The following is a 72,089-nucleotide window of genomic DNA, read 5'->3' as shown; positions in this document are numbered from 1 at the left end:
GTTGGGCATATTTGTCTCTCAGGCCACTATCCAGGGCTAAAGAGAAACAACAGTATATAAAGATCTTATGTTTGGGTATGACAGAAAGCATGATTCTGTGTGATTGGAAGATACCTTATATAGCGACATTCTTATTAATGCTTACATATGCATTAAGAAACAACTTGAAATCCTAGAAGTCTAAAACAATTAGGAGTGAATGGGGTGCACAGATTTTACTTTTTTTTGCTAAATGAGCACAAAAGGCAATATCAGAAACCCTGGTGGTGGCATAAAGTGCATAGTTCATTGCCACTTTCAAATTTTATATTCTTTATATTACAGGGAAGTCTTAAGTTCAAGTGGACGGAATTAAACAATTAAGACATGGAAATATTGAGAGAAGACAACAATGATTCACTAGGCAATGTCTTTCAAACTATAAATCAGTGGTTCCCAAACTTTTTCAGTCACCCCCCTCCTTGGTGCTACAAACTCATCCTCGGTGCCCCCCACCCAGGGGTGGGATTCAAATTTCTATGGGCGTGGCCTAATTTGAGGGTGTGGCTTGCTGGTCATGTGACTGGGTGGTGTGGCTTGCTGGTCACGTGACTGGCTGGCGTGGCTTGCTGGCTGGGCATACCTTGCTGGTCACATGATGGGGTAGGTGTGATTTGGTGGTCATGTGACTGGGTGAGCATGGCCAGGTGACTGGCAAACCAAATACAAGTGGTCCTCATTAATGGCTGGTTGTTTAGCAAGTGTTCTAATTTGTGATTGGCCTCCCCAGAGATACTTGACTCGTTTTTGGAGTTTTGACAGCCATGCACACACATACACACACACTCCCTTCTAACCCTGCTGGAGCAGGTCATTGGACTAGAATCGCCAAAGCATCTCTGATTAGATTCTAGCAGTGAATAAAATCTAATCAGAGATGGTTTGCCGATTCTTGTCGATTTGTTTTATTTGTATCTCTTTATTTTATGATGCTGAATTGCATTGACATGTGTGTCCCTTCTTGTGCACAACCCAGAAGCTTTTGTGATTCTTTGCAGCAAAAATTACCGACCTCTGGCTTTGCTCTACTTTTCAAACATGCCAACACTGCTGCGTTCTAGGTGCCGGCCCCACAGGTCCACCCCATTGAGCCCACTGCACTGGAGGGATCTGCCCAAGCAAGTCAAGTCAATGGGGTGAACCTGAGAGAGGGAAAGAGAGAGAAAGAAAAGAGAGAGAGAGAGAAAGAGAAGGAAGAAAAGAAAGAGAGAAGGGAAAGAAAGAAAGAAAAAGGGACAAAGAAAAAGGAGGGGATGGAAGGAAGGGACAGAAAGAAAAAGAAATAAAGAAGGAGGGAGGGAGGAGAAAGATAATGAGATATCTCTTCTAGTCCAATCACCTGCTCCAGCAGGGTTAGGAGAGTGTGTGTGTGTGTGTGTGTGTGTGTGTGTGTGTGTGTGTTCTCCTTGTAATTTACCAGTACATTTTGGTTTTGACTTCTTCAGAATTGGCACTGTAATACATTGGGGAAAAGTAATTTTTAGGGTGGAGATCTGGTCCAATGGATCCTGTTTAAAGCCTCAACAAAATGTGAGAGCTTCCTGATAGTCTTGACCATGTTTTGTCCACAAAACCTTTAATAGAAGCCAAAGAGGTTTCAATGTGCTGGCAAAGATGTTTCAATGTGAAAAAGGGCCTCAGTCTAAACTAGGCCTCATTCAATCTGATGCATCAGGTCTCTCTTTCTCTTTCTCTCTCCCTCCCTCCCTCCTTCCCTCCCTCCCAGACTGGCTTTGCTCTACTTTCCCGATGTGCCTGTGGGGCCGGCGCTTCGAACATGGGTGGATGGATGGATGGATGGATGGAGAGAGAGAGGGAGAGAGACAGACAGACAGACAGGCAGGCAGGCAGGTAGGTAGGCAGGAAGGCAGGAAGGCAGGAAGGCAAACAGACAGACCTTTTGGATGGATGGATGGATGGATGGATGGATGGATGGATGGATGGATGGATGGATGGACAGACAGACAGAATGCGACAGCAGCAGCACTTTGGGAAAACGGTGGCAGCGGCTTTTCCCAACGTGCTGCCACATTCGAGGCACCAGTTCTAGAGCATTACTACAGTCAATGGGTGAACCTGCAGGGCCGGCGCCTCCAACGCCCCCCTGCCGCCTCTTAGTGTCCCCAAGGGGGCTGGCAGAGGGGGGCTAAGAGGCGGCAGGGGGGCGTTCGAGGCGGCGGCCGGCCCTGCATTTTCACCCATTGACTAGCACTGCTCCGGAGCCAGTGCCTCCAATGTGGAAGCGGTGGCACGTTACATGCCTCCACGGCTGCGTTTGACGCGCCGCCCCTTGCCGCCTCTTAGCGCCCTTCTGCTGCCCCCCTTGGGGATGTTAAGAGGTGGAAGGGGGCGTTTGATGCACCAGCCCTGCAGGTTCACCCATTGACTAGCACCGCTCCGGAGCCAGCGCCTCCAATGTGGAAGCGGTGGCACGTTACATGCCACCACAGCCGTGTTTGACGCGCCGCCCCCCTGCCTCCTCTTAGCACCCTTCTGCGGGCCCCCCTTGGGGATGTTAAGAGGTGGAAGGGGGCGTTCGAGGCGCCGGCCCTTCAGGTTCACCCACTGACTGTTGCACCGCTCCGGAGCCAGCACCTCAATGGGTGAAACTGCAGGGCCGGCTAGCGCCTCGAACACCCCCCTGCCGCCTCTTAGCGTCCCTCTGCCGGCCCCCTTGGGGACACTAAGAGGTGGCAGGGGGACGGTGCATTGAACGCTGCCGTGGTGGCACATAACATGCCACCGCTTCCGCATTGGAGGTGCCGGCTCTGGAGCAGTGCTACAGTCAACCTGCAGGACCGCCGCCTCTTAGCATCCCCAAGGGGGCCAGCAGAGGGGCACTAAGAGGCGGCAGGGGGGCGGCGCATCGAATGCAGCCATGGCGGCACGTAACGTGCCACCACTTCCACATTGGAGGCGCCGGCTCTGGAGCGCTGCTACAGTCAATGAGTGAACCTGCAGGGCCGGCACCTCGAACGCCCCCTGCCGCCTCTTAGCGCCCCCTAAGGCATCTCACCACCCCCCCAGGGGGCCGTATGGCCCACTTTGGGAACCACTGCTATAAATGAAGGTATCTGCAGAGAAGGAAGAAATCCCTAATGGATGCAACTCATGAATACTGTTTCTTTCCTCAGCAGGGCTGAGAAATACTAAGAATACCAACTACATTTCTCTCCATCCATTCCTTTATACAGGTAGTCCTCGACTTATGACCACAATTGTGCCTGAAATCTATGTTGATAAGTGAGACATTTGTTAAGTGAGTTTTGCCTCATTTTATGACCTTTCTTGCCACAGTTGTTAAGTGAATCTCTGCGCTTGATAAGTTAGTTACCCGGTTGTTAAGGGATCTGGTTTCCCCATTGACTTTGCTTGTTTGTCAAAAGGTCACAAAAAGCGATCACATGACCTTGGCACACACCAACGGTCATAAATATGAACCAGTTGCCAAGCGCCTGAATTTTTATCACATGATCATGGGGAAGCTGCAAAGGTCATAATTGTGAAAAACTGTCATAAGTCACACTTTTCAGTGCCATTGTAGCTTTGAATAGTCACTAAATAAACCATTGTAAGTCAAGGACTACCTGTACTTTTCACTTTTATTTATTATTGGAACCAAATGGATAATCGTTTTCTACAAGTATCAAGCACTTTCATCACATGGTATTGAGCTCATCCCTTTCTGGAAATAAAACAATTTGAATAGCTTGGAATATCTCCTTAAACTCAAAATAGAGCCCTCCTGATGAGAATTTATTTTATAACTTGATAAAGTTTTGTCTTAAAATGATTGACGTCTATGCCACAGCAAACAGCAATCCTTCATTGTATTATAAACTAATTGTACTATAAACATTGTATTATAAACTAATCCAAGCATAAAATGCAGGCAGTGTTATCTATTGCTAATTCTTGTTTTCTCAATTTTGTTTATATTTATTTATATCACATTTATCAATATAATTATGCCTCTTTTTTTACTTTGAAGGCTGAGGGGAAAAACCATTTCCAGTAGTTGCATCCTTTAGGGATTTCCTTTCCAAAAATGCCTTCATTTATATATTAAAAGAGCAAAATCAAAGTTCTTCTACCTCATGCATCCTACAGTTTTGGCAGGTGGGGGAGGGGGAATGTTGAAATTCCTTTCCCACATATTGACAGCCAGACCTCTATGACTAGAGATGTTTTTACAAAGGCCTGTCTTGCAGATTACAATATCCAGGCGGACTCAGAACCAAGACAGAAAGTCCCTCTAACATCCAGGAAAGTCTGTAAGGCTTTAAATGGCTTAAAACCAACACCTTGAATTCATCTGGAAAATAAGTGTGGAACTTTCAGTAGCTGAAATGATAGGATGCAAAGGTTAGTGGCCTTTTGCTTTCATTAAAGCTTCCAGGGTGCTTGACCTTTTCTGTGTGCTCCACAACATCTGTTGCTACAACCATGATTTATGATTTTCCAAAAGTTTAAGAGAGGAAACATGAAAACAGTAATGCAAGTCTAGGATAGGTGTAACAATAGTTAAACAATGTACAACTATGTCCAACATCTTTTCACCAGCTTTTCATTCCAGTTCTCCAATTGCAAGGCGGTTATTATCTATTACTGTAATATTTTGAGAAAATGTTGCAGGGAAGCTCTGTTTTTTTCCATATAGGTAGTCCTCAACTTACAACAGTTCATTTAGTTACGACGATACTGAAAAATGTGACCATTTTTCAAAGTTGCAACCTTTCAGCATCCCCATGATCATGTGATCAAAATTCAGATGTTTGGCACCTGACTCATGACTGTTGCTGTGTCCCAAGGTCATGTGATCACCTTTTGCGATGTTCTGCCGAGCAAAGTCAATGGAGAAGCCAGATTCACTTAACAACTGGGTTACTAACTTATCAACTGCAGTAATTCACTTAACCACTGTGGCAAGAAAGATCGTAAAATGGGGCAAAATTCACTTAACAAATGACTCACAATAGAAATTTTGGGCTCAATTGTAGTCATAAGTTGAGGATTACCTGTATAATTAAACTAACTATGTATATAAAACTATATAACTATAGCTAAAAAATTATACATATACAGCATGCCAAACTGGGAAGGTAAACCTTACTTGCTAGGCCAAATCATACAATAAATACCTATTCAAAGCCTTATAAGTGGTAAATCACTGTTCAGATGGAGGCATTTTTGCTTGTAATAAGTACATCTAAAATATGGATCCCCCCCCCCTTTTTTTGAAAATTTTATTTGGGTTTTCACAAAAACAAAATACAAATAAAACATCTTTTTTGAAAATAGCATGGTCCTAGGTTATCACTTCTTCATACAGACACCAAACTCAATTTCATGATTTTTTTTATATTCTATTCCATATCTTATTACCATTTTATATTTTCTACATAGTTTTTCCCCTCTTCTAATTTTCTCAACTTTGTTTTAATTATCTCAATTCAAATCATTATATTTATACTTTTGTCTGTCCTGTTACAATTTCACATTATCTTTTCTTATTAAGCAAATTTTTCCCTGTAGTTACCAATTAGAGTATGACACCTTTATATCCTTTAATTTTATCCATTCAAGCTCTTATTTAAGCTTCAATGTATAGCTTTAAGATTATAGCATTCAATATAATACATAACTTCCAACTGAATTCTGCTTGGTACATTCTTAAAATAGACACTATATTCTTAAAAAGAAAAATTATATATATATATATATATATATATATATATATATATATATATATATATATATATGTGTGTGTGTGTGTGTGTGTGTGTGTGTGTGTGTGTGTGTGTGTTTTCTTAAGTTTTATGGTACTTACATGTATGGTGTTCGGCTTGGTTCGGGTATTTTCCCACGTCATTGTAGTTCTTTTAAAGTTGTAGCAACGTTTCAGCAGAATCTCATCTGCCATCATCAGGCTTCTGTATTGTGTCCGTCTGTGGGTCAGACTTTTACAGTGGTTTCAGATTTAACTTTGGGGCAGCCTATTGCTGTGCCAGAATGGTTTTTCTTCATCCTGATTGGTTGGGAGTCTTGGTCTGTGTTTATTGGTCTCGGAGTTTGCTGTGTTCTGCTTGATGGGTGTTTCTGATATCTTCTGTCTGTTTTTGGCTCTTTTTGTATCTTGATTGGCTGGCAGCATTGTGTTACTTTAATGGAGGTCTTTAGTGCAGCTTGGCTTCGGGTAAATGGACGGCTATCATTAGTTAGGAAGCTGGGTTTCATCTGGGTGCCTGGTTGGGGTGTGTTTGAGCTGGAGGTATCAGGGGATCTGTTTGTGCCCAGGTGTTTGCCTGGCTTGTGGTGTGGAGATTTTTTTGTTTGTGAGTGCAGGCTTCCAAATGATTGACAGCCTGGTGGAATCATCTCTTCTGTTCATGCTTTCTGGTCTTTTTCAATCTCTATGGCTTCTCTGATGACTCTGTGGCTAGGGTTTTCCATAGTGGCCAGGGTTTTGGTGCCATTGAAGTTGATGCTATGACCTGTAGCTTCCATGTGTTGGACTAGTGAGGAAGTGTGTTCCAGCTTTTTGACTGCATTTTTGTGTTCATCCAGGCGGGTACTTATTCTTCTATTGGTCTGTCCAATGTATGTGGCCGGGCATGATGCACAGAGGACTTCGTATACGCCTTGGTTTTCCAGGTCAATTTTATCTTTGGGGTTGCTAAGGATGGCTGCTATTTTTCTGTCTGTTTTGAAGGCAGTCCTGATGTGATGTCTGTGTAGTACCTTACTAATTTTGTCTGTAGTACCTCTTATGTAGGGCAGGACAGCTGTTCCATAGGTCTGTTCATCTTCTGGGTCTCTATTATGTTTCAGTGTGTTTCCTAACACACCTAAACAGCGCACACCCCAAAATCAAGTTCACCATGGAAACAGAAACAAACAAACAACTACCATTCCTAGATGTACTAATCTACAAAAAACAGATGGCACACTAGGACACACCATATACCAGAAGAAAACCCACACCAACCGCTACCTCAACGCCCAATCCCACCACCACCCAGCACAGATAAACTCCGTGGCTAAAACACTAATTACCAGAACCAAACGCCTGGCAGACAAGACACACATTAAGGCTGAACTATGCACCCTGACTAAAGTACTGACAGCCAACGGCTTCCACAAAAGCAAAATCACCAGCTTGATCCACAAAAACACACTGAAACATAATAGAGACCCAGAAGATGAACAGACCTATGGAACAGCTGTCCTGCCCTACATAAGAGGTACTACAGACAAAATTAGTAAGGTACTACACAGACATCACATCAGGACTGCCTTCAAAACAGACAGAAAAATAGCAGCCATCCTTAGCAACCCCAAAGATAAAATTGACCTGGAAAACCAAGGCGTATCTGAAGTCCCCTGTGCATCATGCCCGGCCACATACATTGGACAGACCAATAGAAGAATAAGTACCCGCCTGGATGAACACAAAATGCAGTCAAAAAGCTGGAACACACTTCCTCACTAGTCCAACACATGGAAGCTACAGGTCATAGCATCAACTTCAATGGCACCAAAACCCTGGCCACTATGGAAAACCCTAGCCACAGAGTCATCAGAGAAGCCATAGAGATTGAAAAAGACCAGAAAGCATGAACAGAAGAGATGATTCCACCAGGCTGTCAATCATTTGGAAGCCTGCACTCACAAACAAAAAAATCTCCACACCACAAGCCAGGCAAACACCTGGGCACAAACAGATCCCCCTGATACCTCCAGCTCAAACACACCCCAACCAGGCACCCAGATGAAACCCAGCTTCCTAACTAATGATAGCCGTCCATTTACCCAAGCCAAGCTGCACTAAAGACCTCCATTAAAGTAACACAATGCTGCCAGCCAATCAAGATACAAAAAGAGCCAAAAAACAGACAGAAGATATCAGAAACACCCATCAAGCAGAACACAGCAAACTCCGAGACCAATAAACACAGACCAAGACTCCCAACCAATCAGGATGAAGAAAAAACCATTCTGGCACAGCAATAGGCTGCCCCAAATTTAAATCTGAAACCACTGTAAAAGTCTGACCCACAGACGGACACAATACAGAAGCCTGATGATGGCAGATGAGATTCTGCTGAAACGTTGCTACAACTTTAAAAGAACTACAATGACGTGGGAAAATACCCAACCAAGCCGAACACCATACATGTAAGTACCCGCAAAACTTAAGAAAACAAATATCAAACCTCTACGGGAGGAAATAAACAGCCAGATCAAAACCTACGAGAAACTGGAAATTAAAAGAGCAGGAATACTATGTGACCTCCAATTCCTACGCAGCTGCAGAGACAACAATACTACACCAACCTGCTTCAAATTAACATTTCATCAAAGCACAGCAGCCACTAAACGTATCCTGAAAAGAACTGAAATGGCTTTACTACGGAACGAGCTCCACAGTAAGAGATTCCGATTAGATCAGTTAAACAAAGATTTGCTAGCACTACACCTGGAACTGAGCAGCAAAATCCACCCTCTACTTTGGGACAAGATAAAACAACTTACAACTTGGAGAGCTGATTCTGAAGGTATTTACAAACAGGAAAAATTATTGAAAAAATTAAAGAAATTAGAACATGACAAGAAAACCCCAACAACTCACAACAACACCTGAAACAATTAGTGCACAACGTTTCCAACAGAGAACTCACCAAAACAGAAACAGATGTTCTAACCAAAGGATTCAATTATGCTATAGCACCCCAAAAAATCCCCACAGAATCCATCATATGTGCAGTAGAATCCAGCCTAACTAAATTAAATACAGATGAAGCTGATAAAATAAGACACCAAGTTACCAATATCCTATGCACAAGCAAGCCACCCAAAAGCAACTTACAGAAAAATGAAATTAAAGCACTACAAACCCTGAAAAGAGATAGCAGCATAATCATCCTCCCAGCAGACAAAGGAAATGCCACTGTAGTAATGGACAGAAAAGACTACGAAACAAAATTGACAGACCTACTCCAAGACTCCACATACAAACCCATAAACACAGACCCAACCACATATCTGGAAAAATTAACCAAGAAGAAAATTATAACCAGCCACATAAGCAAAGAGATCCAACACACGATTATACCCAGAGAGAAATCTTCCAGATGCCCCAAACTATACGGCCTCCCAAAAATACACAAAGAAGGCATACCTCTCAGACCCATAGTCAGCTCCAGAGGAGCACCACTACAAAACCTAGCCAAATACCTAGCAAAGCAGCTACAGCCCCATGCTGAAACAGCAGCTTCACATGTACAAAACTCATACCACTTCTTGGAAATGATCAAAGATCTACACGTGGAGCAAGAAGATCTGCTTGTAAGTTTTGACGTGGTTTCCCTATTCACTCAAGTCCCGATAAAAGAGACCCTTGAAATCATCAAAAATAAATACCAACCAGCCAAACACCTCATGGAACTAACAGAAAACTGCTTAACCAACACATATTTCATATACAAAGGACAAAGATACAAACAAATAGAAGGAGCCCCCATGGGATCACCACTGTCACCTGTCATTGCTAACCTGTTCATGGAAGAATTCGAATCCAGAGCCCTGGCCAATGCCATCCTCAAACCCAAACTATGGTTAAGATACATCGATGACACATTCGTGATTTGGCCCCATGGACAAGAAAACCTAAACAATTTCCTAACACACCTAAACAGCGCACACCCCAAAATCAAGTTCACCATGGAAACAGAAACAAACAAACAACTACCATTCCTAGATGTACTAATCTACAAAAAAACAGATGGCACACTAGGACACACCATATACCAGAAGAAAACCCACACCAACCGCTACCTCAACGCCCAATCCCACCACCACCCAGCACAGATAAACTCCGTGGCTAAAACACTAATTACCAGAACCAAACGCCTGGCAGACAAGACACACATTAAGGCTGAACTATGCACCCTGACTAAAGTACTGACAGCCAACGGCTTCCACAAAAGCAAAATCACCAGCTTGATCCACAAAAACACACTGAAACATAATAGAGACCCAGAAGATGAACAGACCTATGGAACAGCTGTCCTGCCCTACATAAGAGGTACTACAGACAAAATTAGTAAGGTACTACACAGACATCACATCAGGACTGCCTTCAAAACAGACAGAAAAATAGCAGCCATCCTTAGCAACCCCAAAGATAAAATTGACCTGGAAAACCAAGGCGTATCGAAGTCCTCTGTGCATCATGCCCGGCCACATACATTGGACAGACCAATAGAAGAATAAGGTACCCGCCTGGATGAACACAAAAATGCAGTCAAAAAGCTGGAACACACTTCCTCACTAGTCCAACACATGGAAGCTACAGGTCATAGCATCAACTTCAATGGCAACAAAACCCTGGCCACTATGGAAAACCCTAGCCACAGAGTCATCAGAGAAGCCATAGAGATTGAAAAAGACCAGAAAGCATGAACAGAAGAGATGATTCCACCAGGCTGTCAATCATTTGGAAGCCTGCACTCACAAACAAAAAAATCTCCACACCACAAGCCAGGCAAACACCTGGGCACAAACAGATCCCCTGATACCTCCAGCTCAAACACACCCCAACCAGGCACCCAGATGAAACCCAGCTTCCTAACTAATGATAGCCGTCCATTTACCCGAAGCCAAGCTGCACTAAAGACCTCCATTAAAGTAACACAATGCTGCCAGCCAATCAAGATACAAAAAGAGCCAAAAAACAGACAGAAGATATCAGAAACACCCATCAAGCAGAACACAGCAAACTCCGAGACCAATAAACACAGACCAAGACTCCCAACCAATCAGGATGAAGAAAAACCATTCTGGCACAGCAATAGGCTGCCCCAAATTTAAATCTGAAACCATTGTAAAAGTCTGACCCACAGACGGACACAATACAGAAGCCTGATGATGGCAGATGAGATTCTGCTGAAACGTTGCTACAACTTTAAAAGAACTACAATGACGTGGGAAAATACCCGAACCAAGCCGAACACCATACATGTAAGTACCCGAAAAACTTAAGAAAACAAATATCAAACCTCTACGGGAGGAAATAAACAGCCAGATCAAAACCTACGAGAAACTGGAAATTAAAAGAGCAGGAATACTATGTGACCTCCAATTCCTACGCAGCTGCAGAGACAACAATACTACACCAACCTGCTTCAAATTAACATTTCATCAAAGCACAGCAGCCACTAAACGTATCCTGAAAAGAACTGAAATGGCTTTACTACGGAACGAGCTCCACAGTAAGAGATTCCGATTAGATCAGTTAAACAAAGATTTGCTAGCACTACACCTGGAACTGAGCAGCAAAATCCACCCTCTACTTTGGGACAAGATAAAACAACTTACAACTTGGAGAGCTGATTCTGAAGGTATTTACAAACAGGAAAAATTATTGAAAAAATTAAAGAAATTAGAACATGACAAGAAAACCCCAACAACTCACAACAACACCTGAAACAATTAGTGCACAACGTTTCCAACAGAGAACTCACCAAAACAGAAACAGATGTTCTAACCAAAGGATTCAATTATGCTATAGCACCCCAAAAAATCCCCACAGAATCCATCATATGTGCAGTAGAATCCAGCCTAACTAAATTAAATACAGATGAAGCTGATAAAATAAGACACCAAGTTACCAATATCCTATGCACAAGCAAGCCACCCAAAAGCAACTTACAGAAAAATGAAATTAAAGCACTACAAACCCTGAAAAGAGATAGCAGCATAATCATCCTCCCAGCAGACAAAGGAAATGCCACTGTAGTAATGGACAGAAAAGACTACGAAACAAAATTGACAGACCTACTCCAAGACTCCACATACAAACCCATAAACACAGACCCAACCACATATCTGGAAAAATTAACCAAGAAGAAAATTATAACCAGCCACATAAGCAAAGAGATCCAACACACGATTATACCCAGAGAGAAATCTTCCAGATGCCCCAAACTATACGGCCTCCCAAAAATACACAAAGAAGGCATACCTCTCAGACCCATAGTCATACCCGAACCAAGCCGAACACCATACATGTAAGTACCATGAAAACTTAAGAAAACAAATATATATATATATATATATATATATATATATATATATATATATATATATATATATATATATATATGTAAATAAAACACATTCCATTCCAATTCAATTCTATCATTAATATGCATTAAAATCTTAACATCTTTAACATTTCTTTTCAATTGAATATCATACTTCCTTGGGAACACTTATAAACTTTCCATAGTTAATTCTTTTTTTTTCATATTTCTCACTTATATTTTTATAAATCATTACTAATAATTAAAAATGTTCCCTTTTAATTCTCTCAATCATTTTAATTCATTTATTAACAAACATCCCACTGCATTACAATAAATATTTTATCCATCATCATATTTTCTAAAATTATTCTATTTGTAATATAACAAAGCTATCTTATGTACCTTTGCAGAATCCCTTTTACAATTAAATTTTCACCCATTATCTCTAAACAAACTTATGGTTACAATCCTTATATCTTTTCCCTGTTTCTCCATTTCTTGTTTCTGTCTTTTACAACTTCTTTTCCTTGCCTTCTTCCCCCTTTCCTTCTCCCTCCCTTTTTACCCCTCGTCTCTCTACTTCTAACTCTCTCATCTGTAATCCCCTCTTCTGTTGCTTTCTAATATTATATTTATCTTTCAGATTGTTCTTCTTCTTTTTGGTTGTTTTTTCTAATCTTAAACCTTTCACTCTCTTTCTCCCCTTTTCTTTTTTCCCCCCACTTAAAATTATTTGATCATTAAAGATGGCTTCTTCTTTGTCCCAATCTTCTTGTTCTGCAAGCGTTTCTTGTTGCTTCTCATAGTTCCAGATCTCCATTTCTAAGAATTGAAACACGAAGCCAAAAGAACTTCTCCCTTCTTGTGCGTCTTCTTTCCATTTTTTAAGTTCTGTTTTCAGTTCTTCTAAGAGGGATACCATTTTAAAAACTTTTAAACAACCACCCAGTTAATTTTAGTCATCTAGATCAGTGGTCCCCAACCTTTTTTGTACCAGGGACCGGTTTCAAGCAGAAAATTTTTGCAAGGACCGGGTGGGGGAGAGAAGAGAAGGAGGCTTGGCGCTCTCGCTGCTCCACCAGCCCAGGGGCTTTCCTGTCGCCGCAGCTATTCCGAAGCGCCCGTTTCACCCCCACCCGCCCGCCCCGCGCGCGCTTCCATCCACAGTGTCCGTTCTGCCTGCCTGCCTGCCTGCCTTAGTTTCTGGTTGTTTGGGAGCAGCTTCGCTGAGAATAATAACTATTCGCCTCTTTTACTCAGCCAAGCTGTTCCGATTCAACCATTAACGAAGGCAGGCAGGCAGGCAGGCAGAACGGAGCACTGGTAAACCCAGCAGGCTGGCGGGCGGGCGGACGGGTGGGGGTGGGGAGAAACGGGTGCTTCGGAGGCGCTGCGGCGACAGGAAAAGGGCCCCCGCTTCTTTGAAGCAGTTTCTTCCTGGGCTGGTGGAGGAGCGAGAGAGCGACTGAGAGAGCTGACCCAGAGAGAAGGACAGGCTTCGGTTGCTTCCTCCCTCCCCTTCTTTCATTTGTGTCCTTGATCCCCGATCCCAGCAGCATTCACCGAAGGTGAAGAAAGCCGCCATTTTTTAAAAAAAAATTCTTTGCGGCCCGGTAGAGAGTGCTCCACGGCCCGGTACCGGTCCGCGGCCCGGTGGTTGGGGACCCCTGATCTAGATGCAAGAACCAAAAATCACCAAGTAATCCAAATAATCCAAGGGTGTTTCTACTTGCTTCTTTTTTCCACTTTCTCTTCCTGGGGTTCTATTATTTTGTTACCAAGTTTCCATTAAAATGTATCTTTGAGGAATCTTGTTAAAATTTCACTGTAAGTTCCTTTTAATTACAGTTCCATTCCTTAATTCCAGGCAGTCTCCTCCATTTTTCCAGATCCTGCCCTTCTATTCTTTTTTTTTCTCCTTTCCAGCTTTTAAAAACTTTTAAATGTCCAGAAATCTTTATTATCCCTTTGACTTTTACTTTCAGCTTAGATGCCTATTAATGTCAAAGTGGATTTTTTTCAATTTCTTGCTTAAGTCTCTTAGCTGTCAGTATAAGGAAGGGAAGAAAAAAAAAAACCTAATCCTTTCCCTTCTCTCTCTCCTTCGCAGCTTCAAAATCTTCTTTGGGAACAATGTTATTAAATTTAAATTCCAGGGTACCTTATTTGTTGCTTTTGCTGTTTGACCCGGTCAACCAAAACTTTCTCTTCTTATCTTCCTCCTGCACATTCTTTTCCGGTCGAGTTCTTCTTTGTGGTGGCCATTTCTGACCACCGCTACAACTGCCTTCGGGAAAGGGAGTAATGGCCAGCTGGGGAGGAGAGATGCGGCTCTCCTCAACCCTGCAGGCAGTCTCCCCCCTCTTCACCACCTCTACAGGGTGGCTTAGCCCCGAAACCAGCCGGCTCAGGGCGCTCCAGCGGTGAGCATGGATCGAAGCCTCGGAGAGACGAGGTTTCGGTCTGTCGCCGAAGAAGCTCAAACCAGAAGTCAATATGGATCCCTTTTTTATGGGCCTTCAAGTTAGTGCTGACCTTCAAACTAGTTATTAGTCTGATTATGCAGTAATTAGGTCTGCAGAAAAAAACAATTACTATCAACCTGCCTTCCGTTGAGGGCCTGTATACTGCACGAGTCAAAAAGAGGGCTTGTGAAAATATTTACAGACTCCTCACATCCTAGATATTAACTGTTTCAACTCCTTCCCTCAAAATGATGCTATAGAGCACTGCACACCAGAATGAGAAGAGTTTTTCCCTGAAAGCCATCACTCTGCTAAACAAATAATTCCCTCAACACTGTTCAACTATTTACTAAGTCTGCATTACTATTACTATTAATCCTCCCATCCTTCCTTTCACACATCTCCTCCCACATGACTGTATGACTGTAACCTTGTTGCTTGTATTCTAACAATTTTATTGACTGTTCCCTAGTTTGATTTGATTGCTTATTGTACCATATGACTATTATTAAGTGTTGTACCTTATGATTCTTGACTCTTGATGAATGTATCATCTTTTATGTACACTGAGAGCATTTGCACCAAGATAAATTCCTTGTGTGTCCAATCACACTTGGCCAATAAAGTATTCTATTCTATTCTATTCTATTCTAATTCCTGCAATTTTTTTTTGCAAGATTTTTCGAAAGTGGCTTGCCATTGTCTACTTCTTCCTAGGGCTGAGAGAGAGTAACTGGCCCAAGGTCACCCAACTAGCTTTAGGCCTAAGGGTCAGTGTTTGCATAGGTTTTTGTATGAAGTTTGGCGGATATTTGTGGACTTTAGAAGTCAATCAAAATATCCAAAATCTTTAAAAAATATGCATCCCTGTGCAAGGTGGTTAGTTGGATTTTTAGTTTTGCAGCCATTATAATTATGCAAAAGGAACCATTCAAATCTTATTGATACATATTTGTGTCACAAAAATAGATTGAAACTTTGACTATTTCTAAAGATGAATTTGCAATAATGGACTATATGCCTGCTGAATTGTGTTGTTTATTCATGTAATCTACATTAGTTGAAGAAAAAAATTCTCACTGAGCCTTTCCCTCGGCAAGAATTGGTATTTTTCAGATATAAAATCCCTACCAGGAACATTCCAAACTTAGAGAGGAAAAAGTTGAATTAAAGTAGTTTCCATTTTATAGAGCCAATACTGAATATTTATAGGATGAGAATTTGGGTAGATCAAATTATGATTAAGCTAAGAAAGACAAAAAAAAATTATTTACTGGTAATCTTGAAAAAGTAGAAGGGAACCCATTGAAATGCCTTCATAGCTTCATTTTTTTTCAGATTCAAACAATACATTTCTGTGGAAATTTTTTTAGTTCAAATAAAAATACAATCAGCTCATTAGGCAATTTATTCATTATTGCTTGGGGGATGTGTTTATTTTGCTTACAATTGTAATGCTTCATTATTGGTTCTTTGTGTAAACCTATTACAAAACTTTCTGTATAATCATACAGAGAATGATAGGTTTGAAATGAATATTTATTACGTAGGGAAGACAAATATTCATAGCTTGAATATTTTTTGGTTTAAGTTACTAGCAGTTATCTTGCTGTACATTAAGAGAATACTATAAAGAAGTTAACGTTTAGAATTTAATTATCTTCAGAAAACATATTTACATCTCTTTTAAAATTATATAATAATAAATTTCCATAAATTGTATGACATTTAAATAAAATGACTGCTATTCTCTACCTTCCTTACCTTCCAGCGTCATGTTTCCAGATCAGAAAAATATTTGGTGATAGCAGTATCAATTCCTTAGAGATGTCTCCATAAAACAACACTCACTTTATCTATATGCCACATTTAGACATTCCTACGTATTGATATTTTGTTTTAAAACAATACTGCAGCATTACAAAGTAACTTAGTACTGAATTGAAAATAACATTATTCAATTAGAATATTTTCTGCTGTGATGATGACAAAAGTTTCAGGATAGGCATTAATAAAAATGAACCACACAGATTTTGATAGAGCTATCTATATGTTAGAAACAAAATTCTCCTTCAGTTCAACACACTATGTATCTTAATTCAACACAGATAAAAAGCAATCAGGGCTATTGCATCATTGTGGAGGCCATTTTTAAAAATGATATCCTGCAGACACTGTTGGAAAAAGACAAAACAGATTATATTACATTAACTTATGGCAATGTCAAAAATAATCACTGTCTCTATGATATTTACCATCTGTATATACAAGTTATATTTCATTGCAAGAATAATTTATATTCAGCTTGACTTCACACATATAAACCTCCACTGCCACTAGGTGGAGCTCATTTGCAAATGACTTCCTCTCCCTGATTTTCAAAGATGGAAATGAGAGCAATCCCCACAAGAGAATGAAGTCAAGGTTGCAATATATTTTGTTTCCCATGTGCTAGGACTTATGTGGAAAGATCATGAGCATCATGCCTATCATTTTAAGCAAAGAAATAGAGTCAAGAAAAGATGAAAACTAGAATAAGTAAGAAAATATGAGTTTGCAGTTTGTTCCATGAGCTAAAAACTATTCTACATACCACTGATTATTGGCCTAAGTCTTTACCCAATCCAATAAAGTTCTATGGAAATGTGAGATAACTTCAAATGTTAAGGTTGTTAGTTATCATCAACATCAAATAGCCATATGTAATGGCTGGTATAGGGTTTCTTGCTTGAGCAGGCAGTGTGACTAGAAGACTTCCAAAGTCCCTTCCAACTCTGTTATTTTGAAGTACCTCCCAGAGTCTTTCAAAATGGTCACTGTTTTACAGAGAGGAAAGATAAAGGATGCTAAATGCAGCAGCACAGAAACCGCATAAGGTACTTACGGCAGTTTAAGGATGACCCAAATTGGATAAAACTACTTGAATTGCTTGTTAGCACCCATTCCTCTCCTAGAAAAATAAAATATCCTGGGAAATATTAAAAAGGCAGAATATTTCCCCTAAAAAGAGTAGAAACTCAGAAGCAGAAACTCACCTCAGAGGCAGAAACTCACCCCCACCTTTGTTAATGGGTGGGCCATTAAGGCTTGGGCCAGAATACTTTACACAACAAAGATCTCCAGGTAAAACTATAGCAACTGTCCAAAGTCCTTTCAGTGCATCATCATCCAGCAAGGCTCAGCCAAGCCTGGAACTCAGGACAGCCTACAGAGTTGCCCCTGCATGGCCTCATGGGAATCTGACAACCAATTAGAAACAAGCTCCAATTCAAATCCCAACAAAGGTTATAAAACCCAGGCACTCTCAGCATATCAGCCTCTTTTTCTTGATCTCTTCCTTCACCTTGAAGCATGTGATCATCCTTCCTTTTTCACTCTGGAGCTCCAGGCCATGTGGTCCTGTCCACCATTAAACCTTCCAAACAGCCTCCATGTTTCCAGTGTCTTTTTCCACACTTGGAACTGAACCCAGAAGGATATTTCTTCCAACACTTCTTACAGTATACAAATGCATTTTTACAATTTTTTTCTAATATATGGCCTTTCATAGATCAACTATAGCTTGAAAACATTTTCCCAAATGTATGGCTATCTCTATATAGTGATGAAAAACAGTGACTGAGAAGACGTAATTTCATTCCAGATAAACTCGTACATTTCTTTGGAATATTTGGGAGCTGGGAGTAAAAGCTTACTACCTGAGATATTGGGAAAATGGTGAAAGAATAAAACCGTGCAGATACTTGATTTAAAGAAAAACCAGTGTGGGGGACACAACTTATCACAGAAAAATCCTATGGCATTTAAAACAACAAACCAAAATAAATGTTTCAAACAAGATAAGTGAAGATCTTCACTTACATACTGTTTTCTTGGTGCTGCTAAGGGGAGGTATAGAAGCCATTAAACTACATGAGAAGCACTGGCTCAGTTGAAGGGGCATTTTCTCTTCTACAAAATAGTCAATAAACTTCAGAAATTAGCCTGCAGCAAACTGAAGTGCTCCAGTCAAATGGACAGAAACACTTGAATCGACATAAAGAGAAAAATCGTATTTTTGGAGCAGAAAAAAACAGATGTGGAAATTGTTTTTAGAGTGACTGAAAGGTCAAAAGAGAGCAAGATTGTTGTTTCCAGCTAGTTCTGACAATAGGCGAAAATATATGTATCCATTTGACCTCAGTAAATTAAATATGAGAAAGCAGGGATTGTAATGGAATGTGTGGGTGACCCTGGGAAACAAGAAGAAATGCTGCCTAGGAAACAACCAGACAAGAGAAACAGGAACCCCCAATGGATTAATGATCAGAGAAAGAAATTTAGGAAGGACCCGTGCTAATTGTTTGGGCAGTTCAAAGTAAAAAGAGGTGGGAGGAAATATCTGGTATTTTTTCTCCTACAGAGGACAATATTTTGAGAAAATTAGAAGAGGGTTGTAGCCCAACCTTGGGATTGATAGGATGGGAATACTTCTTGTAAGCATACATGTATTTATATTAAAACCATTTAGATACCACTTTAATTTGTTTTCAAAAAGTCTTTACATTATTGCAAATCATAAGTTACTGTATGTTAGAAAAATGGAATCTACTCCAATCGAGGTATGGAAAGGACAAAAAAGAATGGGGGATTAATGGGCAAGAAACAGTATTAGACAAAATTATCTTGGGGACAAATGATAAATTAATAAGGAAAACCTATAAATTTTTATAAATTGGAAGAAGAACAGGTAAAAAAGATGATGGTAACATGGGCTAGAGATTTTGGATATAGCATAAAATTGGATCAACGGCAAACATTATGGGATAGGAACAAAAAGATTACGCTTGCCACAGCATACAAGGAGAATTTATTTAAAATGTTTTACCGATGGCATCTCCTGCCGGCTTGTCTGGCTAAGATGTATAACAATCAATCCCCAAAAGGAAGAGTTATATTTGATAATACATGTCATCACTGTGGCAAGAATGGTATTTGCCCAGAAGTGGAAAGAGAAAGAAATTCCGAGTGAAGATGAAATAATAAATAAAAATTTGACTTGCACTGAAATGGATAGGTTAACACTAGAAATGAAAAATAAGGGTGAATCGGAATATTATACAATCTGGAATAGGTTTTAATATTGGTGGGGATAGAAAGGAAGGGTTTAAGATTGAAAAGAATTGTTAAAGAGGACATATGTGATCATGAGACTTAAATACTGTAATACAAAAAGTGTTGGAAGATATAAATAAGGATGAATACATGTATATATGTGTATATATATGTACAAATATATATAAGATCTATATTCTATTATATTTCACTAGAATGATGACCAAAAATGATGATCAAAATGACTCTACTACGTTCAATTGTATGGAATGGCACTGCCGCCATCTAGAGGTTACAATTAAGAATACAGTAAGATTCTACGTTTATTCCATTAGGTTTCAAAATTATAAAATAATACTCTTCTCAAAAGATTTGCCTTTTTTTGATAACCTCCGAATTACATAATTTTAGTGCCCCCACTTGGACAGTTGTTTCTAGGCAAGACTTAATATCATGGTAATGTGATTAATGCCACCTCCTAGTAGCATAACAGAAATATTTCAGACTTCAATTGAATCAGTAATTATGGATACTAGAGGGGTAATCATGTAAAAACAGGATCCTAAGAACAGAAAAGGTAAAACTACACCTTCCTCCATTCACAGATATAGCTTCTGCTCTATAGAATAGCTTCAAGTACCTTTATGGTACAGATGAAATAAAAGAAATCTTTAAACAGAAAGAATGGGAGAAGATAACTGTGCCTGGGATTATTTCCCTTCCCACCTCCCTCCAAGATTCTGCCTTTCTGTGTTCTGGCATCTTCAATTTGTGTAGTAATTATAGCTCTCAAAATTTCTGAGCATTATTATCCCAATGTACCTGAAAGGCATTTATAAGGAAATGGTGATGTTTTTTTCTTTTTTTTTTTTAAATAAATTTTATTAAATTTACAATTAAAAAACATATCGACATTACATACACAAAGGAAAAAAACAAAAAAAGAACACTCGGTCTTACAAACTGGAAAGAAAAGAGAAGAGGAGATGTAAAAGAAAGAAAGAAACAAAGGAAGAGAAAGAGAAAAAAAGAAAAAAAGATGCGTTTAAAAACAGACAATATCCTTTTTGACAGTCTGCAAGATCCAATTCTCCTACCTTAATTTGAATACACACATCTTATCGATATCTATGCTTAAATTACCCATTGTCCATTAAGCAGTTTATCTCTGGACTAACCAATTATACCAAGAGTTCCAATTATCGTAAAATGTTGAAGCCTCTTTGTTTTTAAGTGCTATAGTTAATTTATCCATTTCTGCACAATCACATATTTTCTGGATGACCATTTGTTCTGTAGGTGCATAGGGTGATTTCCAACACTGGGCAAACGCTAATCTGGCTGCAGTTAGGATATGAATTGTTACATATTTCATCTTTTTGGGTAAATGTTTATCAGAGATCCCTAGTAGGAAGAACTCTGGTTTGTATTCGATTTGTTCTTTGGTTATCTCCTCCAACCATTTTCTGATTTTTTGCCAATATTTCTGGGTTTCTTTGCAAGACCACCACATATGAAAGTAGGTTCCTTCTATGCTTTTACATTTCAGCATTTTGGACTCGTGTTTGGGTTCATTTTCGCCAACCTCGAAGGGGGCAAGTGCCATCTATAAAACATTTTGTATGTATTTTCTTTATATGCTGCCGATTTTGTAATCTTAATATTTCTGTTCCAAATCTTTTCCCATTCTGATAATGTAATACTTCTTCCGACATTCCTGCTCCAGGCTATCATGTTCCCTTTGACTATCTCTTGTTCTAATTCTACTTCCAGTAAGTATTTATAGAATTTGGATATGTTCTTTTTGTTTGATCCTAGTAAAATTTTATCTAAATACTGCAGTTTGTTATAAATTCCAAAGTCTTTTATATCTTGTTTGTATCTGCTATGGATTTGTATATATAACCACTGATCAATTTTAAATCCCTGTTCCTGTAGTTCTTGTCGAGTTTTTAATTTCTCTTGGATCTAATAAATCTTTATATTTAATCATTTTTGTTATGTCCAAATTATTGGGATGTACCATTGCCTCCATTGTTGATAGCCAGATCGAATTTTTAGATAGTGTTTTTGCATATTTTTTCCAATTAATTAATAATGAGTCCCTAATGAGGTGTCTATGAAAGTAAGACTGCTTGGGTTTCCCCATTCCCATAAGAAGGCATGCCACCCTCTCTGGAGGTCATGCCCTTCTAATGCTAAAATTCTTTTGTTAAGTAAGTTCACCCAGTCTTTTATCCATAATAAGATAGCTGCCGAATAATATAATTCCCAATTTGGAAGGGCTAGACCCCTCTACTTTTCGCATCTTGTAAGGCCTTTACATTGATCCTGGGTTTTTTCCCCTGCCAAATAAATTTAAGTGTGATCTTATTTAATTCTTCAAAAAATTTTTGACAACTTAATTGGGATTGTCTGGAATAAATAAAGAAATTTTGGTAATATATTCATTTTAATCGAGGCAATCCTGCCCAATAAGGAAAGCTGCAACTTATTCCAGGATTCTAAATCTTTCTTTGTTTGTTGAAGTAGTTTATCATAATTGTTCTCTTTGAGTGATTTACCTTGTGGTGTTAACCATATTCCTAAATATTTGACCCTTTTTGTTACCTGTATCCCCATCATTGTTTCTAATTCTTCCTTCTGGTTTTCTGTTAAATTTTTGGTCATTAATTTCGCCTTTTTTCTATTAATTTTTAATCCTGCCACTGTGCCAAATTGTTCTAATTCTTTTATTAGATTATAACCTTTTTCCATGGGTTCCTCCAAAAGAAAAACCATATCGTCAGCAAATGCTTGTAGTTTATATTCTTCTGATTTGACCCTCACTCCTCTAATTTCAGAGTTTTGTCTAACCCGTGTAAGAGTGATTCTAGGGCAAAAATGAAAAGAAGAGGTGAGAGAGGGCAGCCCTGTCTGACACCTTTTTCTATATTTATTGGATCTGTTTGTTCGCCATTGATTAGTATATTAGCCTGTTGTGTGTTGTAAATAGTTGTTATAATGTTTTCAAATTTGGTGCCAAGACTCATATTGTAAATTTTTGAATTAAAAGTGCCAATTTAAGTTATCAAATGCTTTCTCAGCATCTAAAACATGAGTGCGGATTGTTTCTCCGGGTGGGCTTCATAATATTCTAGGACATCGATAACGGTTCTTAAATTGTTCTTTATTTGTCGGGACGGAAGAAATCCATTTTGATCTTCGTGTATATGTGGATTTAAAGCTTGTTTTACTCTATTAGCTATGATAGAAGTAAACAATTTATAATCGCATTTAAAAGTGAAATCGTCTATAGTTGTTGATGTATCTATGATCTGCATCCTCCTTCGGGATTAGCGAAATCAGCGCCCCCTCCACGAGTCCGGCATCTTGGCTGCCAGAAGTACCTCATTAAACACTTCCAGCATCAGTGGTCCTACTAGTTCCAATATTGCTTTATATAGTTCTGCCGGAATCCCATCTAGTCCTGGAGATTTGTTATTACTTTGATTCTCCATTGCTGACTTCAATTCAGACCATGTAATATCTTTATTCAATAACTCTATCCATTCCTCTCCAATTACCTTGTCATTCGTCTCTCTAAATAAGTTCTTATTTTATCTTCATTAACTTCCTCCTTTTATATAATCTTTGAAAATAGTTGTAAATGATATCTTTTTTCTTCTCTATCTCATGTTGTAAGATATCTTTCTCATCCATTAGTTGGTGTATCAATCTCTTTTCTTTCACTTTTTTAAGTTTATGGGATAGCCATCTTCCTGGTTTATTTGCATGCTCAAAATAATTTTGTTTGGACCTTTTCAAGTTAATTTCTATTTTATCTTGTTCAAGTAAGTTCAATTTATGTTTAATTGTTATTAACTGATTTTGTGTTCTCTGGTTTTTAGGGATTTTTGAAGTTGTATTTCTAATTCTTTAATTTGTTGTTGGAATTTATTTTGTTGGGCATGTATTCTTTTTATTTCTCATGGCATTATAGGAGATTGTTGTTCCTCTTATAATTGCCTTCATTGTATCCCAAATATTTTGTTTCGTGAGCTTCATTATTATTTTCTTTTAGAAAATAATTTAATTCCTCTTTTCAGCTTCTTAATGTACTCTTCTTCGCTTTATTAACTGAGTATTTAGTGTCCATCTTTTCTTTGTTTTTCTCCTATCTCTCCAAATTAGTTGTATTGGGTTGTGGTCGGCCCATTCATTTGGTAGGATTTTAATTTCTTTTATTTCATTGGCCAATTCCCCATCCATCCAGGCCATATCTATTCTGGTCCAGATTTTGTGTGGATTTGAATAATATGTGAACTGTTTCTCTTCTGGGTTTAGTTTTCTCCATAAGTCTATTAAGTTTAATTCTTTCATCATGTCCTTACAGGGCATAGAAAATTCTCTTTTCCTTTCTTGTTCTTATTCACATTACTATGGTCTTTTTGATGATCAGCAATGGAGTTGAAGTCGCCTATCATGCAGATATTCCTTTTTTCGAAACCTATTATACTCTGATGAAGATCCTTAAAAATTTCCTTGTTCTTCATTTGCCGTAGATTGCTACCAATAAAAATGTGATATGATTAATCCAAATTTGTATAACCAGAGTTCTTCCTTCCGGATCCGACCAGATTAGTTCTGCTTTTACATCATCTTTCACAAATATTGCAATTCCTTTCTTTTTATGTTTGTCTGCTGGTGCTGTAAAAAGTTTTCCAAGTTTCGGGCAAATTAAATATCTTTCATCCTTTTTCCTAATGTGTGTTTCTTGTAGGCATATTATGTCATGCGTTTTGTCTAATTAATTTAGTTAATATCCTTTTCCTTTTAGATGTTGAATTTAAACCATTTATATTAATGGAGAGGAGTTTCTTCCTATTCCATTTATCTAGGTCTGTTTAGTTTTTTGTCTAGTGATGATTCGGTTTTCTTCTTGCTGTTGTTGTGAGATTGGTTCTTCTCTCCCTGGTTGTGGTTTGTCGTTCCCTAAATTTTGAGGAAGTCCTTCTTTTGGTTTCTATGGCGATTACGATCATCCTGTGGTTTCCTTTTAGTTTCCTCCTTGGTGTATTGGTTATCCGTGCCTATTAGCTGATCATGAAAGTCTTGGGCCTGTTCTATAGAATCTATTTTGATTTTTCTCTCTTTCCAAGTTATTAACATCCCTTCTGGGATTAACCATTTAAAAGGAATTTCTTTTTTATTTAAATAATTGGCCAAGAATTTATAATCCTGTCTTATGACCCTCACTTTCCTTGGGATTTGTTTTAGATCGTAATCTCTTTACCTCTATATGTTATTGTTTCTTCTCTGGACCTTTTAAGAATTAGGTCTCTCACACACCTCCTTGTGAAACGAATATGAATTTCTCTTGGGCAGTTATGGCGTCTAGCATAACTTGTGCTGACCCTATACACCTCGCAAATTCTTTGATTAGATCATCTTTTTCTTTCCCTAACCATTCAGCCAATAGTTCTGCCATTAATTGTTCTAGTTCTTCATTTTTCGCTTCTACCACATTTTGAAACCTTAAATATGCCGCTGCTTTATCCATTTCGAGGTGGACGAGGGAGTCTTCGGTTTCTCTAGTTACATTTCTAAATTCCTCCTCTATCCTTTCAAAGTTTGTCTCCATCCGTTCTGTCCTACTCTCTATTTCTCTTATCTTAACTTCGTTTTTCTCCATAGCCTGTTGCAAGGACCCTATCTTATCCTCCACCTTAAGTAAATCTGCTTTCATTTCCACTTTAAGCTTTCCCATCTCATCTTTTAATTCGCTAATATCCGCCTCTGGTTTCTATGTGATTCTTAATCATTATTTCTTGCATCTTGATATTGCTTCTTGCAAGGATAGTAGGTAGCTTGTATATTAACGTTAGAGACATTGGACTGTTTTTCCCCTATTAGAGATTCTTCAATGGTTTTTGGATTGTTGGTGAAGCAGAAGTTAAAGTAGTTGTTAGGGTCGGGGTGGTCTTCTTCCCGATTTCAAAGCCATAGTTGTCGGGAGGTCATCTCTCTTAATATTTGTTTTTGTTGTTGCACTATATTGGATATATTGTCCCAGATCACCATTCAGTGTTTAACCCTAAAATAAAAATTCTATTCTAATACTTCAATCAAATATATAGATAGGCAGTCTGTACACCTATATTATAAAATGTTATCTAATAATATAATAATCTTTATAATTAATTTATATACTGAATATCAATATTAATCATCAATAATACATCAAATCCAACCCAGTTACTTCTTTAAGAATTAATCTTAAGTATTCTAAATAATCTAAATCAACACTATTTTTCACTCTTTGTTGTTACTATTTAAGACAATCAAATCAATTGTCACTGAAATCTATAAGGACAATATACCTTTTTTTTCCTCCTTTGAGTAGGTAAATTTATCAGGCTTTTTAAAGTTAAGATAGGAAGGAGAAAGACTGGAACAATGGGGGAAGAGAAGAGGAAAAGTTTACCTTGATTTGAGGCAGTCAATAAGCAAGGGGCTAGAGGTTCAAATTGTAAAAATAGTGCCCAAATGGTAATATTAAAGTATTACCAAATAGAAATTCCAACAAATAAAGAAATGTGATAAGAGAAAAATATAAAATAAACTTTATAGTCAGTCTTCAAGCTAAAGGTTTAAGTTTTGAGTTTCTTCCCAGCACTCCGGGAGCGAATGGTATAATGTGCTGATTAATCGCAATAAGAAGTCAATCCTTCCCAGCCTTCTGTTGGTCTCTTCTTCCTTCTTCCTCTTCCTTCTTTCCCCTTCCCGGTTTTGAGTTCAATGTGCAAATCTCCTTCACCTATTATTCCCTCCAAAATCCAATAGTCATCTCTTCTTGGTCACTTAACAATCTGTCCTCCCAGCTGTATTAAATAAAGCCAATAATCCTATTGAACTCAATTCAGAGAATTAATAAGTCACTTTCAGTGCCGCAATTTTTCCTCCTCTGTCACCTCCTTCCTCTCAAATATTGTCAAAAAGTTAATCCCAAATGCCAAATCACTCACAAATTCAAGTCTCCAATCTCCTGGTTTCTGTTGTTCTTCCTCTCTCCCCAGGGGTTTCCTTTCAAAAGCTGTAATCCACACTTTTGTTCTAACGAGCCTTCTGCTCGTGATTGTCACACTTCCGCTTTTCAAGCTGCTTTTCTGGCCGCTTTTCTCCTGCTTCCACAAAGTGCTACTCACAACCAGGAAGATAAATCTCTCTACCCCACTGTCATTCTTCAATCTTCGATCTTCAATATTGTATTAAGCTCTTCAACACCTTTTCCTGCTCCGATCTTGCAGGCTGTCACTATCTTGCTTAGTCACCTCAGTGGCAGACTGACTTTGGAGCCGCCATAAACTGGCAGCTAGCTCTTCCACGCTGGGCTCAGGAGCTCTTCTCTTCGTTACCAGGGGGTTGCCTACCCCACCCTGTAACTCGAGATTCTCCTATACTGACACGAACCTCTCCGGGTTTGTGTATCCCCTGGGATCGCTCCAGACGCTAGAGAAGGTAATAGAAAACCACAGCAGTCTTCTCCACCTCTGCACGTCCCTGTCCTGCCACCGGAAGCCTCTGAAATGGTGATGTTTTTTTCAATCACACTGTCCGAGATGAGCCCAAGTGTGAACATCTTTCTTCTATATATGGTTATTTATGTCAAAGGAAAGTCATGCCAAGCAACTTTGCCTTCTGAAACAATAGTCTTACTCTAATGCTTCAAAATAGGGTGGATCTACTGCAGTGCACTGTGATAATTAAAGTCTTCTATTCTCACCTCTGAATCTCAGAGGACCATCAAGAGGGAACTGTAGACTGCTAGCAGTTCTTCACGCCAGACCTTTACCCAAAGTTTTGCAATATATTTCTCTGTTCATACTTAAACCCCACACTCAGGAACTAATAGCGAAGTATCAAAAACAAGTCTTGGAAAGATAAATTGCTTTTATTGCTGATATGAGAATTCCTATAGATCTTCTATTGCAGAATTAAGCAATCAAAGCCTCTATTTATATCAACCCTGAGATTTAATTATTTTATTCTTTCTCCTGTAAGAAGTAATCATGCACCCCTGCACCATCCCTGTCCTAGAAAATGAAATATTTTGGGAATATTAAAAGAGGCAGAATGCTGTATTTTCCGAAAGAGGAAATGGAGAAGAAACATGCTTTTAAAGGCAGAAAGAAGCCCCAGTTTCCTGCATAGTAAAACAGCCTCCAGCAGATGCCTGAAGTCTTTAGAGATGGATTTTTTGTGCCCATTCAGGAAGACTGGGCCAATCTATAAACAAACAAAACACCTTCAGCTCCAGTTGGTGGGATTAAGAATTTGCATTACCTCACCCAAATTCTAAGGACAGGATGGGATCTTTTAGGACATAATAGGATTAACCACCACCATTTAAATAGCAAAAGACACAAAAGCCCCTTCACTGCACGACCCCAAGAACTGTTCAAACTTCGAAGTCACAGGAACCTATAAAGATCCATCCACTCATCAAACCAATTTGTCAGCTGACACAGAACTACGTGCTGGTGTTGGTTCTGCTCATCAATAAACAGAGTCCTTCTTTCCAATCAGCCTCCATTTTATTTTCAGCGCCTTTCTCCCAGATTGGAACCAGACCAGATATTTCTTCAATACTCCTGTCCTTATCTGGTAACATATTTTTTTTATTGTTCATTTCTCAGCATTGAACGTGAAGAGCCCGAATTGTGGTTGATAATAGTCTTGTCTGATCTTCAGCTTTCTGTTTCTGTCTTGCCAGTTTTAGCTCTCACAGTTCACAGCTGACAGCCTGAAATGTCAGTAGGCCATATATCTAGGCCTAAATCTACAAAATGCTCAGACATCTGAGCTAAAATGCCCGAGAACAGACTAGTATTCATTGGCATGGTTTTAGACTGTTTGCTAATATTACCCTTATTTCTTGGCTTGGATTATTTTGGTATGGAGGACTAATAAGAAGCCCGATATCACCGAGATATTTTCAATAAAGCAAACTGGATTCACCAGCTAACCCTGTTGCAAGAATCTATTCTAGGATCCTGTACACAAATAACAGAAAGATTAATCAAGGCTTCTCATGTACAGACAGATTGTTTAGTAATACCGCTGCTTTTAAACACACAGAACTGCTCTTACCCTGTATAATTTCAACTGAAATTTCAACATTTCCTGAGCTAGCATCCCTTTGATGGTATATTGTTTCATGCTTTCCTCGTAGTAGTAATAATATTAGTTTTATTTAATATCTGCTTATAAAAAAAGCTCAGTATAGGGGAATTTAAATGATATATGAGATAAACCAATATGATAATAAAACTATGTATAAGGTGAGAAAAGTACAGTTTATAATAACTAGTATAAGCAATCCTAATATTATCACAATGTTTGCATAAATCTAAGGCGGATGAAAGGGAAGGTTTCTCCAGCTTCATGAAGACCTTGCAGAAAGAAGCATAGTTGGCAAGATTGCTGTCTATAGGTAGCAATTTTAAAATGAGAAAAAGCTAATATGTTTTGACTGATCTTTTGAGCTGAGCACACAGGAACATAAACTGTGATCATGATTGTCGAATAATAGAGTTTCTGGTACAAACACCTCAAAAGATTAATACCAACAATTTGAAGACACAACATTCCTAATAATGCAAACTTGATGAAAAAAAGAGATAAGGGGATTGCGAGAGAAATCCAGAATTGTTTTGATTCATCAATAAACCTTCAGTAGCTTTTATTAATCTAACCCTAATGCTAAACTACAGAAAATCAGAATGCCAAAGCCTAACCTTACCTTCAACCTATTGCTAACAGAAATTTTCTACTGTACACTTAAAATTAACCATAAACCTCATATTAGATTAACCCTAACCAAACGCCATACTAATGTGAACAGAAAAAAATTACCCTAAAAGTTACTCAAGCAAGTAACCCGTACGTACATAACATTTATTTAAGTTGAAGCCATCCCAAGATACTTCAGCAGGAAAGTAATGTTTTCCCAAGTATCACAACACAATATCTCTCATAAGGACATCCCATGCCACATGAAAGAGTAATCTGTGCAGGTTAGTGACCTGGTTACAGTAGTCCTACTCTAGATCAGACTCTTCCTTCCAACCGCTGAGCATGGTGCCTCTATGGCAGCGGTCCCCAACCTTTATGGCACCAGGGACTGGTTCTATGAAAAACAATTTTTCCACAAACTGGGAATGGTGGTGATTTCGCATGGTACCTAGATCCCATACATGCGCAGATAAAGCTTTGCTGGCTTGCGTGGTCTGCTTCCTAATAGGCTGCAGATCAGTACCAGTCCTCAGACTGGGGGTTGGGGATCCCTGCTCTACAGATAGTTTTGCTGTAGCCTCCAGAGGAACTGGATACTTCCCCAGAGAAACCTGTTTCATCATTTTTGTTTTGGTCATGGGAATATTGATATGATAGAAGACCAAGTGCAAGTCTTCCATGAGGGTGATATTCCCACAGGTCTACAAATAGGTTATGGGGATCGTGGTGTGATCATTAGTATCTTCCCATGTTCTTAATTTATCCTTTTTCCCCCCTTTTTTCCAAGCTTTGAAAAGAACAGGCTGGCCCAAGAATTTTATCAGGTTAGAAGTGAGAGAGAAAAGAATATGCTCTGCTGGAGAAGACGCTATGGTCTTTTTGGTTTCCTTCCATCAGCAGAGGGCAGAGTGGCATCAGTGGCCCTCTACAACAGTCTCAGATTCTCATGTGTCCTCTTGGGAAAATTAATTGCCCACCTGTTCTAGCATGTTCACAATTCTCAGTTGAAAATGTGATTGAATCTGTACATATGTTGTGAGATTATGAAGTTTTCATCATATCTTTTGTCTGATAGTTAGTCTAGGTCAGTGGTTCCCAAACTTTTTCAGTCCACCTCCCCCTTGGTGCTACAAACTCATCCTCAATGCCCCCCACCCAAATATCTGTGGGCATGGCCTAATTTGAGGGTGTAGTTTGCTGGTAACGTGATTGGGTGGGCGTGGCTTGCTGGTCACATGATTGGGTGGGGATGGCTTGCTGGTCATGTGACTGGTGGCGTGGCTTGCTGGTCACGTGACTGGGTGAATGTGGTTTGGTGACTGGCAAACCAAATACAAGTGATCCTCACTTAATGGCCCGTTGCTTAGCAAGTGTTCTAATTTATGACTGGCCTCCCCAAAACTACTTGACCTGTTTTGGGAGTTTTGACAGCCATGCACACACATATAAACATACTCCCTTCCAACCCTGTTGGAGCAGGTCATTGGACTAGAATCGGCAAAGCATCTCTGATTAGATTCTAGTAGTGAATAAAATCTAATCAGAGATGCTTTGCCAATTCTTGTTGATTTGTTTTATTTGTATCTTTTATTTTATGATGCTGAATTGCATTGACATGTGTGTCCCTTCTTGTGCACAACCCAGAACCTTTTGTGATTCTTTGCAGCAAAAATTACCGACCTCTGGCTTTGTTCTACTTTTCAAACATGCCAACACTGCTGCGTTCTAGGTGCCAGCCCCACAGGTCCACCTCATTGAGCCCACTGCACTGGAGGGATCTGCCCAAGCAAGTCAAGTCAATGGGGTGAGCCTGAGAGAGGGAAAGAGAAAGAAAGAAAAGAGAGAGAGAGAGAAAGAGAAGGAAGAAAAGAAAGAGAAAAGGGAAAGAAAGAAAAAGGGACAAAGAAACGGGGGGCAGAGAGAGAGAGAGAGAGAGACCTGATGCATCAGATTGAAGTGAGGATAGTTTAGAGGCCCTTTTCCACATTGAAACATCTTTGCCAGCATCTTTGCCAGCACATTGAAACATCTTTGGCTTCTATTAATTAAAGGTTTTGTGGACAAAACATGGTCAAGATTATCAGGAAGCTCTCACATTTTGTTGAGGCTTTAAACAGGATTCATTGGACCAGATATCCACCCTAAAAAATTACTTTTCCCCAATGTATTACAGTACCAAATTCTGAAGAAGTCAAAACCAAAATGTATTGGTAAATTACAAGAACACACACACACACACACACACACACACACTCCCTTCTAATCCTTCTGGAGCAGGTGATTGGACGAATAGATATATCATTATCTTTCTCCTCCCTCCCTCCCTCTTTATTTCTTTTTCTTTCTGTCCCTTCCTTCCATCCCCCCTTTTTCTTTCTTTCCCTTTTCTCTTTCTCTTCTTCCTTCTCTTTCTCTCTCTCTCTCTTTCCCTCTCTCAGGGTCACCCCACTGACTTCGTGCACCGCTCCGTTCAGACTTGCTTGGGCAGGTGCCTCCGGTGCAAGGGGTTCAATGGGGTGGAACGCAGCAGCGGCGGGATGTTTGAAAAGGAGAGCAAAGCCACTCTGGCTTTGCTCTCCATTCCCAACACTGCGTTCGGGGCAGAACTCCTTGCACCAGAGCGTGCAAGTCAATGGGATGATCCTGCGGGGCCTTGCCTCGAACACGGCAGCGGCGGGATTTTTTCTTACCCCTGAATTGTGCCCTACCACTCACCTCCAGCGCCCCCTGCTGCCTCTTAGTGCCCCCCTACCGGCCCCCTTGCCTCTCAGAGCTCCCCTAAGGCATCCTACTGCCCCCCCAGGGGCAGTACCGCCCACATTGGGAACCACTGGTCTAGGTTAACTCTGCCCCCACCTTGACCTTCACCACCCCCTCCAAAACATTGGCCAGACTGCCAGAATTATTTTTACAATAATTATTTTCTGTCCAATAGATGTAACATGTGTGGTTGCAAATTTTTTCTCATTAGTGGCAAGAATATACCTAGTGGTGGCATGTTTAGTATAAGGCTGAAATAAACTACACTGTTTTAAATTTAATTATACTTTTATTGATCCATTCACTTTTATTTGTATTCTGGTCTATGATCTTAATAAGCCACTTGGTCATCCTGTAATTGAATAAGTACTAGAATGCCACATTCCTCCGAGAGTTTCTCCATTTAAACAATTTAGAAAGTAACCTCTTTTTATCATAAATGAAAAATGGTAAAAAATACATCGAGCAAATTTCTCTGCTATACACTAAAAATGATTTTTGCTAAGCCATGGTGATCCTCATAAAACATAGATTAACAGAGTTGGAAGGGACCTTGGAGGTCATCTAGTCCAACTTTCTGCTCAAGCAGGAGAGTCTACTCTATATCACTGCAGAAAAATGGCTATCCTATCTCTTCTTGAAAGCCTGCACCCATAACCTCTTAAGGCAAGCAATGCCACTGTTTGGTTGTTGTCACAGTTAGGAAATTTCTCCTTAGTTTTAGGTTGCTGCTCAATTAGTTTCCATCCATTGGTTCTTGTCTTGCCTTCTGGTGTTTTGGAAAATAGTTTGCTTCCCTATTCTCAAATACTGGAACACTGCTATCATATCCCCCCCCTCCCAGGGGGATATACCCATCTCCTATTCATATATTTAGAAGAGACTTCCAACTATTACCTAACTATGAAGGCTTATGGAAGAAATTATTTGGCATCTAGCCTAAGCTATTAATAAGCAATGTCCTTAACAAAAGATGGCAGCTAGTCATAAATAAATTATCAGTTTTTTAAACAGCAAGTAGTCATTTGGACAAGAGGAAGTATGGCTGAAAGGGAGAAAGGAATAAAAATAGGATGATTTATGATTGACAATATATATATATACACACACACACATACACACACGTGTGTATGTGTGTATGTATAATTTTTTAAAATATAGACTAAAAGTAAAGAACAAGGACCACTTTTGCAACTTCAAGTAAAGAAGTAAAGCATTCCTGCTTTAACAAAAAAAAAAGATATCAGATTTTATAGAATCGCTAGTTCATCAGAGTAATCTCCTCAATAAAAGTGGCTTGTTATTTGCAACGGTCTATTAAATGCAAAATAAATAAGAAAATGCCTGCCTTTGCTGATCTTGATCTGGCGATATAGCGGATTGAGCCATTATTCTACACACATACACATATGCCTATGGGAAAGGGGACTCAGGTATCTTTATTCATCTTTCTAAATTTTACGTCATGGTGATTTTTGGAACTCTACCTTTCTCTAGGTAGATTTCCCTAGGATTCACCCAGAATTTTGGGTGGTTGTGAAACTTGAGCAATCAGAGGAAGAAAGAACTGGAAGAATAAAAAGACCGGCCTTTGAGGGACAATGTTTCAGAGGATGACTTTTATCCACCCTCTCATTGTATTGTTCTGCCTCTCTGCTTTGTTCAACTAAACTGTTGATTGAACTGACTTTTCAGCTAACAAGATGCAACTTGAGTAAAGATCTATGCTTTTTCTATTGACATTATATACTAACTTCTTTTATTATTCTTTATCAGCTAACAGAAGTTTCCTTTTTTTTTTGTCTCTGGAACTGCCTGCAGAGCCACCTGAGAAAAATATATTGAAGTTTTCAGAAACACTACTTGGGAATGGAAAAATTAAAAAAAAATATAGCATACTCTCAGCTGATAACAAATTATTCTAGCATTCTCCCTAGTAATACATTTCTTATTGTTTGGAATAAATCAATCTTTGAGTAAATACCTGATACAAAGGAAGTTTTTTGGCAAGAATATGTTGAATTCTATAAATCTACCAAGCAAGTCATTGGACTTCTCATTCCAGTGAAGTATTCACAAGCACCTGATAGAAATAAAACACATACAAGTCTGTTAGGGTAGCCCCAGAAAAGGATGCTGAGGATGACATTGCTTGGAAATATCCCCTTAATTCCTAGTGCCACTCCCTTCCATTATGGTGATATTGCCAGATCTACAAATCACAAACCAGTATTTAAACATACCCTGAAGTTTAAGAACATCCACGGAATAAACCAAAAGGTTAAGAAGCTACCTAATGAGCATAGAAATATTTTTAGATTTAAATGCATCCCAAAAATCAACTTCAATAAGGCACAGAAGCAAAAACTAACAAAAACTAAAACAGCAAACCAAAACAAAAGGAAAAATCTTTTGAAAAGTTTTTATATTAGTTTGATTAGTTTTGTAATTGTTTTTTTTTTTTAGGAGAAAGGGGGAGAACATGCATATGCTGTAGCATCCTGTTAATATTAAGCTTCAGAATTTTATATTTTTCATTATGGATATTAGTATATCTCACAAAATCCTGCATCCCATAAAGAACCTATGAGATCTTATGTCATAATAAAATGCTGTTTAACATACTATAAAACTTGCTTTGGTAATAATTTCCTGCATTTATCTTGATGGTTTTAATAAATTAGGAAAAAATAACAGAAGCCAAGAAGTATTTCTTCCTCTCACACAGGCACCGAGCATATGATAGTCGATTAAGATCATGAAAATACAATTCAAGAATCCTTCCAAGTTGGTAGAATTCCCTTTCATGGTAAACTGAATGTAAGCAGCAATGAATGGCTGTTAAGGATTGCTTGCCTTTTGTCTTGTTAGGGTTAACTGTTAGGGCTCTCTCCAGCTTCTTAGGTTCCTAACCACAGGTATCATAGAATAATAAAATGTTCACTGTGACATTTGGAAGAAAGCTCCACCCCTGATGTATTCATACTTGTGTCATGCAATGTCATGACACAAATTCAAGAGAGGTACAACATCATGAGTCATACTTTGTCAGTTTGGCATCAAGGTTAAAAGTGGGGGGGGGGGGGTTGCTCCGAGCAGCAATAATGACTACACATAAAAATAGAAGGCACAACAAAGAAAAAAACCAGGGCATAATTTAAATCGTTTAATTAAGATTATTGACTAACTCTTAGTTGATTAATCATTCTTTCTGGCAGTAAATTCCTTCTGATGGGATAACTCAATGGCCCTGAACGCAATAAAAAAGTTAAATAAACTGGATGAGTATTACTACAACTCCTACATCAGGTCCAAGCAAACTAGCTACTGATCTAATATGAGCAACGTTTAAGTTTATTTCCAAAACTTATCCGGAAACAACCAGTTGTGTGTCTGCCAGATGCAAATAATGTTCCATCCTAACTTCAGATCTGAGTATCTTATTTTTGTCCTCCTCAGCTCTTTTCTGCTAGTCTTCATAACAACGAACTAAGATTTATTCAGGAACATACTTCAGTAAAAGGCTCTGCAGCACGAATACAACTACTGTACCAGATAAGGAAACAGCCAGTCTGTCTCTTATAAAACACATAAGTTCCCTAGGAATAAACTTAAATATTTCACTGCTGACACTTCACTCCTAATTGGAATTTTATAGACAAAGGCTGAGTCGATCTAATTTAGTTCCTGCGGATTTATTTATTTTTATTTATTTTATTTGGTTTGTCAATTGCTTACAAGATAATAGGTAAAGTAAAAACATAGTTATGAATACATGGATACATATAAGAAAAATAAAAAGAAACAATAGGACAGAGACGGTAGGCACGTTGGTGCGCTTATGCACGCACCCTACAGACCTCTTAGGAAAGGGGTGAGGTAAATAGTAGACAGTCTAAGGTTAAAGTTTTTGGGGTTTGGGGAAGAAACCACAGAGTCAGGTAGAGTATTGCAGACATTGACCACTCCGTTGCTGAAGATTAGATTAGAGGAGTATAGGACTGGACATGTAAACAGAGGAAAAGCGGAGCGAAAGTTAATCTTCAATTAAGCGCCGATGTGTTTTCTCCAAGGTTGCTGTGGTTGCTATCCCTCTGTTGCTATGGTAACTTTCCCTCCGCAGCTCCAGCATTAGGCAACACCCCCCCGCCCCCTTTTCACCTGACACGCGCGCGGCTCTTTCATTCTTATTAGGCGAACGCTTCTCTCAATGGCTGCCTCGGGTCACTCTTTTGCATTCCAGTCGGTGGAAATTTCCGTCTTCCGCCGCGCCAAGCCAATGGCGAGCCCGCGAGCCCTTCATCCAATGGCAGCCGAGGCTTCTGGCTGTTGTGGTTCGCGAGGGCCGCGCACGTGGTCCCGTTAAGCAGGGCGAAAGAAGCGGCTCCCGGCCTCTCGCGTGTCTCGCGAGCCTGCGCAGGCGCGCCAGTTCAAGGAACGATCGGCGCCGCCGAGAGGAAGGACAGCGGTCCGGATTGCCTCCGCTCTTGCCCCCTCCGCTGAGCCATCATGAAGCAACAGCAGCAGCCGGTCATGTCGGCGGCCAGCACTGGCACCGCTGCTGCCGCCGTCGCCGCAACGGCAGTCCCGGCCTTTCTAAGTAAACTTTGGGCTCTAGTGGGCGACGCGCCCAGCAACCAGCTCATCACTTGGAGCCAGGTAGGCGCTCTTAAGAGAGGCCAGCCGCGAAGGTGGGGGGGGGGGGCTTTTCCTTCTTCCAACTGCCGCCCTGGAGCCTTGCTTTCGCGGCCAGGCTCCCTCTCGCCTGTACGGCCCCCTCGGGCGGGACAAAAGGGCCGGCAGGAGGCGGTGTACGAGGAAGGGGGCGTGATCCGGCATGAGTCCCGGTTTTTTTCCCCCTCGGACGAAGGTTTGTTCCGAGATCACCGACGGGCCTCGGATCCTGTTACCTCCCCAATGCAAGCTCTCCCGTTCCCCGCATCGGTCGTTTCCCCGGGTCCGCGTCGCGCCCTCGTCCTTCCCGGGGACGAGGCCGTCGGGAGGCCTCAACTGTCACATGGCGGACTGCAAGGCCGCCGAGGGATCCTCCGAGTGGAAAGCGTCGTTGCAGAAGGGTCTGGACCGAGACCGCAACGGGGCGGGGGGCGGACACGTCTCTGGAGTGTATGCAAAACTGGAGAGATCCCTTGGTGCCGCTAGTGGGAACCCTGAAACATGCCCGGTTAGCCCTGGGTGAGGAAGCTGATCCCTGTTAGCTAGTCAAGCATCCCACTTGACATCTCTGCTCAACATCAAGCTGTTCCTGCGCCTAAGGAATGTGCGTGGAAAAGTCTTGACTGTGTGTATATGATGCTTCCCGATAGTGCTGATTTTGTACACAAAAAGAGGGCATTGAAATGCAGTCATCAATTTAATGTTCATACTCTTTCCATGCCCTGAATTACTTATTTAAATAATTGATATGGCTGCCTGACACTTGAGGTAAATAATAACCTCAATAATAAAAGCCACTCTACCGGCTGGACTTGCCTAGCCTCCTGGCTCATGCACCTGAGGAAAATGGCTTTAGGATATAGGAAAATTACTGCATTCTGGGTCTATCTCCCTATGGTTGGTCACAAACTTTCGAATGTGTCTCTGATAACTGGAAGAACTCACTTTATATTAGGCTGTCACCGGTTCTTTCTCAAGTTGGATATAATTCTTCATTTTCCATAAGTCTCTCCAGGCTGTCTCAGTTTGTTATTTTTCTTGTTCACCAAGTCAAGTTTGGCATCATATTTGAAAATTTTCCTGAATGTACTTACCTCAAGGTTTTTGCAAGAAAAATGTTTGTGTTTGAGGGTTTGTCCTTGTAATAAACAGGAAGTGGTGTTTGTGCCCCACGTTCTTCTGCAATCTTTAAACTGGAGCCCACCATTGATTTTATAACTGTATTAACTGCACATTCAGAAAGATCCACTTATTAAATATTTGCTGGAAGATAAAATTTCAAAATTTATTCTTGCTAGCTAATTTTCTGTCAATGGCTGTTAGAAGTAGGAAGCAATTTAATAAAGGAGTGTTGCTTAGAACAGTACTTAGGTCACTGTTCCGTTTTATTTGCGTATTGTTTTCATGGTCTATCTGTTCTTTTTATTGTTAACTACCTTAGCTCTGATCCATTGGCTATTAACATTTAAATAGGTTCAGAAATGATCAGGAATGTCAGTCCTGACTTCCTATTTTGCTTTATTCTAGCAAGAGTAAATTGGTTCATACATTTTCTTACTCTAAATAAAATATGGTCTAATATAGTAAATTCAATTCAATAAATTACAGTGGTTGAGTTCAAATATAATGGAAATCACAAGCAAATCCAATTAGGGTTTAGTTATTGACTGATGGTAGGTAGTCAAACTGCTTTTCTGTTTGTCACAATTTGGGGAAATTACCTATTAGTAAACATGTAACTTCATCAGCTTCAAGTGGAAAAAAACCTCTGTATAATATCAGTAGATTCAAATGTTATTAATATGGCTTGTTTCAGTAGACTTTTCTGTGGATGTTGGAGTATTTTCAGCATATAAATGTCCTTGGTCTTGAGTCTGATTGGAAATAGCGCAAATATAGCCTAATACAGTACTAGCAGAGATAGTTGCTCCATAGATCAGTATTTGGTTTCAAAATATTACAGAGAATACACTGTAACAATTAAGTTATTCTTATTCTGAGGAAATTGCTTACAAAAAAATTCTTCGATATTAAGGGTGAGAGAATTTACAACCACATTTGTTCTTGTGCCAAATACTTATATTTGGAGATGGAGAGATGCTGTAACTGTTGTAAGAAATACGTTTCCTTGTTACGATTTTGAAGTTTGTTTTTTTTCTCAGAGGAATTTAATATTAGAAAAAACAAATGAAGTTATACCACTTTCTATTTCTGCTGGCATAGGGAATAGTATTTGTTTTTTTTTTTTTACTTTTAAGATTGTTTTTGATTCTGTACAGGTTGCAACAGAGGAATTGGAAACTAGGGCAATCAATTTTCATACATACTCTTTGGATGAGTTAAAGCAAACATTGAGCAGATCCTAGGAGACATTCATAGTTTACATTGCCTTTATGCCATGTCCACTTGCATATGCCTTTTTCTTTTTAAAATATAAGTTGGGTATTTAATTGTTTTTTTCTTTATTCTAAAGTTTTATTTTGGATTAATCACTAGTAGGTAAACTAGGCTATTAGGTCATCTTAATGATATAAAAATAGATCTATAAATCCTAGTCTTCCAGAATATAATTGTTTCTAAATCCCCTTTGCTTGGAGATCCCATGATCCACTGGTATATTAAATGTATATCAATGTGATTTTATGTTGATGCTATTAGTAAGTGATTACCAAACATTGGTAGGATATCTCTGGTTTTAAGGCAGGACCATTTTGTCTTGTGTCTGAAGGGAATAGAGTAATATTGTTATTTTTTTATAATGACAGAATGATAGGCAGGCTATCTGTCGTTGCTATTATGCTGATTCCTGTCGCAACCATAGTCATGTGTTTGATTTTGTTGCTGGGAATATTAAGGATCACAGATTAATCTCCCCAAAATATATAATTTAGAGACATGACCAGAAAAATCTCAAGTTCAAATACTGACTTAATTTGGGAAAGCCATAATGTTGTTATTTGGGTTTTATTCATAATATTCAGTTGTGTTATAAGCCTCTTACAAGAATTTAGTTAATGTACAGGCAGTCCTCGACTTATGACCTTTCATTTAACATCAATCCAAAATTATAATAGGCTTGGAAATGGTGCTTTATAGCCCATAAAGCACTTCAGCCATCACAAAACATTGCACCACTATGCCTGTGGTCACAGGTCCACAATCTGGTATTTGTCAGTCTATTCACACTTACAAGGGGGTTGTCAAGAACCCCATGCTCATAGTGATAGCTGTTTGCAATCTTTGCCAACTTATTGAGAAAGTCAGAAGGGAAGCTGGCAGGGAAAGTTGCAAGCTGCTGCTTCTTGCTGAGTGAACTGCCTCCTGTCTCTGGAGATTGGCTGAAAGAGCTGCCTGACAAGGGGAACTGAACTCCTCTGATGAGGAGCAGAAACAGCTCGAATCCTAAAGCTTCTGCTTCATTTCTGCACCCTTCTGAAAGTGCTCTCTCCTTCCCATGGAGGGTGCAGAAACAAAAGTCAAATCTTGAATATTTGGGCTGTATTCCTGCACCTTACTTGGACAAGATCTTTCCTGCACATAGAGGGAAAGTGAACTCCAACAGGGTGCCAAAATGGAGCTCAAACCATTTTGAACCATTTTCCTGCACTCACCTGAAGGAATTCCCTTCTGTGAGAAGAGGGTAGCGAATTCCTTTGGTAAGCAGCTCTTTCAGCCACTCCCAAAGGCGAGAGGAAGCTGAAGCCTAAGCAGAAAATGGGGATGTAGTGTGGTAAGGAAAAAAGGGCAGGGGATCTCAGGTTGGTTGATGGGGGAGGCCCATCACAGAACATGTGGATGAGTATCTCTGTTCAGGGCTGAAAATGCTGCTTGGATTTTCAGCTCCTGAGTTAAGCCTCCCCCAGGAACCTCACCCTCCTTACCAAGACTCTGTCCACTTAATGATCCACAAGATCGCTTAATCACAACCATGATTGACAGGATTGTGGTTGCTGAGCAGAGTAATCGCATGACATCTTGCTTAGTAACTGCTTCATTCAGTGACTGAGATTCCAGTCATAATTGTGATTGTATATAAAAGTATTTAAAGATAGTTGTGATTATATATAAAACTATTTAAAATACTATGAACACTTTTTGTAGGGGAGGGGGGACTGCCGTAAAGTTAATGTTGATGTCTGACTGCCTAGACATACCCCTGCAATGTTCTTGGCAAGACTTGGTTTGGTTTGCCATTGCCTGCTTCTTCCTATAGCTGAGAGAGCCTGAGCGATCCAAGGTCACCTAACTAGCTTTGTGCCTAAGTTAGGACTAGAATTCAGGGCCCTCTAGTTTCTAATCTAGTACTTTAACCACTATACAAAACTGGTTCACATACACACATATATGTAATAAAATCTGTGTAATTAAAAAAAAAAGAGCTGTTCCCTTGTAGGGGGCTTAAATGATTAGCACTGCCTTTCCTTAGGTTAGCCAATCTGGTGGGAGCCTGCTGCTAACAACTGGTTAGGTGTTCATAGCAATAGCACTTAGACTTATATACCACTTCACAGTGCTTTACAGCATGCTCTAAGCCAGGGGTCCCCAACCACCGGTCCACGGACCGGTACCGGTCCGTGGAACAAATCCTACCGGGCCGCTGGTTTGCTGGGCGCCGCCATCTTGTTTTGATGAAAAAGTGCTTCCAGTAAGATCACCGGAAGCACTTTTTCATCAAAACAAGATGGCGGCACCCAGCTGATGCCGGTACCGGGCCGTGGCGCCCAGCTGATGCCGGTACCGGGCCGCAGCATAAAAAAGGTTGGGGACCACTGCTCTAAGCAATTTACAGAGTAAATTGCCCCTAACAATCTGGGTCCTTATTTCACCAACCTTGGAAGGATGGAAGGTTGAGTCAACCTTGAGCCGAAGAGGATGAACTCCTGGCAGTGAACAGTGAGTTAGCCTGTAACACTGCATTCTAACCACTGCACCACCATGGCTCTTAAAAGTAGAAGTTATAAAAAAATACATGTTTTAGAACCAACCTGTAATCAAATAACCTGTAACCAAAATTTGTTTTGTTAGGCAGTTTTTATATGGTCAAACATAATAAACTGTCCTGTAATTTGATCTGAGTTTCTGTCATTAATGTATTCATGATTTGCCTCTTCAAGATTCTGTGCTAATCTTGTTCATAATCATTACCATTTTCAGTGAAAGCTCTTATAATTTTGATATTAACTATATATTTTTAAATTAGAGGTTATATTTGCACTGAATAATGTTTCAAGGAGAAGTTAGCTGTAAATATATACAAACATGTTTTTCATTTCATGTAGATTCTGACCATAATTGTGTGTGACTTTTTAATTTCAGAATGGCCAGAGTTTTCTCGTATTGGATGAACAAAGGTTTGCCAAAGAGATTCTTCCAAAGTACTTCAAGCACAACAATATGGCAAGCTTTGTGAGACAGCTAAATATGTGTGAGGATTTTTTTAGTAATATGCACTATTATATATTTAGATCTACACTTAAAATATAGAACATTTTATACTATTAATCTTGAAGTAGGTTCATTTTTTGTTTTACTAGTACATTTTATCAGTCATTCAGATTAAATTTTGATCATGAACATAAAATATTTTCTAAGGAATGTAGTTGCTATATTTTAGGAATTGCATTTGCTGAAATTTTCTCAGTGTTCTGGGTCCTCTGAAACACTAAAATCCAAAAAGGATTGTTTTCATGCCTTGTGTCATTATTGAACATTAGAGCTTCAGGGTTATGAAAAGATTTGACCTTTTGTAACATGTCCTTAAGCATCAGTTTGCAGAACTATTTTTTCACAAATATATTAAGAATAAAATTCTATTGATAACAAGTATCACCTGGAAAGGTTAGGTTTTGCTCAGTTGTAGTAGGGCCAGTTTATCTCCCAATTTTGAGATGGCAATCTTGTTTATATATTATGGCTTGGATTCATCATAATCTTCCTGCAAGCTGGAAGAATACTTTCCAACAAGGGAAAATGTTTGATACAGTGGAACATTTCCATTGGTTGACTTGGAAAGGAGGCAGTTTCTGCTGATTTCTCTCTATCTTTGCAGTCTTTTGTACCCCAAAGTCTATTCTAGAAGGTTATGCCATTCGTTGGCATGTAGAAAAAGGTGATGAGAGAATGGGAATTAATTAAAATTATTCATGTTCATTTTTCATGAGTATTAGTTTGCTAAGTGAAATTCTTTGGGGAGAAAGTTCTAACTGGCTAAAATTTCAAATGAAATCCATTGTAGTAAACATACCAGTGCAGTTTTCTTGGAATAATACAGTGTTATACTATATTAGGATAATAGCATGTATTTGTTAAACCCATTTAGAACATATGTGAACTAAGTGATCAGGCACTGTTTCCTATGTTGATTTTTTTATATATATGGCTTCTGTAGAAATTAACAGAATGGATTTGAGTGATAGTAAAAGACAGTTGTGCATTAGTGAAACTGTTTACACAAGAATTGCAGTTTTGGTACATTGTATAAGTATGGAAATCTTCACTTTGTTGAGTGAGGCCTTTGAATATTCTTGTTGATTTTTGCATTGTGGATATAATTTTTTAGATGGTTTCCGTAAAGTGGTCCATGTGGATTCTGGTATTGTTAAATTGGAAAGAGATGGACCTGTTGAGTTCCAACATCCCTATTTCAAACAAGGACGAGAAGACTTACTGGAACATATTAAAAGGAAGGTTAGTGAAAAGTTTTATAGATCTTTGAGCACCTTTTGCTGAAGTTCACCTATATTATGCATATCTCACAGGCATCATAGTATTTTGGAATTCATTTCCAAAACAAATTTCAGTTTTTGTCATCACAGAAGACCTATTTCAAGCTATTATCAATTTGTATATTATTTCTCATTTGTATCTGGAATGTTTTTTTTATAGGTTTCTTCCTCAAAGCCTGAAGAAAATAAAATTCGCCAAGAAGATCTGTCTAAAATTATAAACAGTGCTCAGAAGGTTCAAATTAAACAAGAAACCATAGAATCTAGGCTTTCTGCACTTAAGAGGTAAAATACACATTAGTCAATATGATGCAACTTTATTATCAAAATTGGAAAAACTGGCCTTTTATATCAAATATTTCAACATGAAAATTTCTACTTTAACCTTAAAAATTATGTCTCACACCCATAGAAGAGATGATCTGTGTCATATTATTGCTTATTATTACTGTTTTTCACAATATATTTCTAATATTCATCTGCAAACATTTTAATCTTTGCACTAACTATGAATGTCTTGAAACAGAGAAAATGAATCTCTTTGGCGAGAGGTAGCAGAATTGAGAGCAAAACATCTACAGCAGCAGCAAGTTATTCGAAAGGTAATTACCTTAATTTTTCTAAGATTCATTTTAATATATAATCTATGTGAAGGAAAAAGATTGGCTTTAGTGAATATAGTACAAATTGGTAGATTAAATAATTTTTACTGATAGCAATTGGAGAGTAAAAATTTCTCCAAAATCGGAATCTTTAGAATAAATCAGGGCAGATAAAAAATGTATGTGGGAAAATCTTATTACTTCAGCAGAAATCCTTGTATATAATACTTGATGCTTTAGGCTAATTGTAATGTTGGAATTATTTCAAATGCTTTTGTATTGGCTATCCATCAGTTGTGCTCATTGTAGAAAACTTAGCTCAAGTTACTAATGCAAGTGCTTTATTTGTGAATGTTGATGTTACTAAGAAAATATACTAATAGAGATAATTTTGTAAAAATTATGAATATGGAAAAAAACGTTCCTTGCTTGCTTCAAGGGGCAAAATATACCTCACCCAATCTATATATTTTCCAACAGCCTCATGTACATGTCAAACAACAGGGGCAAGATATTCAATCCCTATAGAAGCTGACAAGGGAACATCCATGGAACCAGCCTTTTCTCCCCCATTGCCATTGATTGGAACTGCTTGTTTTGGAAGGAGTGAAACCACTGTATAACAGTGTCTTGAATCCCCAACCATAATAGGCAGTCTAGAAAGTTCTTTAGAGGTCAGGGAGGATCCAAGATAGCTGTGTCAAAGGTCATATACTAAAACAACCAATCCCATATTGTTTATTTCTAGGATTGCTTAAAAAGATCCATATAATCTGTTAAATCTAGAGCATCTGCCTCTGGAACCACATTATTTTCTCAACAACATTCTTCAAAGGACAAGACTATAGTTGCCTAATATTGCTTACTTTAGGGCAGTGATCCCCAACCTTTCTTATGCCGCAGCCGGTATCCCCAACCTTTTTATGGTGCAGCCGGTACCGGCATTGGCTGGCGCCGCCATCTTTTTGATGAAAAGTGCTTCCAGTGACCTCACTGGAAGCACTTTTCATCAAAAAAATGAGGCGCTAGCGCTCGATGAGCTTTTCCGGGTGAAATGGCTTTCTACCGGAAAAGCTCACCGAGCTAAGCGCCGCCATCTTTTTGATGAAAAGTGCTTCCGTGAGCTTTCTACCCAGAAAAGCTCACCGGAAGCACTTTTCATCAAAAAGATGGCGGCGCCAACAAACCAGCGCCCGGTAGGACTTGTTCCACGGACGGTACCGGTCCATGGACCGGTGGTTGGGGACCCCTGCTTTAGGGCAAGTTTATTCAGAAGGGAGTGCACCAATATCTCTTTAGAGGTATCAAGGAACCACAGTGGTGTTGACAGTTTCCTGAACCAGCTCTTCTCACATGTCCAAGCCATCTGAAGCATCTGTAGAGCACTCTATCTATGTTATCTCAATCTGACAGTTGGAATAAATCTTGAAATATAGGCTTTTATGTTTGAGAATTTGCTGAAGAGATCCAAATAAGTTATTAACTTCTTTTGTTTTTGTGCAACTTGGTTAACAATTTGTTCTCTTATGCACAAGAAACTTAATTTCCAATGTAAATTAACACATTCTGTTAAGTTCAGACTTATTTCAACAGAAGTAGGAAAGTTTGTTTGAGATTGAAATGCAACAAAACATACTGTATTTTTTCTGCAGATTGTGCAGTTCATTGTTACTCTCGTTCAGAATAATCAGCTTGTGAGTCTGAAACGCAAACGGTAAGCTTATTTTTGAGAGTTCCGGCAATATTTTTTTAATGTAGCCTTTACAACTGCATTAACATATTTTTTTCTGATTTAGCCCACTGCTTCTGAATACTAATGTGGCTCCAAAGTCTAACTTATTTCAGCAGATAGTCAAAGACTCATCAGAAAACAAACATCATGTGAGTTAATATTAAAACATATTTAAAAGTAAAAAGTTATCTACCTTCAGGGAATTATCTTAATATCGATGTTTGAGATACGGGTGAAAACCAGTTTAAATGAAGTTTTATTTTATATGAGGAGATTAGTGATTGCAGTTCTAAGCAGAGACTTCCAACAATTTTTACTTGCTGTAGACCTACAGATTACAAGTAATCCTCAACTTATATAACAGTTAATTTAGTAATCATTTGAAGTTAAAACGGCACTGAAAAAAGTGACTTATGGCCATTTTTCATATTTGGACCATTGCAGCATCCTCATGGTCATGTGATCAAAATTCAGACACTTGTTTTTTTTAATAAAATTTTATTTCAGTTTTCCACATATTAAAAACATCTATTTTAGTGAACAACATGATTCCAGGTTATCACAGTTCCATACAAACATGACTATAATTTCATATTCATCTTTCACATTTAATTTCATATCTTACCATTACTTTACATATTTTGTAATTTCCTCCAACTTATTTTATATATATTTTCAATTCATTATTCAACTTATTTTCTTAAATTTTAAATAACTCTCATGTCTTTATACTCATTATACTTTATATTTTTGTCTGTCAAGTTTGCTATTTCATCGCATATTCTTATTTCATCATTCCAAAAATTCCATCTCAATTCAAAAATTTCAAAAAGGTTTCCCCCACAATTATCATTTGGAGTGTGCCACCCCTATAGCTTATATATCATTTAATTAATCCCCCTTTAAATCCCAGTAATTGTTTAACTAAAAAATTTATAACAGTAATCTTCTAACAACTACATTACATATATACCTTTTAATTCAGATTCCACAAGTTTCCCCTTTAATTACATAAAAAATAATTATGATTTCAAAAAGAAAAATTAATCTATTCAATTCATCATAGACCAATATTATTCTCTTAACAACAATTCTCATATTTCATTTAGCTGTAGTCTATAAATTCATTAAACATAGTTTAAAAACTTATCATAATTTCCCTTTTTTCACATCCATTCCATTTAACTCTTATATTGTTTAATAAAAGAAAACAAATAAACATTGTAATAACAAAACAATATCAGTTCCAAACTTTCATTTAATATTCTATATTTCCCTTTTTTCTTAATTAATTTATTACTTGTGATACATTTATATTACACCTCCTCAACTTGCAGAATTCCCTTTCTTAATTCTTAATTAACCATTATCTCTGTCTTTTGAATAATTTCTTTTCATTTTTATTCGATTTCCATATTTCTTTGTTTCCTGGTTCTGTTTCTTATTGTCTCTTTTTCCCTTCATTCTTCCCCTTCTTTTCTTACTCCAATTTTTGTCCCCCTCCCTCTTTAAAATTTCCTTCTGCATTTCTCTTTTCTTCTGTTTCCTTTTACTTTGTTTGGTTTTCAAAGTAAACCCCTTTTAGTTACCTCCTCAAACCTCCAATTTTTAATTCCCATGTTTTCCCCCCTTTGCTTTAATTTTCGTTGTTTTCTTCATACTCTAAAATCGCCATTTCTAAAAGTTGTAAGGCACAGCAAAGCAATTTACCTTCTTTTTTTAAAAGTTTTATTTGGGTTTTCACACATACAAAATACAAGTAAAACATCTTTTTTGAAAATAGCATGGTCCCGGGTTGAACTTCTTTATACAGACACAAAACTCAATTTCATGCTCCTTTTTGTATTCTATTCCATATCTTATACTATTTTACATTTTCTATATAGTTTTTCCCCTCTTTTAATTTTCTCAATTTTATTTTGATTATTTCATCTCAATTCAAATCATTATATTTATACTTTTATCTGTTCTGTTTCAATTTCATATTATCTTTTCTCATTAAACAAATTTTCTTCTGTAGTTACTAATTGGAGTATGACACCTTTATATCTTTTAATTACATCCATTCAACTCTTATTTAAACTTCAATATATACCTTAAGTTTATGACCTTCAATATCATACATAATACATAACTTCCAATCGAATTCTGCTTGGTACATTCTTATAATACACACTATATTCTTTAAAAAAAAAAAAGATTGTAAATATATGTAATTATAAGCCCTCATTCCATTCCAGTTCAGTTCTATCATTAATAATCGTTAAAATCTTAACATCTTTAACACTTCTGTTCAATTAAATATCATACTTCCTTAAAAACACATATAATCTCCATAATTAATTTTTCCCTTATTTCTCTTCACATATGTTTTATAAATCATTAAATATACCTTTTCTTACATTTCTTTATTGACAAGCATTCCACTGAATTACGATAGCTATTTTATCAGACATTTTAATCATACATTGTTTCATATTTTCTAAAATTATTTCTGCTTCTAATATAACCATACTATCTTATGTCCCTTTGCAGAATCCCTTTTTCCATTACAGACATGATATTATTCCGATTAAAATCGGAATTCCGATTTTTTGGCAGGCGGGCGGCAGCGCGAGCGGCGGGTGGCGCGAGCTGAGCCCGGGCGGGCGGGCGGCGCGAGCTGAGCCCGGGCGGGCGGTGGGCGGCGCGAGGGGCGGGCAGTGGGGGGTCTCTTTTGGCCGGCCCCGATTTTTTTTTCAGAGGGGAATATCTCTAATACATTAAATTTTCACCCATTATCTCTAAATAGGCCCTGTTTCTCTGTATTTTGTTTCTGTCCTTTATGACTTCTTTTGCTTTCTTTCTTCCCTCTCATCTTCTCCCTCCCCCTTTTACCCCCTTGTCTCTCTATTTCTAATTCTCTCTTCTGCATTTCCCTCTTCTGTTGTTTTCTGATTTTATACTTATTTTTCACTCTTTTTTTTTTTTTTTTTGGAGTTGTTTTTCCCAATCTTAAACTTTCCATTCTCTTTCCCCGTTTCCTTCCCCCCATCTAAGATTACTTGTTCATTAAAGATGGCTTCTTCTTTATCGCAATCTTCTTGTTCTGCAAGCGTTTCTTGTTGTTTCTCATAATTCCAAATCTCCGTTTCTAAAAATTGAAATACGAAGCCAAAAGAACCTCTCCCTTCTTGTGCATCTTTTTGTACTTTTTAAGTTCCATTTTCAGTTCTTCTAAAAGTGGAGCCATTTTAAATAGTTTTAAACAACCACCCGATTGATTTTAGTCATTCAAAACAATAACAAGAATCCAGAAATCATCAAGTAATCCAGATAGTCCTGAGTTATATCTTCTTATTTCTTTTTCACTTTCTCTTCCTGGGTTTTTGTTGTGATATTTCAGTTAGAATGTATCTTTTGGAAGTCTTGTTGAGGTTTTGCTGTAAGTTCTTTTTAATTCCGGGCAGTCTCCTCCTTTCCAGATCCTGCCCTTTGATTCTTTTCTCTCCTTTCCTGTTTTCAAAAGCTTTTAATTATCCAGAAATCTTTTATTATCCCTTTGACTTTTTATTTTCAGCATTAAATGCCTATTGATGTCAAAGTGGATTTTTTTTTACTTAAGTCTCTTAGCTGTCAGTATAGCAAAAGGAGAAAATAAAAACCGAATCTTTTCCCTTTTCTCTCTCCTTCGCAATTTAAAAATCTTCTTAGGGAACAATGTTATTGTTTTTTAATAGCTTCAATTCCAAGGTACCTTATTTGGCTTTTGCTGTTTGACCCAGTCAACCAAAACTTTCTCCTCTTATCTTCCTCCTGCACATTTTTTTCCGGTTGAGTTCTTTGTAGTGGCCATTTCTACCACCGCTGCAACTGCCTTCGGGAAAGGGAGTAATGGCCAGCTGGGGAGGAGAGATGCAGCTCTCCTCAACCCTGCAGGCAGCTTCCCCCCTCTTCACCACCTCTACGGGGTGGCTTAGCCCCGAAGCCAGCCAGCTTGGTGTGCTCCAGCGGCGAGCACGGATCGAAGCCTCGCAGAGACGAGGTTTCGGTTTGTCGCTGAAGAAGCTCAGACCGGAAGTCAGCAATTTACCTTCTTGTAGCTTTTCTTTCATGTTTCTAAGTTCCATTTTTAATTCCAAGAACAATTTTTAATTCACTTCTGTCCAGTAACCTAATTCAACCAGTATCTATGAAATTTACTTCCAACGATCAGCTTTTATCAATTCCTCTTTAGGGTTTACCAGATTCATCCAATAGTTCAATATCTATAGATTAAAGTTTATACCAAACAATCCCAAGATAGTTTCTGCCTGCCTTTTTCTTTGTTTTAATATTCAATATTCTGCTTGTATTTTCCAGGGTCTCTATTTTATTGTTTCAAGATTTCAGTTACTTTGTATCAAGTGAAAGTTTATAAGAACCAGACTAAGGGGGAAAAAACCCCACAAGTTATTTATTTTACCAGATGGCACTCTCCATATATCTCCAAATTCGACTCTTTTTTCCTTCCGCTTTTTCCTTCTATTTGAGGCTTTTTTGTTAAAGTTCAAAAACCCAATAAGTCCAAATGTCAATTGTTGTTTTTTAATTTCCCTTTGACATGTTCAAAATTCAGCTTAGATTAAGCCTGTTTAGTGTCAAAGCCGTATTTTTATCCAATTTAATCAGATAGTTTCTTCTGGCTTTCTAGATTTGAAGCCACTTGCAGCTGTCAAAACTTAGATGTTGCGCCAAGTTAGCCCAGTCTCCATGCCATCGTCTTCTTTCCGCTCCTGCACAATCTTGTCCGGTTAGCTCTTCCTCTTCAGGGTGGCCATGTTTGACCACCACTACAGCCGTCTTCGGAGAGCAGTAAATGCCAAGCCAGGGAGAGGAGATGCAGCTCCCCTTGACCCAGCTGGCGGTATCCCCTTTCTTCACCACCCCTACAGGGTGGCTCTGTCCCCAGATGCAGATGACCGGGGTCCTCCGACAGGAGAGCACAGATCGAAGCAGTGGATGATTGCGGTCTCCACTTCCAACCGGAAGTCCCCCAAATTCAGACACTTAGTTAACAAGTGACTCATGCAATGTTCTGGGGCCATGGGATCATATTTGTGACCTTCTGACAAGTAAAGTCATTGGGGAAGCCACATTCACTCAAAAACTATGTACCTTAACAACTGCTGTGATTCACTTAACAAATGTGGCAGGAAAGGTCGTAAATGGGGCAAAACTCACTTAACAAATGATTCACTTAGCAACAGAAATTTTGGGCTCAGTTGTGGTTGTAAGATGAGGACTACCTGTATTGAAGAATCAAAATTGTACAAACGCAAGTCACTTTGCACAGATGTACATACCCTGATATTCTACATTCTCCTTTAAGTCCGCCCTTTGAGCGCTCTCTCTTGTGCATTTTTCAAGATGCAGGAAATAGAAGGCATCACCATCCCATAGTTTTATCAATAAAAAATCGTTTCCACTGGAATAAATTTGCCTGTATTCTACCCATTGCATTTCTTTTCTGTAACCATTCCATTTTTTAGTAAACATGGTTGGTCCATGTTTGTGCCCATTATTTTGTTTTTAAAAGAATAACTTTTATCTCCTCTGTTGAATATAACAACTCTCCTTCAGCTATAACGATTTCAATTACAAATACATTAAATAATGGTTTATATTAAACCAAGCTATACAGTGCAGTGCAAATGTTTGAATTCCAGTAGAAAGAAAATTACAAAGTTTGTGAGGTTGATTATTCTTGAGTTTGTGGCATATTTCCATTTCCCTAAGATTTTTAATTTCATTGTGGGTTGCATAATACCCTTAAATTCTTTGTTAAAAATTAATTTTTTGTAGTTTAAAAGACAAAAAGGCAGTTTTATATCTAGTAAAACATTAGTCAAACTCCAGTAATCAAAACAGCACCATCTTTACAAAATGGAGTTATTGATAGACTTTAATTAAGGTTGATAGTTGCAGCATATAGCTTCAGGTCAAAAGGCAGAGAATTCAGAAAAGCCTCTTAAATTAATGGCTTACAATATTAACAGACTGAAGCCTTGTTTTAACCCTGAACTGGAATCCCACTCTTAAAGTTTCGTAATTAATGTCACTCAGATGTGAAGAAAGAGTCAACACTGCTCCTTATATAGTGAGTTGTAATTAGGATTGTAGCTGGATGATGGAAGAGAGAGAGAGAGACAGAATTATCCAATGAAGGCTTAAATTGATGTCTCCAGGACAAAAGTGAGAACTACTAATAAACACCATTTGAATAATGAAATATTTTTCATTGATGGCTGAGATTAGGTGCAAGTCTGTTCATTTCTTTCTCCTAAATCGAGTAAGAACCTCTGTGTTACAATACCATAGAGGTAATCCTCAGTTTACAGCAATTGAGCCCAAAAGGTGATTATATGACCCCAGGACAGTGTAACTGTGATAAATATGAGTCAGTTGCCAAAGACACGGGGATGCTCAACGGTCCTAAGTGTGAAAAATGGTCATGTCACTTTTTTCAGAATCATTGTAACTTTGAGCAATCACTATTGTAAGTTGAGGATTGCCTGTACTTCTTTTAGTCAAGATATTGCTCTTAAATTATTTAAGAATGATTATCCTGTTAGGAATCCTATTTTAATTCCATAGCTATGGAATTAAATAATTTGTAAATCCATTTCAAATGCACTCTGAATGTAGCACTTTTAACTGTTTCTTATTCATTTTGAAGACATTTCTATACTTATTTCTGTTTTATCTTTATTATGCAATTATGTTATTGCAGCTTGTAAATGGACAGGTTTCACATAACAGGAGTGATGGTTTAAAGCAAAGAGACCAACTGTCAGATGACATTATTATTTATGATATCACTGATGATAGTGGGGATGAAGAAAAGGCACCTGTTACTCCGGAAACCAGTGAAGATACTGTTTCAGATTCAAAGTAAGAAACATTTATATGTGTAATAAACATAATTGCAATTTTGGACAATCCTGCATTGATGCCTGCAGTTTTAAATTCTGTAGATAAGTTAGCAGAATCCAAATATTTTCATTAAAATAGTAGTGCTTAGATCTGTCAAGACCTGATTCAGATTGTATCACCATAAGGACTAGTAGCAAATAACAATAGTAAAATTATTAATAATCCTGGCTTGCTTTGCAAAGCTAACTTAGAGCATCTGTTTTTGGTGATGGTGGGGTGTTTAAAAGCAAAAGTTCTAAATGCCTAATAAATGTAGTGTTGCAAATACTTTGTGGATTTAGTTAAATGGATTCTGATTTGTTTTTTAAAAAAGCTTATGCAAATATACACAAGTTAAATTTTAAAATGCCACATTCAGTTTAAGAAAATGTGCATGTGGAATGTGTGTGATTCTATTGTGTAAATATCTAGTCTCCCTTCTATTACCTCTCCAAAATGTATTGAACTTCTAATTATTCAAAGGGAAGTACAGAAACAGTGAAAGGGAAGTACTCAACCAGTACAGCTTGTTGAGCAAAGCTGTAAAACAATTTCATAGTTTTACTTCTCATCAAATTACAGAAGGCTTGTTTTTCGTTAATTTTACATTTGCATTGCAGCTATAGTCCTGACATTGTAATTGTAGAAGATGATAATGAGGATGAATATACACCTATAATTCAAGAAAATACAAATGCTGAACCAGTTGGTATTTCCTGTGATGAATCAATGAGTCCTTCCTCTGATGGTGCAAACCCATTAATGTCTAGTGCTGTTCAGTTAAACAACCAATCGACTTTAACAACAGAAGATCCAGTGTCAATGATGGATTCTATTCTTAGTGAAAATGGAGTGATCTCACAAAATATCAACCTTCTTGGAAAGTGAGTCATGCATTACTTTCTTGTTATTTTTAGCTTTAAAATTTATGCACCATCTTATTATCGTCCTCTTTTAATTGCACATGTATTTTACATTGCACATATGTTTTAAATATGCTGATTATCTGTTTTCCTGTTAGGAACAGGCTAAATTCAGAAGAATCCAATTTGCTTATTATTAGAATATGGAATTTTGAATTCAATGGTTTTAGAGTAATTGGGTGCTTATTTGAATCCACAATAACACATGTACTCTAAGTCTTTAAATTCCTAAATAATTAGGTTTTTCTGTCAAATCAATTTCCATGCGCAATATTCTTGATAAATATTAAGTATCTCTTACAGATGAATTTCAGATAGCCTGGGTGGTTGTATCCAGGGCTTTGTGTAATTGTATTTATATGCTGCTGTCCTTGGAATTCATACTTTGTACCAGTTGATACTCTTATAGAGAAAAATACTCAAATATTTTTACATTATATAGAAAATAATAGTGCATTTTTCTTGATTTTATTTTAGAAGTCCAAAGTGGTAAGGAGGGAACAAGTTACTGCTAAAAAAAAATTAAATGGTCGTCTTTTTTCTTTAGGATGGAACTCCTGGATTACCTTGAAAGCATTGATTGCAGTTTAGAGGACTTTCAGGCCATGCTTTCAGGACGGCAGTTCAGCATAGATCCAGATCTTCTGGTGGATGTAAATATCTGCTGCTGCTTCTTTTTTCTGCTTCAATTTTATAAAACTCTTTTCTCTTTTAAAATGTTTTCTTTAGAAACATAAAAAAACTATATGAACAGTGTGTTGTCTAAGTACAATTAATTTTACAACAAAAAGCTAATAATTGTAAACATAGTATACATATCATCGATAACAACCACATAATGATATTAGCTTATCCATATTATAATACCTTCATTATATAGTTAATCATTCTTTTAATCTTTTAGTTTCTAACATCTGTTTCTGTTAGTTAACCATTAGTAAAACAAGTCCCTTTTTAAAAATAATGTTTCTTCCTTCTCCTTTATTTTTAACGTTAATCTATCAATCTCTGCACATTCTAATATTTTTTTATAACACTTTCATCTGTAGGAATCTCTTCATTTTTCCATTGTTGTGTAAAAACAATTCTCGCTGCAGTTAACACATGTAAAATTAGCTATGTATTCCCTTTATTATACTGTTCTGGTAAAATAACAGAAATATTTCTGGTTTAAAATCAATAAATACTTTATCAAGGTGCTATATTAATGCCAATTGCAACTTTAAAGTTTCAGAAAAAAATAAAAAAAAATGTTCAGAGTAGTTTTCTGAATAATATTTCCAATGTAGATATTTTCATAACCAAAATACTGGGAAATTTAAAAATAGTCAACTTTATTATTTAGAATAGAATAGAATAACAGAGTTGGAAGGGACCTTGGAGGTGTTCTAGTCCAACCCCCCCACTGAGGCAGGAAACCCTACACTACTTCAGACAAATGATTATCCAACCTCTTCTTAAAAACTTCCAGTGTTGGACCATTCACAACTTCTGGAGGCAAGTTGTTCCATTGCTTCATGGTTCTAATTGTCAGGAGATTTCTCCTTAGTTCTAAGTTGCTTCTCTCCTTGAGAATCTTCTTTTTAAAATGTGACATTTTGTTTTGCTCAGCTTTTTTCGAGTTCCGTACAGATGAACCCTACAAGTCATATCAGTAGTACAAAAGTAAGTTTTACATTGGCACATCAATGAAATGTGTTAAAACATCACATGTTCGTATTTTTAAAAGTCTGAATTTTAGCAAGGTCATAATTTAAGATCAGTTCTATTTATTGGAATTGCCATGCTTTCTAATACTGAACTCAGCCCCTTTTCACAGCTTATTATTCCATGTTCTATATCTTATCTAGTACATCCTTACAGAGATTTGGACTTACAGGGACGTACTACAATTTAGAACTATCAAAATAGGGATGTTTGTAAAATGGGGAAAATATTTTGGTTTGAACCTGCAACAAGATGTTGTATTCCAGAAGTTTTGCTAAGCAATTTCAGGGGACCCAGTTTGGCAATACTGAAACTTTAAATGTGGTGCCGTTTCAAGCTTCAGATGAAACAAAATCTGGGATCGGAAACTTGGACAAAGTTCCTCTCCCTGCACCTTCCCTTAACTGTTCCCAGGCGTGCACATCCCACCAGCCTGCCTTTCCCCCATCTTTTCAGGATCTTTTTTTTCTTTTCCCTCCCTTCAGCCACAGCATATTTCACTGACTGATCCATATCTCTTAACCTGCCAATAACTTTCCTTTTCTCCTTGCCTCTCCTCATCTGCCAACATCTTCACTTTTTCCATCCTCAATCCTTTAAACCATTTCTACCCATATCAAAACAGCTCTATTTTGTTCCATGGGGTATCAAAATATACCAAATATGTATGTTTTAGTTCAGGACCAAACCTTCCAAAACAAGCTGTGGCCTAAATGCTTTCTACATATTAGTGTAAAGTATTTATGTGGTAGGAATAAAATTACAATTTATATATTATGGTATTAATGTCCCCAGTCTGTTTTTCATATATGTCGAGGAAATACAAATAAAGGCTTCTAAAATTCCAAAAAATTACATGACAAAATGTTAGCTTGTCATTGTGTTTTCCTGAAAACTATTATTACTTGTTTTGGTTATAGCATCTCACATATTTTTAAATGCTGCTGCAGAATACAGATAATCCTCTGTTAATTACAGTAACCAGGACTGAAATTTCCATTGCTAAACAATGCAGTCATAAAATATAATGTCACATGACATCACTTAGCTATGGTAGTCCTGGTAGTTCCCTTGCCTTTATTAAGTGAGAATCCTGGGCTTTTAAGCAAGGACTTCCTTGCAACTTTCTCCTGGCTTCCAATTAACAAGTCAGTAAGCTTGCAATCAGGGCAGTGTGCCACTAAGTAACTGATATGGCCAAACACAAATGGGGGGAGGGCTGCCACCAGGGGCCAAAGAGCCCACATGTACACTGCATTGCCCTAGCCATCCCCAGTTCACTTTTGCTGTCTTCTTCTTCCCCTCACAAGGCAGATGCTGGCTATATGTGACTTCAGGAAGGCTGCATGTGGCCTTAGGAAAAAAGCATCACGTGGCCAGCACCTGCCTCACAAAGGGCCAGACCGGCACACCTCATCAGCAGTGAAGGAAGATGGCAAAGGTCAGCTGGGAACAGCAGCGCACAGGGAGGCAGAGACGGTGAAGTGCAGGGCAGGTATAAGAGTAAAAAGGGGGGGGGGAGATAGGTGGGCCTGAGGAAATTGAAGTGCATCCCGCAATTATAAATGCGGATAGGTTACCAAGCACCTAGATTTTGATTATGTGATTACAGGGCCCCTGCAACACCGTAACTTCAAGGACCAGGTGGAATTACCATTTGTCCAGTGACATTGTAACTTTGGTCATAGAACAAATGGTTATTACCTGTATTTTACTTTGATAGGCTCTGTTCTGTAATATATTTTCTTCATCTCATCTTTTATGCAGGTGGAAACAAAGGGAATTGAAACGATGAAAAGTAATAGTCCACAAGAAGACTCACAAAATGTGCCTAATTCAAACCCTAAAACAGGTGACTGAGTTTTCATATTGTAAAATTGTTTGCTTGTCCAGTATTCACAATTTATGGACATTATTTTTAGATATGAACAATGCAATCAATGCATACTGGTAATCTTCTACAATATATTGAACGGGTTCTATTTTTTAATCACTTTCATTTTGTAAAAATACAGAAATGGTCTTTCTGTTTGTGTAAAATAATGCCTTTATTTGACTTGTTTTCTTCTACTATAGATAAACAGCTCATTCAATATACTGCTTTCCCTCTCCTTGCATTGTTTGATGGAAACCCAAGCACAGCAACAGAGAATACACAAGAAACCACATCTTCTGTAGATAAATCTATAGAAGTGGATGAACTCCTTGAAAGTAGTCTGGATCCTCAACCAACCCAAAGTAAACTTGTTCGTCTGGAACCTCTGACAGAAGCAGAAGCCAGTGAAGCTACATTATTTTATTTGTGTGAACTTGCTCCTGTGCCAATGGACACTGATATGCCATTGTTGAACAATTAACCCAATATGTTTAAGACAAACTATTTATTTAGGTTGTGTTTTGGGGGGGATGTTTATCTTTTGTAAACATTTTTTGTGAAAGCAGCTAATGGGGACTTGAAAAGATTCTATTGCTTCGACAAAATCAGAGCAGTTTAAATATTTACACAAACCATCAACAGTTCACTCACACTAGTTTCATTATATTCTAGTGTCGTTGTACTTTGAAGTACCAGCTAACTTCTGAATACACATAATCAGTTGCTCTGTATTAACCACTGTGGTATCTCTTGTTCATTTTTGGTCCTAAATGTATGACTGATACATTTTTTTTTTAACTTTTTGATGGAGGTCATAGATTTCCAAGTTCTATTCATTACTTCTTTATTTTTACAACCTTGTTTAAATAAAACTGTTAGGAGGACCAGAACTTTATTTAATGTGTCACTTAACTTCAAGTCTTTTATTTAAACGCTACATATTTTTAGGGACGTTAGAATACAGAGGAAAGAGATTGTGGAAGGAGACTGTCTGGCTCCCAGACTGAGGTTAATCTTTTCCACAGAAAGGAGTTCTGCATGAAGATACTTCTGGTTGTGGGATAGAGGGATCAATCTAGTCTATAAAATTAATTAGATTTTAATCTCAGTTATACAAATATCTGTGTCCTAATAAGTAAAAGCCAATTCTTATGGATCATCTTCCCGTTTCATAAAAACCTTGCTGCTGGAAAGTTGGAAAAATGTTTCCAGGTGTGTCGCCGAAAACAATGTTTATCTAAACATCTATTTACAAATGCCAGACCACACAGTAGCTTCAGTTTATGTGTATTTAAATAACTTTAAAGAAGTGGAGATACATATCTATGAAATATATGCGTATAAAGGACAATTGAGTGGATATCATACCAATTTCCCCAAAATAAGACCTATCCCCCCCAAAACAAAAGTGCTACCATGTTTTTGCGCGGTCACCCAATATAAGCCCTACTTAAGCACCTGCGCAACCAGCTGCCCACCCATTCTGTCTGGTTGCTTATGCTGCAAGTCAGGGAGGTGGAGCTGCTCCACAAGCCCCATACTGGCTTACCTCAGGGCCCCAACAACCATGCCTTGACACTCCAGCAGCCCCATCCTCAGGTGGCTGTGCTTGTGTGGCCACAACAGAGCAGGAGGCTGAACAATGTGCTGGTGCCACAGCTGTAAAGTGAGGCAGGTGTCGGGGCATGGATTACCTGGTTGAGGGGCCTTGAGCTAAACCGATAGAGAGCTCTATCCTTGTGGCCTCAGTACATTGCTTTGCCTCCTCCATTGCGGCTGCATGAGCAAGTAGAAGAAGTGGGCCTCCCAGGTACCGGTACTCTTAAAAGTACATTGGAGAAAAAATAAGACATCCCCCCCAAATAAGATCCAGTGCTTATTTTGGAGTGCAAGAGAAAATAAGACCAGATCTTATTTTGGGGAAAACATGATGGCTAGGTTCTGGGCATACTCTCCTGTAAATAAACTATGATTGTGGTGAATCCTCTAAACAAATTATATATGCAGTGAGGACAGTTGTGCTTCTGTTAGCCAGAATAAGCAATCAATACAATTTAGTTTTTGTACCCCTTTTTCCAGTGAGAATGAATTTCCACCTTTTAATAAAAGCTCAAGTAACATTGTCAAACTCTTTGGGAAGATTGTGAGTAGATCTATTATAGCATTGCACCTGCAACGTGATCTTAAAAACTAATGTATATGTTAATGATGCACACTTAAATTTTCATTTCCAAGAGAGACTTTGAGGTGTAAAAAGTAGGTATGTTGTATTATATTATTTTAAAGTATCCTATCCAACATATACTTCTAGGTGCAATTCAAGGTGCTAATGGAAACCTATGGATAAAGCCTTTCTATGGGTTGGGGCCATCTCTCTCCAGTAGTGTTTACCCGTCCTGTGAGATCCAGCCGAAGCAAAATGAAGCCCAGGAAGAGAGCCTTTTCTACCATGGTGCTTACAGTTACACTGAAGTAATCCGAAAAGTTCACATTAAAAGTGGTATCGAGATTAAATAGCCAGTATGAATGTTTTATTTATAGCTACAGCATACACACTCAAAATGACTAAGCAGTAATTGCATTTAAGAACAGCATCAGCCTGTGTATTACAATGAATAAATTTAAACAATTACAAATGCTCAGGAATTTCGAGAAGATACCTGCAGTTGAAACTGAGCTGGAGAAATCTGACATTGGGAGCAATGGGTAATGTATTTACACTTCAAACAAACAAAAACCAGAAGCTGAGTATTTCAAACTATTTTGCACAGCAGGACCAATAGCTTCTAAGTATATAGTTCTAAGATTTTGCACTTAAAATATTGCCTGCACTGCACCCAATGGGACTGGTAGCAAGAGATGACATAAAAATACTTTAAAAAGTTCTTCAATGTCCTATGCAAAAAAACCAAAAAATCGGCATCATTGTAAATCACAGCTGCTTAATGCAAACGCTTTTTAAGGATATTAATATCCGCCAATACATTCAGCGAACTGCTATTAAAAGGGGTCATTCTTACTTGTAATCTAATGATCACTAAGCCAAAAAGATTAGTGTTCCCACCTGTTTTGTCCTATTTTTAATATTTTATCAGCATTTCCTATATTGTTAGCTACTAGCAATGAAAGACTTGAGAGCCTTAGATCTCAGTTTGAATTGCTTTCCAGCAGCCTAATAATACCTTTAAATACTTAAAGTATTTTTTAAACTCGGTGGATTCAAAAATAACTTCAATGACATGCATTACTAATATAATTGACACAGCACTCCAAAGACAATGTGTACAAAAATGCAACAACTTTTCATGGCTAGAAAATTCAAGTTTTTCCATCCATTTTAAGTAAAACTATGAATATTTCAGATTCTTTTAAAATAAACTCTGTAGTTAAACTAAAGTTTGCAGAGAAACACACTCCTTCAGCAAGAAGCAAAAATTAGTTTCTTAGATGCTTGTGTGACAACTATATCAAGTCCTAAATAGAATGGCTATAGTGCAGAAGGTATAAAAGGAATAACTTCAGTGAAAATAGCTTCTGAGTTAAAAATGCAATTAATCTATTGGTTATCCTTCCTTTTGTTCTTTTCCCTGTAAAACAGAAGTTAATCCCTCTTTGCACAACAGTTTCAAAGGAAAGGAAAGGATCATCCAACAAATTAATGCCTTTAAACTGGCTACTTCCGCTATTTTAAGATAATAAAAGTAAACTGATTACTAACTTCCAATCCTCCTTTATTCATTCAATCAAGAGGGCAAAGACCACTAAATATCCTAGCAATATTGTAGGTGACTCTAAACTAGCTCTGATCCCCTCTTATTTCTTTCCTACTCCTAATTTTCTCCCTTAGAGTCCTCATATAGATGAGAAAATTGCGAATACAGATGAAACTATTACCCCTCACCGTGTTTAAAAATAATAAATCTCACATGGAATCAGTATGCATTCCCATTTTAAAAACAAACACAAAGATGAGAAAATTAAATGCTTCTGCTACAAGTTTAGAATCTTTTAGATACTCCCCTTGTATTCTGATTCTTAGTCATATTCAAATATCAAATATCAACTATTCTATAAGTAAAGGTGCAAAGGGAGAAATAAATGGCAAGCGGGTGAATCCCACACATCCATTTGCTTTTAAAGGTCAGGTACCTCACTTCTCAAACAGATTTTTTAATTAAAACACTACAGCTGCTACTTGCTGTACTAGCTGTACTTGCTATTTGCTCTTGCAAGTAACAAGTCAAATACTTTGATTTTGCATGTGCTCCCTATCGCACTTTGGCGGCTCATTACGTAATTACTCCAAATAAGTGCAAGTTGCTTCACAAACACCTTAACTACTGCTAACAGAATATGCAACAATATGCTGGAGGAAAGCAGCAATCTTCCTATTTTGTTTCTAACTTGCATTTAGTGGAATAAAGCCTGTGGAACTGCTGCTGACATTTCTAGTTTGGCCCTGAATCTAGCAGCAATCATAATCAAGCTCAAGTAGGAAAACAGTCATGGTAATGATAACCTGATTTAAAATTAGTCATGCATAATAAAGACAGGATAACCTACACTAGTATTAAGTACACAAACACATATTTACAATTATTTCTTAATACAGAATAGCATTAGCATCAAATAAGCAACTAAACAATAAAAGCCTTCAAAAAGAAAAGATGCTTAGCTTAGTCAAATTCACGATTTGTTAAAACAAGTGGAGCCACCAGAGTCCACACATACAGAATGATACCAATCCAGCTGGAAGAAATCTTCACCCAGACAGAAGGCCATTTACTGGTCATTTGTGCAGAGGAAGGGTCAGGACTGAAAAAAAAAAACATTCAGAACAGTTTTTTAGATTCACTTGTGCAAAGAAGGAAATCAGTTTTCTTAACAGAATTCACGCAGTTTACAGATCACTTGTAATCACTTGTAATTGATCCCTCCATCACTTGTCAGGGACCAATCCATTTCTACTTTATTCACCCCACAACAGACTACACAAGGTTCTCTGATTTTCAGAGAGATTGGAGTGAGGATGGGCAGCAGACAAAACGGATGGAGGACAAGCTAGAATAGGATGCACGAAACAAAAGATCTCTGCCTATTCTATATGCATGGTTCTGAATCCAATTCTGAAGTCCAATACTTGATCTGCCGCCTCATTTCATAAATGAAAAGCACTTTCAAAAACAAGAGTAGTGGGTATATGCCCCCCCAAAAGGCATGTGGCACAAAAAATGTTATCTTTCCCCAATTTTCTATAAAGCGACTTACCTGTACCAATTAGTTAATGTCATCATGATATAAAGAGAAGCAAGGAAAAGCATGAAGTGAAAGAAAGAATAGCTGTAAGTAACTCCGTCTTTCTCATTGTCAACAGCACGGTGTAAATCATCCCCATCATCTAGGGAGCCTTCACTCCGAGGAAGTCCATCTTCTATCAGTGTTGTCTCATCACTAGTCAGTGTAAGTTTGTTTACTTGACTGTTATTAGATGTTCGGATACTGCAAATGAAAAAAAAAAGGGCCGTTACTAAGTACCCAGCTAATGTAGGGATTAATAGTGAACTTTGTGGAAGTTTTCTGAAAGTTTCACTAACCTTGAATACAGAACACACAGTAAGAACAGGATGAGCCCCACAATTCCTTGGGCATCCCACCAATGTACCAGCTGACCCTTGCTAGGAGGGGTTGTGGTATTATATCCAATTATGTTCAGCAAACTTGGATTGCACTGTCTGTCTAGATGAATATAAGAAATTGACATTCTTAGCAATATAGAGTCATGTTTATGAACATCCTTCTAAAGATGCATAATATGTAGATTTACATTAGGAGAATAAATGAATAATGAGCTGTGGTGGCGCAGTGGTTATATTGCAGTATTGCAGACTAATATTGCCCACAGCCAGGAATTTGATCCTCAAGGTTGACTCAGGATTCCATCCTTCCTAGTTGGTAAAATGAGGTAAAAGAGTTGGGAGCAATATGCTGACATTTGTATACCACTCAGAGAAAGCACTGTAAAGCACTATATAAGTCTAAGTGATATTGCTGTTGCTATGATGTGCCAAATAAATTAACCTCTGCTATGAAATCTGTCTAAGGCCAACCACTCATAAACATGTATAATACCTCAAGTATATTTAAAAGCAATAAACAAAAAGGCTCTGCTCATTTTATTCCAAAACTGTATAGAGAATATGTTTACCAAATTGTTTAGTCTTCTTACCTGGCTCATTGGTCATTGCTGCCCAAGTAAGGTACATTGTATAAACTGTTATCACAGATGATTGCAACAAGCCAGATCTTGGTTGTGATTCCTATGTACAAAGAGAAAGAAACCAATTAGGACTTTGGAAAAAGATTGCTTAAACAAATATTCAAACATTTTCCAAGTATTTGTAAAAAAACAAACCAACCCATACCTGTATTTTGGGTAAAATTGACATTACAGATGCTCCAATACACAGCATCATATTGACACTGATAAAGGCCTTATTTTCAGAACAGCCATCTGGACGAGTATAGTAGATATAAAATAAGACAACTGCCACCAGAGACAGGAGATAATTTAGAGCTGTGGCAGACAGCAATGCTGTTTTTTAAAAAAAAGAACAAAAAGAGATTCAGATTGTATTAGCATTCCTAAGAAATTTATTACTGGGCTGCTTTTTTTTTTTTTTTAAAGAGAAACTACACTACTATTGTAACTGATGAATTCCCAAGAAAATCTGATGTTTTCACATTTTTCCCATAATGGTTGGGAAATTTAAATATAATACAGCAAATGGCCTTTCATAAAATTTGCAGGAGAAAATTCATACAGGTCAACTGGTACATGGGAGGAAATCTCTTATACTATTTAGGGTTAAAACACATTCCCACAATTTTCCTGTATCAGGTATCATGAAGCTTGTGAAAAATGCACAATCCTTATTTTGGGTTGGTGATGGGTAGATATTATTATTTTGCAAAAATAATAGGATACAACAGTAGAGTCAGTGTGGGGTAGGGGGGCAAGGTTAGAAACCAGGAGATTTTGAGTTCTGGTCTAACCTTAGGCACAAATCTAGCTGAGTGACCTTGGGCCAGTTAACGCTTTCATCCCTAGGAAGCAGGAAAGGGCAAAGCAGTTCTGACATTTTGCCAAGAAAACTGAAGGAACATGTCCAGACCCAAAGGAACAAAACCAAACAAGAGCACCCACTTTTCTGACCAGTAAAGGAGAATATTTGTAGCTTGGACTAACAATCAAGTAAGTAGTACCCCAATCAACAAAGAGCCAAAGAGCCATCAGTAAACAGCCCAACCATAGAATCTTTAAGACCGCCCCCACCCAAACGGACAGGCAAGACACCAGAATATAAACTGACAGCAAACAGCACTCCTATAACAGCCTTATTAGCACTGATGATGTTACCTAGTTAGGGTTGTGAATTACCAAGTTAGGGTTGTACCAAGTTAGAGTAATGAAACTTCTGCAAGAAAACAAGCAAGCTCTCAGAGAGCACCGAAGACCCCCTCACACTTTTTCGAGCTCATAACTCCTAAAACTAAGATTACGGCCTCATACATTTCAGTTTTAAGACCAAACCAACCAATTCTGTCATATTTAAGAACAAATTGTGCCGTACCTGCATACCAGCATCTTGAGTTTCCTTCCTCCATTTTCTCAACCCACGATTCATTCCAAGAGTGGGCAAAATCAATAAGTAAAACCAGCTGAATAAGAATGAAGCAGAAGGCTCCGGCCATACCTACATAAAACCATACTAAGAAAAATAATAAAATATTAATTTTACATTAGAATTATTAGAATCAAAACATTATTAGTCTAATTCAGAGCAATTACTGTCTAATATAGAGTAATCAATGTACTTTTCTGTAGACTTAAGAAGCCAAGAAATAGTTAAGTATACCCTTCATGGACCTTAGGGAAAACAGAAAATGAAACAGAAGGGAGAGGGAAAAGAGAGAGACCAAGATAGTAGGAGACATATGATAAAAACAGTTACACACGTTTTTAAGTAGCTTAATTAGGAATGAATAGGGGTCCATTCATTCATCCATCAACAAAACAGTTCATAACAGAAAAATGATCAAATAAGGTTTCTATATCTAAAAAAGCCACAGAAAATTACTTTTGCATAAAGATTAAAGATTTTCATGTATCCTTACCAGTTGTAAAAGGCCCTTCTGGAATAAAAAATGCTCCCACTGTAATTGAAACTGCTATGATAAACTTGAAAAACCAGAATCTGAAAGAATCACCATATCCAATCTAAGTGACAGTTATACTTGACATTTTTAAATGCATAATATTCAAGAAATATTTTAGGTTATCAATTCCATTATATTTGATACAACAGCAGCAACATTACTTATACAGGGTAGAAAATGTTATAAGACTATAAGCAACCACATGTAAATTCAGTAGCCAGCAGTAGAGTGGATAAAATCTAACTTTTATAATGTAGTCCTCTGAGCAGTTCAGCTCCAGCACAGAATTTCCCAAATATAAAGATATAATATGCTATTCCCTGGCTTATCAATGGCTTCAATAGCTACAGAGTCATGGTAAGGAAAAATCACAACTGTGGTTTTTCTATAAAAGAAACTTATCTACACAATCGTAGCCCTAGAGAAAACATCTTACATCTACAAGGTACAGGATATATAATGTAAAACATACTCTTTTTATTAGATTTATCCTGACTTTTATAAAGTATATCAAGGTGGTATACATTGTCTTCCCTCATCCAATTTTTCCTAAAACCGCCATCCAGCCACCCTGTGTTTTGGGTTAGACTGAAAGAAAGAGTGACTGATCCAATATATACGACCAAGGGTGGGCTACTTTGAATGCTAAAGTTAAGTGGTGCCCAGTACTAAAGATTTGGCTGGTTATTGGAAACAAGCACTCAGTGCTGTGACAACACAAGAATTACCATTCATGTTCAGACTAAGTGGCTTGGTCTTACTGTCCCCATCAGTGTTGGGATCCAAAAATTTTTACTACCGGTTCTGTGGGCATGGCTTGGTGGGCATGGCATGGCTTGGTGGGCAAGGCAGGGGAAGGTTACTACAAAATCCCATTTCCTCCCCACCCCACTAACCTTTCCAGCTCCGTTCTCCTGTGTAGGGCAACAAAAGAAGACCCAGCCAATCAGCTGGGACTTGGGAGGAAGAAAATAGATGGGGGTGGGGCCAGTCAGAGGTAGTATTTGCCGGTTCTCCGAAGTATTCAAAATTTCCACTACTGGTTCTCCAGAACTGGTCAAAACTGCTGAATACCACCTCTGGTCCCCATGATAGTCAGATGAATAGATGCATGCGAAACAATGATGGTGTAGAGCAGAGTAAGCTGCCCTTTCTGGGTGGCAGGTGTATCTTTGATGGACCAGAGAAAGCTTACCAGTCACCTACTGAAATTACTCAAAGCTTATTTTTTAGTTGAGGGGACAGGGAAAGACATACATATCCATTTTTATTTAGTTCCTATAATCTGAGAATTGTACTAGCAAATTTAAATGGTATGATTTTGGTCTCTTTTCAAACATTTTAAAATTGGGAATTGAAGGATTCCTATTGCTATTACTCATGCATTTCCCTCATATATATATTTTTTTGCTTTAGGTTCCAGGGATTTGCCTGGGTTAGAAAATTGCTTATCCTGGTATAGACGGATAGCAATCCCTTTCCTTTGTCTCAAGAGTTTAAATTTACAGAAACATTCAATGATCTCTGCATTCATGCAGTCATAATGAGTAATCATAATTCAGTAAGTGAAAACATAAGTTTTCTTTTCTGTATTTTGAAAATTACATAATTGTTGAGTTCTAGTTTTTTTAGACAGATTTTAAAAAAGAATCCATTACAGAGTAGTAACATAATTAACAAGGCATTTCATTTGATCATTTTATTCATTGAATTCATAGACCAAAAGGATTAACACTGTTGGAAGTGTTTTGTTTCTATCAAATTTATGTTGGATCATTATTGTAGGAACATATTGTAACCTCTAATTGTTTTAAATTTATGACTATGTGTCAAGTTGTGACATAGCAGCTTTGTCCAACCTCATACAATTGGGCCTGCAATTCTCAAAATTTCCAACCAGCATGACTCTGGAATGTGCAGTCTAACATACTTGGAAAGCACCAAGTGAAACATACACAGAGACACAAGTACAAATCAGACAAGCCATCATTTCTTTCTTACCCATTGTGGACAGTTGCCCTTGGATCACTGCTGCTCTTTACCTTGATCATCAATAGGGAAAACAAGAGGAAGAACATGGCCATCCCAAAGCATACACGATATACCGCTTTATACCCTACTAGAACATCACAATTCACCTGGCCGTCACAGAACCCAGGAATCTGTAACAAAAAGCATACAAAGTATTAAAATGAATTCATGCAGAATTCAAAATGTGTGCTTTGTAATAAGGAAGTCTCAGTGACTGTTTCATGTGTTTGCTCTAAAGAAACTGGAGATCTTCCACATGAATAGATTCATTCCACATATTTTATAATATTAAAACTGCACATCAAATAAATATCTGTTCTGTTTTCAAAAGCCATGTATAAACACACATTTGCAATCAGGCTTTGAAAATCAAGACATTTCCAGGAATTGAGTACTTGCTTTGGCAGGGCTGTGATACTACGTCTTTCCCATTTTAAGATTTCCTGTTCAGCTTGAGCTTTCTGGACTGCCTTTTTATCACTCTAAACGTAAGCTTTCTTCTCCTAAATATAATGCAAGCATTACAGCCTTTATTATACTACTACAGATAATGGCGCAGGTTTGATCAATAACATACCATACTACTTAGAGCAAGAATTCTTTACAAGAGATAGATGCAAGACACCAGGGTTTATACCAAAATAATTTTAGCATACTCGTCTCAATAATGAACTGACCTTCTTCAGTTGTTCTTCCATTCCTGGTATTAACATCACACATGCAACGCTCACTCCAAGAAGCAAAAAGAATGCATATATCAATCTTGTTATTGTGGAGTTATTTCCACTGGGACAACATCGACACAGCAGGCAGGGAGCACTACCACACAAACATGGTATCTGATAAAAGAAAAAAAGGAAGAAGACAAGTAGCAATACAATCAAAGATCCCTGATCACCTACTTTGCTTCATTGATTTCACAATATTTGAAAATAATTAACTATAATTTGTGACCAGCAATCCTAAATCAGTCTTTCCCACCTATGGCTATCTGGATGTGCTTCACAATATGGTAGCTGAGAGTTATAGGAGTTGTGGTCCAATATATCTGATAGGCACCCGATTGTGCAATTATTCTAAGATATTTCAATTTGTTCCTAGAGGAACCATGTTTATGTGCTACAAATATGAAATTTGAGCAGGTGTTTATTGGGCTCTGAGCATTAAGTCACAAGCAAGAAACAGCAGCGTTGATGTTGCAATATCAGCTCTTATGTGTTTCCATGCCTGCCAGTTCATGGGGAATGGAGTACTCACAAAAAGCTCTTTAAAATTCTCTCACCAGAAGTACCCACCACAGTCAACAAAAAGCAGAATCTCAACTACAGAGCAAGTGCCATTTTCATGCAGTGAATTGTTGGATTGCTTCAACTTAAGTTCCTTTTTGTTTAAATTGGAGTCATAAAGAGGGGAATTATAGATTGCTCAGAGTGGACTGTAAAATAAATATTAAAGATATGTATATTTTATGCTGGGTTTGAAAGAAATAATCTAAATTACAAATTTTACATGCTGAAAAGAGAGCTTTGGAGGAAAAGTCCTTAGGAAGCCTTGGTAATGTTGATTTTGTCTTAAATCTAAATTCAACTAAAATAATCCTAATTGTATCCTAACACAAGCAATTTTCCAGATATGGGGAAAAAAATGAAGGAACATTCTATTAAATTTCATAATCTGATCCTTTTATCTTAACTTCAGAAAACAATATATTACAACACAGTTTAAGCAACAATTACTGTCCTAGGTTATGCTTTATATTTTCCCTCTCCCAATACCACAAATTGTCTATAGTTATTTAGCTTTAAGATATAAATGGATGGCTCTATAGTTAGTCTTTGTCAAAAGTTATTGATTTAACTTCTCATTCCAACCTTCGTGCACATACAGTATTAGGGTCTGATCATGATGGGATGTTTAAACTACTACAGAGTTGGGACTGAACTGGATATCCACTTCAGAGTCATTCCATGTCTCACATTGAAATGTCAATCAACAAAGAGTAGAAAATGGCCAAAGCTTATCCTGAGAAGAGGCAAGATCTTTTTTTTTTTCTTTTTCTAAGAAGTCCTGCCTACAATAATCCTGTCACACACCTGACAACAGAGTATGTTGCTAAACTATGTCGGGACCACAAAAAGATATACAAGTTTTAATAGACCACAAGCCTTTCCATATACAATCTTCACATTAATTCCAAAACAATTTTAGATCTTTTTGAGCCAGAGATGCATTAATTTATTCCAAGCTTAACTGTGATATCTTCAAAACAACAGTACAATTCTAAAAAATTGCTGCTCCCTGTAGAGCTAGTGTGTAATCTGTTTTCTGCAGGAACAGAGGCTTCATCCCACCTCCCAGCTTTCAAGCTTCAGATCTTCCAAGGGAATCTGACATAATTTCTTGTTCAGTTCCCCTTCCAAGAAACTGCTGGATTTTCATTTATTTCTGTGGGAAAATACACATTTTGTGTATATAACCAAACAAATGCATGCAGTACAAATGCATGCAGAAATAAATAAGTGGATGGAAAATCCAAGCAATTTCTCTTTAGTGAAATGTAGGGATGAGGATTTTCGTGATGGAAAGAGCTGAGGAAGTCAAGGATTATAGTGATTTTTACTCCTTGTTCTTTGCATTCTAAATGCAGATTAAAAGAGGAACATATAACTGCTTTTAAATGGCTTCTGATGGATATGGAAGTGGTACAGAAAATGGAAGCATCTTGAAGATCCCGACTACAGCATTTTCTTAAAAACCTCATACAAGATGTGTGACTTGTGTACATCTGTCAGGAACGATTTCAACGACCTGTACGTCTGTACACCGGGTTCAAGGATTATAAAATACCTTACACTTTTGGTAATCCATTCCAAAGAGGCCCTGCTACTAACTGCACTCAAGCACTACAAGTAAATATTTATTCTAACACACTGCAGCTAAAAAGTAACAGGAGCGTTTTTTAAAGGTCTTTTGGGATTTTTCTCCCGTCACTCTAGCAACACCAATAAGAAAGTTTTTTTTTAAAAAAAAATAGGTATTTTGGGCGGACGGGCAAGCAAGGAACAAAGCCAGGCAGAAAGAAATGTCAAGGTACTGCAGAGGAGGAAGAATCCGACTTCGTCCACCTTTTCCATTACTAGACTTTTATTATGACATTAGCCAGGCATGAAGAACGCTATTAAGTTCTAACTCGACAGAGATGGAATGCCCCCCAAGTGAGATAAATCCAATAACGAAGAAATGGCAAAATAACTTGTTCTATTTTAACAAAGAAGGGAGGCTACCCGACAATGAGGGGGGAGGGAGAGGGGCAGACAGAACCCAGCCCTGCAGTGCGGCTGCGCCTCCAGAGAGCCCGCTTGCCCGTCGCCGCCACCGCCCGCGCCCCGAGACCTACCGGCCCCGGGAAAGAGAAGCGGGGGTTATAACCCAGCACCTCCTTACCCAGCTGGACAAGGAACACAAGCCCAGAACCGCCCCCATCTTGCTCCTCGCTGTGCGTAGGCCCTTCAAAGATGGAGACGGCGAGACGGATCAGCTAGGGCTTGTTTACTCTTCAGCCCGTCTTTCTAGCTAACAACAGCGATCGCGGCTGAGCGTCATTTCCAGGTCGACGGAGAAAGAAACGCCCTGTCGCCGCCTCCTCGGGCCCACAGTCAATGTCTGCATTGAGAGAGAGGCGTTGATCTTCCGGGTTCTTGTTAACCGGGTCCCAGCCCCACCACCCCAACCCACCCTTTGCCGCACCATCACTCCTTCCGGGAAGAAGTAGGAAAAAACGGTGCAGAAATACAGCACTATAGCAACCACAGCCTGTCTCTGATAAAAGCAAAAAGCGACCATCTCCTTAAGGCAATGCAAGACATGAAAGGCAAACGCAGTTGAAAACCCTCGTATTGAGGGTACGAGATGCTTGATAGAAATGTCTGGGCGGTCATCCGTTGCTTACAAATCGAAGGAGCTTTGTGCGAGACCTTTTATTCTCTGCCCCGAGGATGATCGAAAATACTGTGATAGCTTGCCCGACAGGATAAGGGCAGGCTATGCAGTTACTTCCCAAATCGCTATATAGATAAGAAGTATATTACCATCGGAAACTGGTAATGTACGTTTGATTTTACATTTTAGTTTCCCAAAAAACATCTGATTAAAAATAAAACATATATTACTCACTCTTATGATGTATATATGTGTGTGTGTGTGTGTGTATATATATATATATATGTATATGTGTGTGTGTGTGTGTGTGTGTGTATATATATATATATATATATATATATATATATATATATATATATATATATATATATATATATATATATATATATATATATATATATATTCATTCTTAAGTTTTTAAGTTGTAGCGATTGATGATGGCAGATGAGATTCTGCTGAAACGTCGCATACAACTTTAAAAGCACAACTACTATGATGATGGCAAA

At 38.0% G+C, this 72,089-nt stretch overlaps 2 protein-coding genes across 3 annotated transcripts; one reads left to right on the top strand and one right to left on the bottom strand.

The window, feature by feature from the left end:
• The first annotated feature begins 36,638 nt into the window (after positions 1-36,638).
• Positions 36,639-58,291, top strand: HSF2 (heat shock transcription factor 2). 2 transcript variants are annotated; one of them, XM_026666054.2, is made up of 13 exons: positions 36,639-36,883; positions 42,215-42,323; positions 43,458-43,585; positions 43,784-43,908; positions 44,150-44,225; positions 45,878-45,939; positions 46,022-46,106; positions 52,709-52,869; positions 53,511-53,774; positions 54,361-54,466; positions 55,425-55,478; positions 57,288-57,372; positions 57,597-58,291. In XM_026666054.2, the coding sequence occupies exons 1-13, from the start codon at positions 36,734-36,736 to the stop codon at positions 57,875-57,877; spliced, it is 1,686 nt and encodes a 561-aa protein (XP_026521839.2). In that variant the 5' UTR covers positions 36,639-36,733; the 3' UTR covers positions 57,878-58,291. The 2 variants fall into 2 exon arrangements, with proteins under 2 accessions (XP_026521839.2, XP_087828755.1); XM_087972629.1 differs by lacking the exon at positions 55,425-55,478.
• Positions 58,292-59,905: 1,614 nt separating this feature from the next.
• SERINC1 (serine incorporator 1) lies at positions 59,906-71,414 on the bottom strand. The gene is made up of 10 exons (XM_087972632.1): positions 71,089-71,414; positions 68,322-68,483; positions 67,615-67,775; positions 65,572-65,651; positions 65,028-65,165; positions 63,819-63,988; positions 63,623-63,713; positions 62,991-63,132; positions 62,665-62,895; positions 59,906-62,211 (listed from the first exon to the last, which is right to left on the bottom strand). Exons 1-10 carry the CDS (start codon positions 71,125-71,127, stop codon positions 62,073-62,075), a joined length of 1,353 nt encoding a protein of 450 aa, XP_087828758.1. The 5' UTR covers positions 71,128-71,414; the 3' UTR covers positions 59,906-62,072.
• Between the last annotated feature and the right edge of the window lie 675 nt (positions 71,415-72,089).

Source organism: Notechis scutatus, chromosome 1 (genome assembly GCF_049901735.1).
Source record: "Notechis scutatus isolate UNSWTSFEM ecotype Mainland chromosome 1, rNotScu1.2, whole genome shotgun sequence".
Classification (NCBI taxonomy): Eukaryota; Metazoa; Chordata; class Lepidosauria; order Squamata; family Elapidae; genus Notechis; species Notechis scutatus.
Note: the sequence above shows the minus strand (reverse complement) of the source record. Positions and strands in the feature narration are given on the sequence as shown.

Coding starts and splice junctions, on each gene's coding strand:
- HSF2 (XM_026666054.2), top strand. CDS start 36,734: ATGAAGCAACAGCAGCAGCCGGTCATGTCGGCGGCCAGCACTGGCACC. Junction 46,107..52,708: donor CATCAGAAAACAAACATCAT/GTGAGTTAATAT, acceptor ATGTTATTGCAG/CTTGTAAATGGACAGGTTTC. Junction 54,467..55,424: donor ATCCAGATCTTCTGGTGGAT/GTAAATATCTGC, acceptor TGTTTTGCTCAG/CTTTTTTCGAGTTCCGTACA.
- SERINC1 (XM_087972632.1), bottom strand. CDS start 71,127: ATGGGGGCGGTTCTGGGCTTGTGTTCCTTGTCCAGCTGG. Junction 63,989..65,027: donor CTCAAGATGCTGGTATGCAG/GTACGGCACAAT, acceptor TTTAAAAAACAG/CATTGCTGTCTGCCACAGCT. Junction 62,896..62,990: donor CTGTGTGTTCTGTATTCAAG/GTTAGTGAAACT, acceptor TTTCATTTGCAG/TATCCGAACATCTAATAACA.